The 64,182-nt window shown below is 32.0% G+C and overlaps 1 protein-coding gene across 2 annotated transcripts; it reads left to right on the top strand.

The window, feature by feature from the left end:
- The first annotated feature begins 44,563 nt into the window (after window positions 1-44,563).
- HCF101 (ATP binding protein) lies at window positions 44,564-54,832 on the top strand. Of its 2 annotated transcripts, XM_039023569.2 has the most exons (16): window positions 44,564-44,807; window positions 44,893-45,018; window positions 46,309-46,451; window positions 46,535-46,585; window positions 46,887-47,042; window positions 47,637-47,780; window positions 47,855-47,997; window positions 48,802-48,871; window positions 49,223-49,318; window positions 49,453-49,542; window positions 49,625-49,678; window positions 49,782-49,905; window positions 50,039-50,163; window positions 52,951-53,073; window positions 54,395-54,463; window positions 54,546-54,832. In XM_039023569.2, exons 1-16 carry the CDS (start codon window positions 44,741-44,743, stop codon window positions 54,552-54,554), a joined length of 1,590 nt encoding a protein of 529 aa, XP_038879497.1. In that variant the 5' UTR covers window positions 44,564-44,740; the 3' UTR covers window positions 54,555-54,832. The 2 variants fall into 2 exon arrangements, with proteins under 2 accessions (XP_038879497.1, XP_038879498.1); XM_039023570.2 differs by lacking the exons at window positions 44,564-44,807; window positions 44,893-45,018 and adding an exon at window positions 46,037-46,178.
- The last annotated feature ends 9,350 nt before the right edge of the window (window positions 54,833-64,182 follow it).

Raw genomic sequence — 64,182 nt, 5'->3', positions numbered from 1 at the left:
TTTTTTATCCATATACTACAGACCATTTAGGTTATCACTTAAAGCGCGATCCACTTGTATTTCTTCACATACATGCTTAAGTTACAACGACAATCAAGGATCTTAGTTTATTGGTTTGTGGTTAATGCAACTAAAATATCTCATATTTCATAGACAATAGTGAATAAAATATCTCATATTATTACATCACATAGAGTTTGTTCTGTTAGAGTTAAAAAACATGCAACGAAAATATCAAGAATCCATAAGCATTCTAATTCACTAATTTTGGCAAAAACTAAAGCATGTTGTTCATAAAAATGGGTTTTCAGAACATACCTCTCTTCAAGAAAATCGTCTGTTTAGCTGCTGTCTTCACTTGATATCAACGTGAACCACCTCAAAGCCTTTCCTACTATGCTCTTGGAGCTTAGGTAGAGTTTTGGGACACAAGAATAGCTTGTAGATGTGGAGAAACAAGGGAAGCTCACAGCAGCAAGTTGAAGAAGACAACTTCTTCTTCACTGATTTTTTTTTCCTCTCAAAATTCTGCATTCATCTATTTCTCCAACAACTTCAATCTTCTTTATATATCAAGATGAACATGCAAAGAGATGGAATGCATGGCTTGCAGCTCATGCTTGGAGAATTAAGGTAGAGAAGATCATGGTTTGTGTGTGAGCATAAAGATGATGACAATGGAAAAAACTCTTTTTCCATTATGTGCAACCCATGCAAACGAATTTCCATTTTATTTTTAAAATACAAAATGACTTTTAAATCATTTTAATTTAAAATTTTATTTTCTTAAATTAATTTAATATCAAATATTAAATTAATTTTTGCACAATAATCATCTTTATATATTTAAATTATATTTAAATATTTATTCTCTTGTTCTGTTTAATTTGAACGTTTCAAATTAATTTCTCAAGCTACTCTAAAGCGTACCCATTTACGAGCTAGTAAGGGGACCTCGCAGACCTACAGATCATGGGCTCCAACGATCCAAGATTAATCAGCTAAACTCATTAGACCGATCTAACCCCCGTTCGTTAACTAATGGGTGATTCTACTAAAGTCCATAGCTGAACTCCCCTCACTGTAGATATATTATGTCTACTCGATATAACCATGACTAGTAAGTTAACTCTTTACAGGTTGCTCATAATAACGGTTAGGTCAAATCTCTGTTTTACCCCCGAAATTACCTCTTGTTTCTTAAGTTCCACTGATCCTCTAATGAATAATTGATTTGTGATCCAATTAACAAATCGAAACCCTCTCAGGCCAATGAGAGGGTGAGGCCTCTTGTTCAAGACCCAAAATCAGCACTTAAAGGGAACAACCTCTCTACTAACCCTAATCGGTTAGGAGTGAATTCCCTCTTGCACCCTATGTTCCCAGCTATTTATTCGGTCTTATCCCCAAAATGGTAAGCTTATTAAGCAGAGGCAATTGGTCTACTCTCACGTTTGCAGATCAAAGGATAATCCCGAACAAACAGAAGTTCATAGTTAACTCAGGATTAAAGTTATGTTACCTAGGTCATCGCTTTGAAATCGTCAGTCTTAAACAGTAAACAACGTTATAAAGTAAGAGTGAAAAGTTTCGTGGTCCGATCTTGCACAAAACTCATTTACACAGGACACCCCTACTTCTCATGTCTCAACATCTACTAATTAGGATCACTTCGTATGTAGCACTTTACAACACTTTGTAACGACTACAGAGTAGACCGCATCCAATAGTATTATCATAATAAGGTATTCAATCTTATTCATATACTATAGATCATTTTGACTATTTACTTGAACCTGATCCACTTGTATGTCTCCACATAAAGTTCAAGTACTCATATAATAGTCAAGGGACTTAGGTTTATTGGATTTCTAAAAAACAATATATTCAACAACAACTTTATTGAATTCTCAAAATAAGTTCTAATGTTTACAAACCACGAGTTTTAGGACATAAAACCCAACAACTCCCACTTGGACTAAAACTCAAGTGGTAACTTATATATCCGATATATAAGACTGAGTTTATGAGTTTTATAGAGAAATACGATAAACTAGGGCATCCCATACCCATAATTTTAGCCATTTGGTATCACATACCTGATATTTCTCCCACTTGCCGTACGTTATTAACCTCTGGTATTTCTAGTCTTACTAGATGATTCTTAAACACTTTAGCCGAGAGAATCATTGTAAACATATTAGCATACAAATAGGTTTCTTATGGGGAAATCATCTTTTTCTCAATAATGGCTAGGAAGTACATTTTCCTCCCACACCATTGAGGTACTCTCAACTCTTTGATTAAGATGGTCTGACCTATCTTAACAACTCTTGTTAACAGTCAGAGCTAGAAATCTTAAATTTATTATACTTCGATCTTAGCCATTTAAATAACTGAATATTTGCTAATGGTTATTAATAATTTGATTATTAATAGAAGTTGCTATGAGATAGAACAAACATATTTCTTAGAAAAACATTTCATTGATAACAAAAAATATGTACAAAAAGTTATTTACAAGATTTAACAAAAGCAGGTAATTTACATCTTCATTAGCAACTTCTCCTACTCGATGAGCTGAGCAAACAGTCTCCAGGATCTAAGCAGCCTGTTTTCCTTTCTCTGCTCTCTTCTCTGCAAGATATTTAGGGCAATTTCTCTTCCAGTGCTCCAGCTTGTTGCAGTGGAAACATTTCCCTTTCTCTGCAGCGGTTTTCTTGCTCTTCTTACCAATAGGATTTTTCCCTTTCCCTTTGTCTTTCTTCGCTGGAATACTCTTAGTCTGCGAAGATGAGGCAACTTCAGGCTTGGAGGACATTCCTCTCTTTTCAGCAGAAGTAACATTTACTTATGGTACTGGTTCCAGACCTTTAGTTCTCAACATGGTCTGAAATGCCTGCAACTTATTAAGTAGAGTTGTCAAGTTGTATTCAATTTTATTCATCAAGGCATTGGTACAAAATTGCAAAAAAAAACTCTTCAGAAGAGATTCTAAAATAAAGCCAACTCGACTTCTTTCATTCATCATAGCACCGTTCACTTCAGCCACATTAAAGTGGACCATCATATCTAGGACATGTTCACGAACATTTGTCCTCTCTTTCATACGACTGTTGTAAACGTATTTAATAGCATCATGCCTCAGAGTGAAGGATGGCTGTCCAAACATCCCTCTTAGAGATTCCATAATCTCTTTGGCAGTGTTCATACCCTCATATTTTTTCGCCAAAACGTCAGACAGGTTGGCGGGAATATAAGCACGGGCTTTATCATTAGTCTTGATCCATTTATCAAACGCTTTCCAAATAGTTCGGTTGGTATTTGAGCTAGGAATGGGAGGACACTCCTCCATTAAGACAAATCTCAAATCATCTATTGTGAGTATTGTATTCAAATTTGATTTCCAGTTTAGATAATTATCCCCAGTCAGTTTGTCCGAAGCCAACAATTGTATAATATAACTCATCATTCTAAAATTATAAACAAAATTTATAAATGAATTTCTTTTAAATCCAATCAAGTTTTAGCAAAGTGATAATGTACCCATAATCATTATTTTTACAACGATACTTAAGTGATTTAGAACAAATGCTACCATGGGGTAGTCAAGAATTCCTTCACAAAAGCAAGACAATTCTTGACCAAATACTATCTCCAGAATAACTCATATTCCGATAGTCATTTAGTTATTGTTTTCGGTCAAGATCATTACTAACACTAAGTAAGTCTTATAAGTGTAGACCCGCCATTTTCAGATCTTACAAAACGGTATGAGTATGCCTCCGAAATAGAAGACAATACCTAAGACGGAACTATAAAACCCTATTCATTTTACTGAAGCTTGGGTTGTTCCGAATCCTATGCTACAACCCTCCGTAGGGATCCCGCGGTTAACGACTAGCTACTGCCGCATGAAAAACGACAGTAGGCGCAACATAAGAATCTCATGGTTCAAACTAATGGAGGAGACCGTAGGACAATGTTGACACATTTCCTTCACCCACTTACTATGAACAACTTCCCCCATTCACCTTGTTATTGACCCATGCAAGCACTTTCCGTATGGAGCAGTCGAGGTAAAATCGACAAGAAGTCGAGCATGGATCTTACTGTGTGAACTCTTGAGGACGTGAGAGCTAATAAACTTTATTCTCCCACTGAAGTGTTTTAAATGTTTGGGTATATTTATACTTAGGTTAGACGGCTAATTTCATACAACCTAAGTCTAAGTAGTTTATCCAAATATAACTCTTATAATTGGATTTAACCTACAATGTCTAGGTGATAAACCATTTTATTACCTCACATCCCTCACGAATGCTCATAAAACCGATTACCTGTTGGCTTTTTGGCCCTTAATCTCAAATTAATTAATTTTAATTAATTAATTAATCAATATTTTGATGATAACAAACTCAATTTTTAATTACTGAAAATTTTAGTGTTTTAATATGTTCATAGCGTAGAGCTCGGAACAATGATTCCAACACCTCTTGAATCACTCAAATCGGAACTAAAACGAAGACAATATGACCGAAACAAATCTATAGAGAAAATACTGTGGTAGATGACGTGGCATAACCAGACCATTTGCATGTAGATATGTGATAGCATATTGAATGAATGGTACATCATTAAGAGATTAACATATGATGGACTTTTGATTTTTGGATTGATTTAAAAAAATGAAATTTAAAAGAAATTTAAAAGGAAAAATAAATTTAATATTATTTTATGTTTGTGTCAATGACTAGTTTTTTACACATGGTATGTTTTTTATTTTGGATTGACTTTAAAAAGAATGAATTTAAAAAGAAAATGAATTAAAAGGAAAAATAAATTTAATATTATTTTATGTTTGTGTCTAATGGCTAGATTTTTACACATGGTATGTTTTTTATTTTTGAATTAACTTTAAAAAGAATGAATTTAAAAAGAAAATGAATTAAAAAAAAATGAATTAAAAGGAAAATGAATTTAATATTATTTTATGTTTTTGTCTGACAACTAGTTTTTGACACATGGTATGTTTTTTTATTAATTTTTAAAAAAAGAAAATGAATTTCAAAAGAAAAGAAATTTAATATTATATTTTGTTTGTTTCCAAAATCCAATGGTCCAAATTAATTGTGGTTTCTAAAACTTTTTCCATCTCTATATAAACCATCTTCCTCTCCAAATTTTAAAGCAACAAAATTTTACATTTTCACAATCCTTCAAAACTCAAAAGTTCCATTGTTGCTCTCTCTAAGTTCCCAACTTTTTTTTCTTTTCTTTTCATCTTATTCTTGAGAGAGTGTTATTGTATTGTGAGGATAAATTTGTTGAGTGCTTAAACTTGTAAGTCCACTCTAGTGAGAGTTATTGTGTTCTTAAAAAATTCCAATATTTGTAACGGTTTGATCCTAAACTGTGGAAAGGATCGGTTTGCTTTTGAACCCGTAAAGGGAGCGGTGGTGTAACGGTTGGGCTCTAATCTGTAAAAAGAGTTAGAAAGATTTTATTCAAATTCCCAAGAGGCACTTGGGGAGTGGAGTAGGTCAAGTTTGACCGAACCACTATAAAAATTATGGTGTCTTCTTCTCTAACTCTTTCCTTTTTTTTTTTTTTTTTTGTATGCAATTAATTTAAGCAATTTATTGTATGTATTAGTTTGTTCTTATTTATTTGCTAAAATTTGATAGAATTAAATTATCATATTTTTGTCATCTTATTTGTTGCATAAATTGAATTTTTTTATTATTATTTATAAAAAGTGTATTAATTAGTTTAATTGGGTTAATTTTAAAAAAAAAATTTAATTAAACCCTATTCACCCCCTCTAGGGTTGCCATATCGATCCAACAATTGGTATCAGAGCGGGTTGCTCTTCTTGAAATATTTATTTCTTGATAAAATTAATTGTTTTTTAGCTATGGCAACTTTAGGTTTTATCCCTTTTATCGATAGTCAATCTATTACAAAGCCTCATTTCTTTAATGGTACTAATTATAGTTATTGGAAAAATAGAATGAGATTTTTCTTGCTTTCTATTGATTATGATTTATGGGATATTGTTGAGGAATGTTTTAAATTCCAACAAAAGATGTTGATGGTGTTAGCACTATAAAACCTAAGGAAGAATGGTCAATAAATGAAAAGAAAGTATGCTCTTTAAATGTCAAAGCTATTAATTGCTTATTTTGTGCTTTGAATGAAGTTGAGTATAATAAAGTGTCTATTTGCAAAACCGCTAAAGAGATATGGGATAAATTAGAAATTACTCATGAAGGAACTAGTCAAGTAAAAGAAACAAAGATTGACATGTTAGTTCATCAATATGAAATGTTTAAAATTGATGAAAATAAAGCTATTTTCGATATGTTTATTAGATTTACTAATATTGTCAATGCTTTAGAAGGACTTGGGAAAAAGTACTCAAATCTTGAGAAGATAAAGAAGCTATTGTAGTCTTTGCATAAACAATGGGAGTCACCGCCATTCAAGAGGCAAAGGATCTCAAATCTCTCTCTATTGATAAACTCATGGGCTCGTTGTTGACGCATGAGATAAAGATCAAGAAAAACATGGAGGATGAGAAGAAAAAGAAAGAAAAGAGTATAGCTTTAAAGACCATCTCTTTAAAAGTTGACTCCCAAGATGAAGATGACCTTGATGAAGATGATGTTGCTTATTTTTCACGTAAGTATAAGAACTTCATCAAGAGAAAGAAGCAATTCAAGAAGCATCTCTCCAACCAAAAAGAGTCAAAAGCTAAAAAGAGCTAAAAGGATGAGGTAATATGCTATGAATGCAAGAAGCCGAGTCATATTAGAACCGATTGTCCTTTTCTCAAATAATCCAAGAAATCCAAGAAGAAAGTAATGAAAGCTACTTGGGATGATAGCGATGAAAGCGAAAGTGGGAGTGATAATGAAGAAGTGGCCAATTTTTGCTTCATGGCTCATAGTGACAAAGAGGATGAATAAAATGATGAGGTAACTCTAGAACCTCTTTCTCATAATGAATTGTTCGAAGCTTTTGAAAATATGCAAAATGATTTAGAAAAACTTAGTTCTAAGTATGTTATGCTTAAAAAGAAATACAATGTTTTATCTAGTAAAAATAAATCTTTACTTGAAGAAATTGCTTGCTTAAAAGAGAATGAGCATGATGCTATGCATATTGATGAAATGAATATATCTTGTGACAAGCATGCTTTTGATTGTGATGAGAAAAATTTCTTGCTTGACAAAGTTAAATTTCTTGAGCATGATAGTTATGAAAAAGATAATTTAATTAAATTACTCAAAGAAAAGGAATTTAGTGCTTTTCAAGAACTTGATAAGGCTAAAGAATCAATTAAAAAGTTGACAATAGGTGCTCAAAGATTAGACAAGATAATTGAAGTAGGCAAGCCTTTTGGTGATAAAAAAGGTTTAGGCTATATTGATGAATGTTCTACTCCTTCAAGTTCTAAAACTATCTTTGTTAAAGTATCTCATAATATGTCTAAGCTTAATATGCCTAAGATTGTGTCTAAGCATGTTAAATCTAACTTTGTGCCTATATGTCATTATTGTGGTGTTTAAGGTCATATTAGACCTAAGTGATTTAAATTGAAATATGCTCATACTACTTCTACAAAAAGAAATTTTTCTCAAAGGGCAAAGTTTCACAATGCTCCAAAGAATAATTTCTCCAAGAAAAGTAGAGTGCATAAATTTGTTGTAAGAGATAAATCTTTGCATAATGTTGTTTGTTTCTCATGTGGCAAGTTTGGACATACAACTTATTCTTGTTACTTGTCTAAATCCAATGCCTTAAATGTCTATGCAAAAATGAAATGGATTCTCAAGATTGTCAATGCTAACCATCAAGGACCCAAACAAGTATGGGTACCAAAGAATCAAACTTGAACATTGTGTTTGTAGGTTTGTTTGAAAGCCTCTAAGAAAAACAAGTGGTACTTGGATAGTGGTTGCTCGAGGCACATGACGGGAGACCCATCCAAGTTTGTTTCTCTCTCTCCAAAAAGGATGGAGGTCTTGTAACCTTTGATGACAACAAGAAAGGTAAAATAATTGGTAAAGGTAGTATAGGTAATGAATCTTCTATTTTAATTGAAAATGTACTTTTGGTTGATGGTTTGAAGCATGATTTACTTAATATTAGTCAATTGTGTGATATGGGCTTTAGAGTTGTGTTTGATAAAAAAAAAAAAAAATTGCATCATTGAAAATGCTAGTGATAGAAAAGTTATATTTGTTGGAAATAGAGATGAAAATGTTTATACTATTAATTTGAATGATTGTCTTATTAATGATAAATGTTTATCGGCTTTGCATAATGATTCTTGGTTATGGCACAGAAGACTAGGACATGCTAGCATGCACTTAATTTCAAATATTTTCAAGAATTCTTTGGTTAGAGGTCTTCCCAAATTTAAATTTGAAAAAGACAGAATTTATGATGCTTGTCAAATGGGTAAGCAAACTAAGTCCTCTTTCAAATCTAAAAATGTAATCTCTACAACTAGACCCCTTCAACTATTACACATGAACTTATTTGGCCCTTCTAGAATTGCTAGTTTTGGAGGGAACTATTATGCCTTTGTGATAGTTGACAATTTTTCAAGATTTACTTGGGTTTTGATGCTAAAACATAAGGATGATGCTTTGAAAAGCTTTTCTAGTTTTACAAAAAGAGTTCAAATTGAAAAAGGTTTTTGATTTCTAAAATTAGGAGTGATCATGGAGGAGAATTTGATAGCAATGCTTTTGAAACTTTTTGTGAAGAAAATGGTTTTTCTTATAATTTCTCCGCTCCAAGAACTCCTCAACAAAACGGTTTAGTTGAAAGGAAAAATCATACTTTGCAAGAATTTGCTAGATCAATGTTGCATGAGTATGGTTTACCTACATACTTTTGGGCGGAAGCCGTTAACACCACTTGTTATGTTTTAAATAGAGTTTTAATTAGACCTTCTTTGGATAAAACTCCTTATGAACTTTGGCATAACAAAATTCCAAATATTGGATATTTCAAAGTTTTTGGTTGCAAATGTTTTATTTTGAATAACAAAGAAAAGCTTGAAAATTTTGATTCTAAGACGGATGTTGGTATTTTCCTTTGCTACTCCTCTACTAGTAAAGCTTATAGAGTTTTCAATAAAAGAACTTTAGTAATTGAAGAATCTATGCATATAGTATTTGATGAATCTTGCAATGTTATTTCTAATGAGCCTATTTATAGTGATGTTTTAGAAGGAAATCTTAGAGGTTTACTTGTGACAAAGGCAAGAAAATTGTTTCAAGTAAGCAAGAGGTGAGCTTAATCGAAAAGAACGAAGTTGGTTCTTCATCCATGCCTAAAGAGTGGAGGTATGCTCCTTCCCATATCAAAGAATTAATTCTTGGTGATCCCGAACAAGGTGTGAAAACTCGTTCTTCTCTTAATATGTTTAATAATCTTGCTTTTGTTTCTCAAATTGAACCAAAAAGTTTTAAAGATGCCGAAAATGATGAATTTTGGATTTTAGCTATGCAAGAAGAATTAAATCAATTTGAAAGGAATAAAGTCTGGGAGTTAGTCCCTAGACCCTCTCATGCTTCTATAATTGGAACTAGATGGGTCTTTAGAAATAAAATGGATGAAAATGGAAATATCATTAGAAATAAAGCTAGACTTGTAGCTCAAGATTATTGTCAAGAGGAAGGACTAGATTATGAAGAAACTTTTGCACCCGTTGCTAGATTAGAAACTATTAAAATGTTGCTTGCTTTTGCTTCTTATAAGAATTTCATTTTGTATCAAATGGATATGAAAAGTACATTTTTAAATGGTTATATCATGGAGGAAGTTTATGTAGAACAACCTTCGGGGTTTGAAAGTTGAGATTTTCCTAATCATGTCTATAAGTTGAAAAAGGCTCTTTATGGCTTAAAACAAGCTCCAAGAGCTTGGTATGATAGACTTAGTAATTTCTTGCTTGAAAATGGATTTAAAATGGGTAAAATTGATACTACTCTTTTTATTAAGACTAAAGAAAAGGATATGCTTTTAGTACAAATATATGTGGATGATATTATTTTTGGTTCTACTAATCCATCTTTGAAGAATTTTCTAAGTGTATGCATAGTGAATTTGAGATGAGTATGATGGGAGAACTTAGCTTCTTCCTTGGACAGGATGGTATTTTCATAAGTCAAGAAAAATACACAAGAGATTTGTTCAAAAGGTTCAAATTCAATGAAGGTAAAATTGCAAAAACTCCTATGAGCACATCCACTAAACTTGATAAGGATGAAAAAGATAAGTGTATGGATATAAAAACTTATAGAGGTATGATTGGATCTTTACTTTATTTAACCGCTAGTAGACCCGATATTATGTTTAGTGCATGTCTTTGTGCTAGATTTCAATCTCGTCCTAAGGAATCACATTTACATGCCGTTAAAAGAATTTTTAAATATTTGCTTGGTACTATTGATTTAGGCTTATGGTATCCTAGAAATGTTGAATTTAATTTGGTAGGATATTCCAATGCGGATTTTGCGGGTAGTTTACTTGACCGTAAGAGTACTAGTGGGACTTGTCAATTTTTTGGTAGTTTCTTAGTCTCTTGGTTTAGTAAAAAGCAAAATTCGGTTGTCTTATCCACTACCGAAGCGGAATATATTGCAGTTGCTAGTTGTTGTGCTCAAATTCTTTGGATGAAACAAACTCTTTGTGATTTTGGATTAAAGTTTGATAATGTGCCTATATTTTGTGATAATACTAGTGCTATTAATTTGACTAAAAATTCTATACATCATTCTAGGACTAAGCATATTGATATTAGGCATCACTTTATTAGAGAGCATGTGCAAAATGATAATATTACTCTTGAATTTGTAGGCTCTAATAATCAATTAGCAGATATTTTTACCAAGCCTTTGAATGAAGAAAACTTTTGCAAAAATAAGCTTGAGCTTGGTATTATTCGTTGTGATGCCTCTTGATTTTATAATTTTACTTGTTAAATCTTTTAGAAGATATTTTGATAGGGGGAGACATGGAAAGCATGTGTTAATATTCTTGGGGGGAGTTGTGCTAAATTTATGTTCATGTTTTGAAGGGAAACATTTATGTAGTTCTAAATTTTTCTCAATTCTAAAGGGGGAGAAGTTTAAGAAAAATATGCTATAAATTTGTTATGATTTTGATTGTATTAATTAGGGGGAGAATTTATATTTTTGAGTGATTTCAAGAATGATTTTTATGGTGATATATTGAATTTTATTATGTGCTACATATGGTTTACATGTATTTCAAGCTATTTTTCTTGAATAGTTTGTCATCATAAAAAAGGGGGAGATTATTGGTTTTTTGGCCCTTAATCTCAAATTAATTAATTTTAATTAATTAATTAATCAATATTTTGCTGATAACAAACTCAATTTTTAATTACTAAAAATTTTAGTGTTTTAATATGTCCATAGCGTAGAGCTCGGAACAACGATTCCAACACCTCTTGAATCACTCAAATCGGAGCTAAAACGAAGACGATATGATCGAAACAAGTCTAGAGAAAATACCGTGGTAGATGACGTGGCATAACCAGACCATTTGCATGTAGAAATGTGGCAGTATATTGGTTGAATGGTAGATCATTAAAAGATTAACATATGATGGACTTTTGATTTTTGGATTGATTTAAAAAAATGAAATTTAAAAGAAATTTAAAAGGAAAAATAAATTTAATATTATTTTATGTTTGTGTCTAACGGCTAGTTTTTATACCGGTATGTTTTTTATTTTTGGATTGACTTTAAAAAGAATGAATTTAAAAAGAAAATGAATTAAAAGGAAAAATAAATTTAATATTATTTTATGTTTGTGTCTAACGGCTAATTTTTTACACATGGTATGTTTTTTATTTTTGGATTGACTTTAAAAAGAATGAATTTAAAAAGAAAATGAATTAAAAGGAAAATAAATTTAATATTATTTTATATTTTTGTCTAACAGCTAGTTTTTGACACATGATATGTTTTTTTATTAACTTTTAAAAAAAGAAAATGAATTTCAAAAGAAAAGAAATTTAATATTATATTTTGTTTGTTTCCAAAATCCAATGGTCCAAATTAATTGTGGTTTCTAAAAATTTTTTCCATCTCTATATAAACCATTTTCCTCTCCAAATTTTAAAGCAACAAAATTTTACATTTTCATAATCCTCCAAAACTCAAAAGTTCCATTGTTGCTCTCTCTAAGTTCTCAATTTTTTTTTTTTCTTTTCATCTTATTCTTGAGAGAGTGTTATTGTATTGTGAGGATAAATTTGTTGAGTGCTTCAACTTGTAAATCCACTCTAGTGAGAGTTGTATTGTGTTCTTAAAAAATTCCAACATTTGTAACAGTTTGATCCTAAACCGTGGAAAGGATCGGGTTTGTTCTTGAACCCGTAAAAGGAGCAGTGGTGTAACGATTGGGCTCTAATCCATGGAAAGAGTCGGAAAGATTTTATTCAAATTTCCAAGAGGCGCTTGGGGAGTAGAGTGGGTCGAGTTTGACCGAACAACTATAAAAATTACGGTGTCTTCTTCTCTAACTCTTTCCTTTTTATTTTTGCAATTAATTTAAGCAATTTATTGTATGTTTTAGTTTATTCTTATTTATTTGCTAAAATTTGATAGAATTAAATTATCATATTTTTTGCCATCTTATTTGTTGCATAAATTGAATTTTTCTTATTATTTATAAAAAGTGTATTAATTAGTTTATTTGGGTTAATTTAAAAAAAAAGTTTAATTAAACTTTATTCACCCCCCCTAAGGTTGCCATATCGATCCAACATTACTAACACTCAATTATTCGACTATAATCCCCAGGTAGGAGGTGTTTCGTAGACCGTCAACTTAAATACCCCCAGCCTATGACAGGATTATATACTGGTTGAGTTTGTAATCATAGTTTTACAAGTTTTAACGACCTATTTTAACTATTAAAGCAAGTGGTTAACCTAAGTGAGCATGCAACTGTTCTTTTTTTATAGATTTTAAACGTCTAGCCAATTTTATAATAGTTTACAAAATTTAGACATGTTTAACATCCACGACAAACAACAAAGGTATCTAATATAACTATTATATTAACCATAACCCTAACATGCATACTATATATCATAACAATTATAACATATTGTCAATGCATGTATCATGCTTCCTACGGTGGGGTTTTAAATCTACATGGCATACTGTATGCATATACATGAATTTAATTATCACATACATCTCATGCATAGACAATTAAATACTAACTGTTATGGTTTTCGTTTTTCACATAAACAAGCAAACAGATAGCTAACTATTACAAACAGCTTCATAACCGTCTTTGAACCGCTCGAATCGTTCCAAACCAAACCTAAAATAACTTGAACCAGGCTGGACAAGTCTGAACCGGACTAACAAAGCCTAAACCAGACCGACCACAACCATTTGAGGATGAACCGGATTGAACCTTGAGTAAACCGGTTGCTCTCGGTCCAATCTCAATATGCTACTAAGGCCGATCATGTAACGCCTGGAGGTAATCGTCTAGCTTCGTCGCCTTGGGTTGAGAGGAAGTACACGATCGCATAGTGTTTGCTGGAAGCAAGACGATCGTTTAGCTCTATCGCATAAGACTAGACGATCGTTTAGTTCCATCGCAGTGCAATCGTTTAGGTCCATCGCATAGTACTAAACGATCGCATAACACCATCGCCCAACGCATTCAAGTCATCATTTAGTAACCATTGCAGTAAACGATCGCATAGCTCCATCGTATAGAACATCATCGCATCGCATAGCATTTATCTACACGATTGCTTAGCTCCGCAGCCAAACGATCACTCAACGGTATCGCGTAGCACTTCATCGCATCGCTTAGCGCGCATCGTTGCTAAAAGATCGTATAGCGCCATTGTTTAGCAAAATCAAAGAATCGTCTAGTTCTCACGACTGAAACTAAACAATCGTGTAATGCTATCGTATAGCAAATGAACGCATCGCTTAGGTCCCGCTGGTACACAATCGTTTAGCATTCAATATCACAATGACCAGCGCATATTACTAAATGATCGTATAGCTTTTCTTCTCATCGTGTAGCGTCTGGAGCTAATCGATCATTTAGCAACTGGACCTCAGCAACAAATTTAAGCAGAAGCTGAAAACTCTGGAACAGCAGCTCAACCTCCTTCGCTTGTTTCTTCAATTACATCTTAATTTCAACTCTAATGACTCCAAATAAATTACAGACTCTTGCTAACACATAAATGCTCATCAAACAAGTGCCAATTATAAATTTAATTGAGAAATTAAAAAGAATTAAAATGTCAAAACAGAGAAAACCATAGCAGTACAACAATTTCATATATCTCATGAAAAAAAAAACACATATATCTCATGAAAAAAAACACCCACCTTGCCAAAATTAGACCGAATTGAAAGCTTAAAAGATGCTCTGATACCAATTGTTAGAGTTAAACAACATGAATCGGAAGTATCAAGGATTTATAAGCATTCTAATTCACTAATTTTGGCAAAAACTAAAGCATGTTGTTCATAAAAATTAGTTTTCAGAACATACCTTTGAAGAACTCTTCAAGAAAATCGTATGTTCAGCTTCTGTCTTCACTTGATATCAACGTGAACCACCTCAAAGCCTTTCCTACTATGCTCTTGGAGCTTTAGGTAGAGTTTTGGGACACAAGAATAGCTTGTAGATGTGGAGAAACAAGGGAAGCTCACAGCAGCAAGTTGAAGAAGACAACTTCTTCTTCACTGATTTTTTTTTCCTCTCAAAATTCTGCATTCATCTATTTCTCCAACAACTCCAATCTTCTTTATATATCAAGATGAACATGCAAAGAGATGGAATGTATGGCTTGCAGCTCATGCTTGGAGAATTAAGGTAGAGAAGATCATGGTTTGTGTGTGAGCATAAAGATGATGACAATGGAAAAAACTCTTTTTCCATTATGTGCAACCCATGCAAACGAATTTCCATTTTATTTTTAAAATACAAAATGACTTTTAAATCATTTTAATTTAAAAATTTATTTTCTTAAATTAATTTAATATCAAATATTAAATTAATTTTTGCACAATAATCATCTTTATATATTTAAATTATATTTAAATATTTATTCTCTTGTTCTGTTTAATTTGAACGTTTCAAATTAATTTCTCAAGCTACCCTAAAGCGTACCCATTTACGAGCTAGTAGGGGGACCTCGCGGACCTACAGATCATGGGCTCCAACGATTCGAGATTAATCGGCTAAACTCATTAGACCGATCTAACCCCCATTCGTTAACTAATAGGTGATTCCACTAAAGCCCATAGCTTAATTCCTCTCACTGTAGATATATTATGTTCACTCGATATAACCATGATTATTAAGTTAACTCTTCACAGGTTGCTCGTAATAACGGCTGGGTCAAATCTCTGTTTTACCTCCGAAATTACTTCTTGTTCCTTAAGTTTCACTGATCCCCTAATGAACAATTGATTTGTGATCCAATCAACAAATCGAATCCCTCTCAGGCCAATGAGAGGGTGAGACCTCTTGTTCAAGACCCAGAATCAGCACTTGAAGAGAACAACCTCTCTACTAACCCTAATCGGTTAGGAGTGAATTCCCTCTTGCACCCTATGTTCCCAGCTATTTATGCTTACAGATCATAGGCTCCAACGATCCAAGATTAATCGACTAATCTAACCCTCATTCATTAACTAATGGGTGATTCCACTAAAACCCATAGTTGAACTCCCCTCACTATAGATATATTATGTCCACTCGATATAACCATGATTAGTAAGTTAACCCTTCACAGGTTGCTCGTAATAACGGCTGGGTCAAATCTCTGTTTTACCCCCAAAATTACCTCTTGTTTCTTAAGTTCCACTGGTCCTCCAATGAACAATTGATTTGTGATCACTTCAACAAATCGAATCCCTCTCAGCCAATGAGAGGGTGAGGCCTCTTGTTCAAGACCCAGAATCAGCACTTGAAGGGAACAACCACTCTACTAACCCTAATCTGTTAGGATCCCTCTTGCACCCTATGTTCCCAACTATTTATTCGGTCTTATCCCCAAAATGGTAAGCTTATTGAGTAAAGGAAATTGGTCTACTCTCACCGTTTGCAGATCAAAGGATAATCCTGAACAAACAGGAGTTCATAGTTAGCTCAGGATTAAGGTTATGTTACCTAGGTCATCGCTTTGAAATCGTCAGTCTTAAACAGTAAACAACTTTATAAAGTAAGAGTGACAAACTTCATGGTCCGATCTTGCACAAAACTCATTTGCAAAAGACACCCCCACTTCTCATGTCTCAACATGCACGAATTAGGATCACTTCATATGTAGCACTTTACAACACTTTATAACAACTACAGAGTAGGTCGCATCCAATACTGTTACTAGAATAAGGTACCCAACCTTATTCATATACTATAGATCATTTTGATTATTTACTCGAACTTGATCCACTTGTATGTCTCCACATAAAGTTCAAGTACTCATATAATAGTCAAGGGACTTAGGTTTATTGAATTTCTAAAAAACAATATATTCAACAACAACTTTATTGAATTCTCAGAATAAGTTTTAATGTTTACAAACCACGAGTTTTATGACATAAAACCCAACATGTTCATACAGGTGTTTACAAACTACAGGATCCTACGAGATTTAGGGCATCAACCCCAACATGGTGGACTTTGTGGGGACTCAAATATGAAGATGAAGATTAGATGATTCTAGGGTTTGGTCTTTTATTCATTTTTTTCTTTTAGTTTTGGACTCGAGTAGTGAACTTTTTAAGTAGGTTGCCTAGTTTTAGATTGGGAAATATTAGAATATTTGCTTTTCTTTTTTCTTTTCAAAAAGGTACGTATAGAAATATATACGTCAAATTGCGTGCAGATACGTATCTGGGAAGTATTTGGAAGTATCAGTATCTGATACGTGTCTGATACGGATTCTTTGTCTCACATGAAATATTTGTGCTCCATAGACTCTAAGTATTGCTTTAATCAAGCTCACGGTAGAGGTCATATTGAATGAGTTAATTACACAATGGAAATTAAATTTTTCATCCTAGCAATTTTTCTAAAGCTTAATACGGTTGGACAATTTGTTTAGAGCAGACCCATTTTCTATAAATTTTGAATAACTAGGTAAATAGGATTGTTAATTAGGATTCTAATTAATTTGGCTAGGCTTAAACAAAGTATGTTTTATCGAGAGTTCGATAAGCAATTAATCTAATGGGAAAAACATAATATTAAACCCAAGCTAGATCTTTTCACTATTGAATTTCACAAAATCTATATCTCTCTCTGATTCTCATTTTAATTTCATGCAAATTTATTTTCATTGCAACAATTCCAAACAACCAATAACCCCCTCCCCCTTCGGTTATTATATTATAAGTTTTTGAATTAAAAAACGTTGTGGCTCCCTGTGGATTCGACTCCGTACTTCACTTTACTACCCATTTTAGAGTAAGCACGAGAAAGTTATTTGATTTGGCCATTGGGTTTAACGACGCCCTATCAATGTCAATCGTTGGATTGTAATGGAATTTCCCTATTCATTGAATGATCTTTCTGATATTGTTGTGTTTCGGTGGCTTTGTGACTTGTTTTCTTCATTGTCTTTGGTTTCTTCTTCCATGCTTTCATTTATCTCTTCAATATTTCTTTCATCCTCTTCATACTCATTACTAGCCTATTCATCCTGTTGATTTTTTTATGAATTTTTGTCTCAGATGACAAGATCTTCGTGTTGACAATCACAAAACACTCAGATATAATGGTCGATAACAATTCAAGAGTCAGAGGAGGTAGTACGTTGAGGCTTGAAAATTCTTCTATCGTTTACCAAAAGGTAGCACGATCGTATAGACGATGCTCCTAGAACTAAACAATAGTTCAGTTAAGTAAACGATTGGATGAAGAACTAGACGATCGTGTAGATGACAGTTGACTGAAGTTAGACGATCATGTAGATGACAGTTGAGGAGCTAAACGATCGTATAGATGATTAAGTTCGGAGCTAAACAATCGTGTACACGATGCGATAGGATATACATGATCGTGTAAACGCTTTAGCAAAATCTAAATGATCATAGAGATAAAAAGAAAAGACATAGAAGTTTAAGTGATTTGGCCAAAGGCCTACGTCCATTGTGCAAATTGGGAGGTTCTCTTTTATTACTCTTCAAAGTATTACAGAACGAATGCCTTGCTCTCTCGCTTTCTTATTCACTCTTACATTAATCTCACATTCGTTTTCCTTTATATATGCAGGAAATTTAGTCAATGATGAAGCTCTGGTGGTTACAACATTTAACAGAAGAGGTCGACAATGGTTCAATTGCCAGCTACGATGTTCTTCTTCTTGATTTTGAGCCTTTTTGTAACAATCTCCACCTTTGTAAGAATCCAGAGTTCCTTCCCTCATTGCTTCATTGAGCTGACTTGAGCTAACCTTTTTCAGGTAACTCAAAGCCGAGAAGGTCCAAGCATCTGCCAAACTTGTTTAATGGAATAGTTTTGGTTAGCATATCAGCTGCATTAACAGAGATATGAATCTTCACTACCTCAACTCCCCCTTTCTCAATCTCTTGTTAGATGAAAGGATATTTAATATCAATGTGCTTGGTTTGCTATGAAACTATTGATTCTTAGATAGTTATATTATGCTCTGGTTATCACAATAGATTGTAATTTTTGTTTTGTGTTATGCCAAAATCGTTTAGTACACTTTCAACCACAAACTTTTCTTTACAACCTTAGACAATGCGATGAACTCAGTCTCTATTGTAGAAACGGCCACAACAGGTTGTAAAGTGGCTTTTCAACTAATTAAATTGTTCCCCCCATAGGAAAACATAGCTTGATAGGGAACGTCTTCTGTCCAAGTCCCCTGCATAGTCTGCATCTACATAACTATAAACTTCATCATTGGATGGCTCATTCTGTCTATATAAGACTCTTGCCTCTTTGGATGAACATAGATACCTTAGTATCCACTCGACTGCCTCCTAATGTCTTCTACCAGGGTTTACCATGTGCCTACTAACCATACTTGTTGCATAGGACAGGTCTAGTCTTGTAGAAGTCATAAGGTACATTAGTGATTCCACTGCTTGGGAATAAGGGACAACCTTCATATGGTTCAAATGCTCTTCAACTGTGCTCTTTGGACTATTGGCAGCTGAAAGCTTGAAGTGAGGTGCAAGAAGAGCACCTACTAGCTTAGCACTCTCCATCTTGAACCTCTGCAATATCTTTGAACATTATTCAGATGACTAATAAGAAATTTGCCCTGTTTTCTGTCTCTTTCAATCTTAATGCCTAGAATCCTCCTTGACTCCCCTAGGTCTCATATCAAAATTTTTCTTAAGAAGCATTTTCACTTGCCTCGATTCTTCTTTGGATCTCCCGTGTCATCTACATAGAGAAGTAGATAGACCGGTCCCCTAAAGCTACTAGATTTTGTATAGACACACCAATCACATGAACTCCTTTTGAACCTCATCTTAGAGTTCACTTCATCAAACCTCTCATACCAGCATTTGATAACTTGTAGAAATACAAGTTATTTATACTGTTTTATTTAGATATTATGGCCAAAAGAAAAGAAAGTTGCGTCAATTGTATAGAAATTAGCTAAGAAATGCAAGAATTATAAATTGTCGTCAATACACCCACTGACATCATTGTGATGGTAGAAAAGGATATTTCGAGTCTGTTTTGCAGGAAATCAAGTCACCGCATTCGTTCATGGCTAAAGATAAGCTAAACAACGCATCTACGTCGCATTGCGCCTATCATTCAGGAATAAATTGACGATCAACGCAATGACGACGCATGCGACAATCGATCAAGAGCTAAGTGATCAACGCAATCTCAACCGCATGCGGTAATAAAAAACAACACCGCATGCGGGCAAACGATTGAAGATGTGAAGAGCAACGCAATTGTGGAGGATTCTGACGCGTGTACAACTGACCGTTGTGCATTTCAGACGGGATTGATTGCGTAACAGAAGGAATATTCACTCAACCATTTCAGGAACTGCCTTAACAATAAAGTGGGGACCACAAGTCAGAGAGTCAAAGTTTAGTCTATAAATAGCTCCGACCATTCCATTGAAAAATGATGCTTGAATACATAGAAAAATGTATATGCTGATCTGAGAGAGAGACTGGTTGAGCGACTAATCAGAGTAGATCTGGGAAGAATTAAGAGACAAGGCCGAGGGTGAGTCTCCGGGCGAAGAATCTTTTCGATCCCCACCTCTACCATTCCGGGCAAGCCTGAGAGGGAAGCTCTTCTGTTTATCCATTCTACACGCCGGCAAGCAAAACCTCCGTTCAGATCTGTGTCAAGACGTTGACACTCTTCTGTATTTGTTTCTATCTCTTTATCATCACTTGTACTCATCTTCTTAGTCTCTATCATTCACACTATGTATCAGATGCTTAATCTTAGTATTGAATGTTATGGTCATTTCCATTATTATTTCTCTGTCCATTTCTGTTCACCCTTAATTCATTTTCTCCATGACGTTTTCTTAAACCCATGGGTAATTAGCAAGAATTAAACAAGTAAATTAATTGGGTTAAGGAAATAATTAAGTTTAGTCAAGGCATGCTAGACGACATCTTCACCTATGAGAGCAGAAGTGAAGATGTCATTCCGCCTATCGAGAGAGGGTTGGAAGAATGCGTTAACTAAAGTAAGAAGTACTTCTAGAGATGGAAGCAACCTTGTGTTCACCACGTTCATCCCTGTTTCACCATAGAGATATGGTAACGCGGCCGATCACCGAGGTATACGCCAAGGGAAAGCGGAACCTTAGTTACATCTTTAATGTAATTAACAAACTTGCGACGTTTGTACTAATTATTCTTTCTCCTTCTGATTTATCCATAAAGACTTGTCATCGTATACCACGATCCTTTGTATAAACCTCACAGTCAGTCTCGAAATCAGTATCATGTATATCATGTATATTATATCTTGCATCACATTAGCTTAGGTTTATTTTCATTTCAATTTATTTTATTAACGCAACTTTAGTTTATCTGCACAATTTTACTTTACTGCAATTTACTTTCCTGTACAAACACACAATCTTTATTAATTGTATAAACTGGTCACATATATCCCAAATGTACACATTAACGACAATAATCCCTGTGTTCGACCTCGAATTACTCTAAGAAACTTGCATTGGAATTATACTTGGTTTCAGCGCAAGGAAACTTGTGACAACGCATTACTCCATAGCATACTACAAGCATATAGTTAACAACGTATATATCTAGAAGTAGTATCGCATAAAGTGTGCATGAGCAACAACACAGCATAAAATTATATTTTGCGTTACAAGTTTATAGCAACATGAGCTTGTAGCACATCATCATGCATGCACATTACACTCATCAATTCCCAAGTCACCAGCATCTCGGTGCCTGTTTAGGCCATATATGCACTTGTTCAACAAACACATTAGGTCTTCTTCTCTACTTTTCACATAGCCTTGAGGTTGCCTTATGTAAATTGTCTCATTCAACAGCCCATGTAGGAAGGTTGTCTTTACATCCAACTGGTCTAGCTCCTAATCCTTTTCCACAACTAAGGAAAGAAGCAGCCGGATGGAAGGATGCTTCACAACTATAGAAAATACCTCATTGTAGTCAATGTCTTCTTTTTTTAGTGAACCCATTAGCATCAAGCCTAGGCTTGAACCGAGACTTTTGCACACCTGCTAGCTCTTCTTTAAATTTATAACTCCATTTGTATGAGATAGGTTAGTACCCTTTAGGCAAAGGTACTAGTTTCCAAGTGTCATTTTGATTGAGGGACTTCATTTCATCATTCATTGCCTCAATCCATTGCCTAGCATCCGGTCTGTTTATTGCTTTTTCAAAGTTGGAAGGTTCATTATTACTCAAGGAAATAGCAACACTCAATGCTACATTAGCAAAATCAGACTCTTGCTATCTTGCTGGTGGTACAATTGTTCTTCTTGGTTTGTCTCTTGCCAATGAATAGTTATGTAAGTCTTCATGTGTCTCAACTTGTTCAATTGGCACGTACTCACTGGTTTCAGCAGCCTCATCACCTTCTAACTCTAGGTTTTGAGAGGAAGTAGAAGCTCCATGATCATTTTGAGGCTCCACCTCAAATCTAGTGCTACTAGTCTTTGTCACTGTAGAAGATGGTTGTTCTGTCATCATGAACATCTCATTTTCTCTAAAAACCACATATCTACTGTTCACACGCCTTTTTTCAACTGGATGCCACAACCTAAAGCCTTTTACTCTTGGTGTAAAGCCTAAGAACATCACTTTACAACCCTTAGTTTCAACTTCCCTTGGCTTTAGTGTACGTAGCCAACACAACCAAACAATTTCAAGTGTTCTAGCTTAGGTGGTTGCCTTGTTCACCTCTCTTATAGAGTCTTCAGCGCTATGGATTGAGGAAGGCATCTATTAAGAGTGTATATGGTGTAGGAGACAGCTTCAACCCAATATTTTTCAAGCAATAAGGCATTGGACAGCTGACATCTTACTCTTTCTAGCACTATTCTATTTAATCTTTCAGCTATTCCATTTTATTGAGGTGTGTACTCACAGTTCTATGCCTTACTATGCCATGCTCCCTACAAAACAAATTGAACTCCTCTCCAAAAAACTCTAAACCATTATCAATTCTCAAATGTTTAATTTGTTTAGAGGTATGCTTCTCAATCAAGGTCTTCCATTCTTAAATCTACTAAATACTTCATCTTTGGATTTTAAAAAGTAAACCTAACTCTTCCTTGAGTAGTCATCTACAAATGAAAGAAAGTACCTTGCTCTACTTAGAGATGGAGAGTGAGCTGGCTCCCACAAGTCTGAATGTACGTATTCAAGGATTTCCTTTGAAGTGTGCTGTCCTCTGGGGAATTATTATCTTGTTGTTTTGCCTAATATACAATGTTCACAGAATGTAAAGCTATCTCCAACACCCCTTGGAAGAATCCCCTGTTTAGATAGCACTTGCAGCCCTCTCACACTGATATGAGAAAGCCTTTTGTGCCACAACTCATCTTCAGTAGGTTCCTCAACAGTTGCCAACAAGGCCAAGTGTGCCATTTGCACATCCTTGATGACATATAAACCATTTACCTTGGTTGCCACCAAAACCACTTTAGAATCCTTAACAATTTCAAATGTGCCTCTCATACCCTTATATTCACAGCCTATGGTATTGAACATCCCCAAAGAAAGGAGATTCCTCTTCAAAGTAGGAACATGTCTCACGTTCCTTATCAATTTGATTTAACCATCCTGCATTTTCAAGGACACAGACCCTATTCCAACAGCTCTGCAAGTATTATTGTTTCCCATATAGACCAGCCCACTGTCTCACTTCTTATAAGTGTAAAACCATCCCTTGGATAGTGTCATATGAACTGAGTAATCAGAATCTAACACCCAATTCTGAGTCTCTATGGTATTCTGGTCTCCACCTTCTTCAGTAGTAGCTAAAGCATCTGAATAGACTAGGGAATTCTCTCCTACAGCAGTCTCAGTCTTTTTACCCCCCTTATTCTGTTGGTTCAATTTTCTCTTCAAGAAATAACAGTCCTTTTTCATGTGCCCCATTTTGTGACAAAAATGGCACTTTAACTTGGACTTATCACCATTGTTCTGTTTCCTCTTCTCATTTTTCTTATTCTTCCTTTTGAGAATAAGCCTACCTCCTGGTTGATCCTTTTTACTCATTTGCAATTCAAGTTCTCTGACTCTCACAGCTGATATGATAGCTTATGTGGTAATTCTTTCTCTACCATATTTCAATATAGTCTTCACATCTTTGAAAGATTCTGGAAGAGAATTTAGTAGTATGAATGCCTCATTCTCTTCCCTAATATTATCTCTGATTGATCTAAACTCAGAAGACAGTCTTTTGAACTCATTAAGATTATCCGTAAGGGACTTTGCTGCGTCTATCTTGTAAGTGAAGAATCTTTCCCTGAAGAAAGCTTTGTTGGGTAGGTCTTTGTTAAGATATATCTCATTCAGCTTATTCCACAGGGCATAGGCAGTAGGCTGGTCGACAATCTGCCTCAAAATACTGTCTGTGACATTGAGAATAATGGTTCCATATGCATTTAATTCAATAGTCTCTTTGTCTGCCTCAGAGAGTGTTTCAGGGTACTTTGTAGGGTCCGTAATGGCCAAGAGAGTCTTCTGTTGCCCCAAGACTGCTTTAATCTTTGCTTTCTGTAGTTCAAAGTCTATCTTGCCATCAAATTTCTCAATCTCATATCTGATAGTTGCCATTCTTGGTCTTCAAGATTGACTATTCTGAATCAAGAATTCAAATCTTGGAGTTTTCTTGAATTGTTTACTGAGCTCTAATACCACTTGTTGTCCCAAATGACAAGATCTTCACATTAACAATCACAAAATACTCAGATATAACAGTCGATAACAATTCAAGAGTCAAGGGAGGTAGTATGTTGAGGCTTGAAAATCCTTCTGTCGTTTACTAAAAGGTAGCACAATCGTATAGACGATGCTCCTAGAACTAAACGATAGTTCAATTAATTAAATGATTGGATGAAGCATTAGACGATCGTGTAGACAGAAGTTGACTAAAGCTAGACGATCGTGTAGACGATAGCTGAGGAGCTAAACAATCGTATAGACGATTGAATGCAGAGCTAAACAATCTTGTACACAATGCAATAGAATATACACGATCGTGTAAATGATACTTTAGCAAAATCTAAACGATCATAGAGATAAGAAGAAAAGACATAGGAGTTTAAGTGGTTCGGCCAAAGGCGTACGTTCACTGTGCAAATTGGGAGGTTCTCTTTTATTACTCTTCAAAGTATTATAGAACGAATGCCTTGCTCTCTCGTTTTCTTATTCATTCTTACATTAATCTCACATTCGTTTTCCTTTATATATGCAGGCGATTCAGTCAACGATGAAGCTCTGGTGGTTACAACACTTAACAGAAAAAGGTCGACAACAGTTCAACTGCCAGATGCGATGTTCTTCTTCTTGATTTCGAGTCTTTTTGTAACATGAATTATATGATGCAGTTACTCTAACAAATACACAATAATTATAGGAATTCATTAATAAAATCTACATATCATACCTTGGTCTCATCTTCTTTTTCTTGCTCATGTTCTTTTGTATTTACTTTATATTCTTCTTTTTTGTTTCCACTGTCTTTTTCACATTCTGCACGTCTATTTACATTATTATGAACTCATATCACTAACATAGAGTTTTCAAAAAGATCAATATTACCTTGGTCGTTGTCCTTGTTTTTTTGGCTTGAACCTTCACATCTATTGTACAAGCATCTCGTTCTCTCTCTCTTTCTCTTTTTTTTTTTTTTTTTTTTTTTGCTAATTCTTGAGCTTCCACGTTTTATAACTATTCCTCTAGTCATTATCTCCTTTGTCCCCTATTGTACATACGTTTTTCGTTTTTTGGTTTTCAGAATTATTGAAGTTAGAAATTAGAAAATTACCTCGTCTTCACTATTGACAATGATTGGGTCTTTGTTTGCTTTTTTCTTCCAGTTATTTCAACAGCTCTCAATCTTTCATTGGCGCTTATTCTTCCTTCAATTTTCTCTTTTTTCATACTTTAATCTTTCTTTGATTGTGTTTTAATGGTTGATTATTTTTATATTTATTAGTTAAAATACAAGAATAAATAGAGATATAATCCATTTCTGTTTTGGAATCCTAAAAAAGTAGGAAATAATATTTTATAGGATAATGATTTATTCGATTTGCCTAAAAATTACAATTAAAATTTTGTTTAAAAACACATTCTTATATTTTAAAAAGCATTTAGGTAAATCTTTACTTATTTAAGAAAAATGAAAATCTCTATATATTATATCTAAAGATTTTTGTTCAACACTTATTTCTTACATTGAATAGGGAAAACGGTGTGTAAAATAGATTATATTGGATGGACGAAAAGAAAAAGTGTGCAAGGTGTTAGGTTTCTTTACCTAGGAAAAAGAATGTGGGTACTGTTGATTTTGTTCTCCGTTGATAGAGATAGGTGATATAAGTCCTTCATCTCGCAATCAAATCATTAAAGAAGACCCTTAAATGGGAAAACAAGTTTTAGAGAAGATTATAGTTGAGAAGGCGAAAGATTGTGGAAAGATTTACAATCATTTACCTGGAAAAAATGTTTTTCTCTACTCTTTTTTTTTTTTTTTTTTTAGGGGGGGGGGCGCTAGAATGGAAGGAATTTTATCTCACGTTGATGTTGTGTTGGGGTTGCCTGAAATGAGTGCTTTTATCCTTCATGGATTAAGTTAAAATACTTTTTAAACCCAACCCAATCTTTTGAAGTGTAAGTTTCTTCAACAAAAACAACCCTTATAAGATAATGAACTCAACCAAACACGATCATGAAACATTAGAATTGGGTTGGTTTGGGTTACTCAACTTATTATTTAAATTTTTGTATTAAAAAAAAATTAAAATGTTAATATTAAGGTCCCGTTTGGTAACCATTTGGTTTTTTGTTTTTGTTTTTGAAAATTAAGCTTATTTCATCCACATTTCTTATTATGATTTGCATCATTCTAAAGTACAATTGTTGAATTCTTAGTCAAATTACAAAAACAAAAACAACTTTTTGAAAGCTACTTTTTTTTAGTTCTCAAAATTTTACTTGGTTTTTTAAATCATTGGTGAAAAATAAATCACAAAGGAAGAAATTTGGATGTGAAAGTAGTATTCATAGGCTTAATTTTTAAAGCAAAAACATGTTGGGAATGTCCTAAACTCCCAGTTCATAAATATTGTTAACGTATTCTATTTATCAATAAAAATATTGTTGAGTATTTTATTCAATAAATTTTTGTTGATATTGCATTCTTTTACGAAAATCCAATAAACAAATCTATGGTTATAATATGAACACTTTAACTTTATGTGGCGACATAAAAGAGGATCAAGTTTTAGTATATAGCCAAAATGGTCTATAAGTATATATGGATGAGATTGGGTACCTCATCCTGGTGACACTATTGGATACAATCCATTTTGTATACTAATACAATGATGTAATCCAAAAATCATTCATGTAGAGACATGTGAGTTGGGGCATCCTGTACAATGAGTTTGCATAAGACCGAACCTCGAAATAGTCACTTTTCTTTATAGCAACCGTTTACTGTTAAAACTGACTATTTCAAACTCAATGACCTAGGGTCACTCGATCTTAATCCTAAGCTAACTATGAACTCATGTTTATTCGGGATTATCCTTTAATCTGCATAGGTGAGAGTAGTTCAACAGCACTGCTCAATAAACCTCCCATTTTGGGGATATATAGGATAGATAGCTGGGGACATAACTTTGCAATATAGAATTCGCTCCTACCCGACTTAGAGTTAGAAGATAGGTTGTTCTCTTAAACACTGATGCCCAGTCTTGAACAACGGGGCCCCGCCCTCTCATGATTGAAAGGGTTATGATTTATAAGTCGGACTATAAATTGATTATTCAACCGAGGATTAGTGGGAGCTTAAGGAGCAAGATATATTTACAAGGGTAAAACGGTAATTTTTGACCTAGCTGTAAATACGAACGACCTGTGAATGATCGACTTATCGATTATGGTTAACATGGACAGAAATATATCTACAGTGAGAAGAGTGCAACTATCGAGCTATAGTAGAATGTCTTAGTACTTAACGAATAGTGATTAATTCGGTTTAAAGAGTTTAACCAATTAATTGCAAATCGTTGGAGCTCATGATCTGTAGGTCCATAAGGTCCCTTTACTAGTTCGTAAATTAGATTAGTAAATTGAGTAAATTTGATAAGATTCGAGATTAGAGTTTTAGAATTTGAAATGTTCAAATTCAATTAGGGTTTCTATTAATTGTATTCGATACAATTGAAATGTTTAATTTTATCCTAACTAAACAAAATTGAAAAGTTCAAAATATTTAAATAATGATAAATATTAGATGAGTTGTAATATTATATTTAATATTAGATATTAAATTTAATTAATTAAATAATTTTCATTAATTATCCAATTTTAAGTTCAAATTTTGAACATTATTTTAAAATTGAATTTATTGAAATTCAAAATTACAAAATTAAAATTAAAATTGATTTTTTGAAAATCATATTTTAATTAAATTAAATTAATCAAAATGGATAAAATTAAACTATTTTTAAATTTGAAAGTGTTGGATTTTCCCACTCAAATTTTCATCTCATGCCACTTCAATTTCAAGTATGTTGAGTTAAATTAGAAATTGAAGTGGTATCAGGCATATTGAGTTAATTTCATGAAATTCATGTATATATTGAAGTTTTGAACTTCAGATTCATGCAAACTGATCAGCTCCAGAAATTCTGCAGAAACCCTTCCCTTCAAATCCTCTTCAATCTTATAAAAAACCACCTCAATTCAGTGTTTCCACCACACAATCCTTGAAAGAGAATAGTAGAGAAAATCTTTGTGGTGGTCTACTAGAAGATTGAAGCATCAATTCGTGGAACTCAACTGGTAAAGAGGGTTCATCAAAGATATCGTGTTCTACAAATCCTCTTGCGAAACTATTTTTCAATAGCATGTTTTAAACTCAAATTAAGTGTAATTAGAGTGCTTATTGATTCTGACTTTTTTCCTGCATGTTAGTTTACTCTATCAATTGGTATCAGAGCATGATTTAAGCACTCAATTATCGTTAATTTTGAGTTTGGTAGGTGTTTTTTCATAAGTTGTATGAAAATGGTGAACTGATATGGTTTTTCTAAGTTTTGGCATTGAAATCTCTTTAATTATTTCGTACTCTTGTAATTGGCTCTTGATTGATGGGCCTTAATGTGTGTTTAAGTGTCGGTAATTCAATTGGAGTCATTAGAGTTGAAATTAGGATGTAATTTAAGAAAGAAGTGAAGAAGGTCGAGCAGCAGGAACTGGAATTTCAACCACTGCCAAATACCCGATGCTCAATGGAATACTCGACGGCTTACTCAATGGTATTTTATGAAATACTCGATACACGATGCCATACTTGATGGTACTCGATGCTCATACTCAATGGTATTTCATGAAATACTCGATGCACGATGCCATACTCGATGGTACTCGATGATATTTTAGGACAAGTGGAAGATTGTTGTGGTTGATGCCCTAAATCTCGTGGTCTTGTAGTTTATAATTGTATTTGTCCAAACAATTTCTTTATCTAATAAAATAAGAGGTATTTTATTTGACATTTAGTTGCATTAACCCAAAACCTATAAACTAAGATCTAAGGTTATCTGCTATAACTTAAATATGTATGTAGAGACATACATGTGGATCATGTTTAAGTGATAATCTAAACGGTTGATAGTAGATGGATAAAGTTGGGTACCTTATCTTAGTGACACTTCGAATACAGCCTGCTTTGTAGCTGTTACAATTGTTGTAAAGTGCTACAAGTGAGTTGATCCTGATCATTCATGTGGAGACATGTGAGTGGGGGTATTCTATACAAAGATTTTGTATAAGACTGGACCATGAAATGAATAATATTTTTATATAACATCGTTACTAAAAGAGACCTACATTTCATTAGGATGGGTATAGTGAAGGAACTGTGAAGTTCCGTAGTAGAAGCGGGGATCGGCTCAATTTTTATTTTCACAGAACAAAAAAAAATTATAGGACACACAATTATGCATTATCGAGAAAAAATTACAACATGCTTTAAATTAGAGGAAGAAGAATGCTTACCCTTGAAGCCAAAGATCTTCACGAACCCTCGAACCAGTCAAGAACAGGACAATGAGAACACTACCAATCAAAATATTCTATATTCTCTTTTGGGTAGATATTTCTTAGGAGGTGTGGCCTCTGAGTTTTAGAAGAGGGAAGAAAAGATTTGAGAGGAGAAGAAGAAAAATATTTCCATGTATCCAGTGGGAAACACCTTCCTACGTAAAATTTCTAGAGAGCAGAAGATTATCCCCTGGTAACCCACACTCCCACGTTTGATGAGAGAAAATTAAGGGGAGGGAGTTGTAACTCTTTCCCTTTAATTTTGAAATTAATAAATTTAATTTAATTAATAAATATATGCATATATATAATAACTAATTTATTTTATATATATATATATATTATATCAAATATAATATATGACCTATAGTTTATATTATATAAAATACAATATAAACTATAGTTTTATTTCTCTTACACATGTATGATATTAATATAAATCGCATTGATACTAAATTCAACTATATGAATCTCATTCATATAATTAGTATTTGAATCATATTCAAATATTTAATTTCACTCAATTAAACTTTATATTATAATGTATCAAATACATTACATTAATTATATCTTATATAATTAAGTTAAATTAATTATATCACATATAATTAATTCCCTCAATTAATTTGAATAATTCAAATTAGTCCAAATTTAATTCTCAATAATCCCAATTGAGCTACAGAAAGGACCTTGTGGACCTGTAGATTGAAGCTCTAATGGTACTTGAATAATTAACTAAACTTCTTTAATTAAAATATTCAACATTCATTAACTGTCGATCACTCCACTAAAGACCAATAGTTGCACTCTTCACACTAAAGATATATTTCTATGTCCATTGGATATAAATAGTCAACGGTGTGATGACTCTTCACAAATTGTTTGTAAGTACAACTAAGCCAAAATTACCGTTTTGCCTCTATAGTTACATCTAACTCCTAAATACCACTAATCCTTCTAGTGAAAAATAAGTCATAGTCCAAACCAAACCCCTCTCGGGCCAAGAGAGGGTGTGGCGCCACATTATTCAAGCCTAAAAAATAGCCTTTAAAGGAGAAACTTATCTACTTACCCAAATGTTAGGGAATTAGTGAATTTTGTATTGTGTAGTTGTGTTCCCAAGTCCCCAATCAAACGAATCCCCAAAATGGAAGTTTTATTGAGTCGGAGATTTGGACACTCTCACCCATACAAATCAAAGGCTCACTTTCATAGGCAGAAGTTCACAACTCACTCAAGATTCTGATCATGTCATCTATGGTCATCTTGGTGAAATGTAAGTCTCTATTATGAACAGTGTTATATAATGAGACTAGACATTTCGTGGTCCGATCTTATACAAACCTCATTATATAGAATACCTCCATTCATATGTCTCCACATGAATGGTCAAGATCAGATCATTTGTAGCACTTTACAACAATTGTAACACCTACAAAATAGTTCGTATTCGTAGTTTCACCAAGATAAGGTACCCAACCTTATCCATCTACTACAGACCATTTAGATTATCACTTAAACATGATCCACATATATGTCTCTACATACATGTTTAGGCTATAGAAGATAACCTTGGATGTTAGTTTATTGGTTTTTGGATTAATGCTACTAAATGTCGAATAAAACATCCCATATTTTGTTAAATAAATAAAATGTATGTACATTACAATTACAAACCATGGGATCCACGAGATTTAGGGCATCAACCCCAACACATAGGTGGCTTGACTTGAATCTTGAGTGAGTGATGACTCTTGCCTATGAAGGCAGTCCTTTGATCTGCATGGGTGAGAGTGGCCAGTTTCGCCGACTCAATATGCCTACCACTTTGGGGATGCTTCTGATTGAGGAGCTGAGAACGCAATTATACAAGAAGGAATTTACTCCTTTCCTAGTGTGAGGGTAAGTAAAGAAATTGTTCCTTTAAAGGCTGATTCCGGGGCTTGAATAATGTGGCTCTTCAGGCCCGAGAGGGGTTTGATTATAATTGGACTATAACTTATTGTTCATTAGAAGGATCGGTGGTACTTAAAGAGTTAGATGTAACTACAAAAGTAAAACATTATACGAGCAATTTATGAAGGTCAACAAACTGTTGATTGGTTATATCCAATGGACACAAAAATATATCTACAGTGCAAAGAGTGTAGCTGTCGTTTTTAGTGGAGTGATTAACAGTTAATGGAAGTTGATTGATTTAATTAAAGAGTTTAATTAATTAATCAAGTACCATTAAGCTTTAATCTATAGGTTTATAAGGTCTCCTTGTTAGCTTAATTGGGTTTAATGAGAATCGAATTAATTTTGGATTAATTTGAATTGTTCAAATTAATTGAAGGAAATTAGTTATATAAGATAGAATTAACATAATGTACGTGATACATTATAATATAAAGCTTTGTTTGAGAGAAATAAATATTTGAATATGATTCAAACATTAATTATGAGAGAAATAAATATTTGAATATGATTCAAACATTAATTATATGAAAAAGATTCACATAAATACTATAGGTTAAATTATATGCGATATAATAAACTATAGATTACATGTTATATGGGTATAACATTTAGTATAATTATATTAAAGTTGGTTTAATATAATTATATTAAGGTTGGTTAGTTATACATTAAATTTGAAAATTTTTAATTACAATTTTTTGTTTTAAAAAGGGAGTTATTTTGATAACTTCTCCCTTCTCCCCTTTTATCTCTAAAAAACAATGTACAAGTGGTTATATGAGATATAGATCAAAAGAGATCTTCTTCTTGACTCTCCCTGCATTTTTCTCGAAATCATCTTCTCCATTGAGTCTCTCTGTGATTTTCTCTCAAGAAAACTAAAAATCCTCCCTTCTCCCAAAATTAGCCTACATTGAAGCCCATAACTCTCAATCGATTCTCAACCTTGAAACATCGAGGACTCGCTTATGATGGTGTCCGACATTTAGGATTTCATTTGTGTGTTCGTGAATTTGAAGGAAACTATTCAAATTGTTTGTGACTGGGGAAGAATCGTGAAGAATTTGGTTTTCAAGGGCAAGTCTTCTTAATCCTTTCTTCCTCTCTATTTCTTTTGTGGCCAACATGTTGTATAATTTAGTATTAGATGTTTATCCTGCAAAATTCATGTTTTCTCTGTTTCTGTTTGGTTTCAAACTGAAATTAAAATCGTATCACGTTTATGCACTTCCGCTTGGGATTCAATCCCTTCAAATGCCATCTTAAAATTATTGTTAATTCATTCTCAATTTTTTTAGGTTGTTGATGAAGGAATGGAATTCCATAGTGGAAGTGTGTGAATGCATGTGCCAATGTTATTCATTTTGAAAATTCGAAAATAAAGTAAACATACAACATGTACAAGATAAAATTTATAAACTATAGCATGCTTCTAAGGAAAAAAGGATAAGAAGAACTGACCTTGAAGATTTTTTCTAGTAATTCTTCTCCATTCTCGTAATTCCTCTCCTCGAAACTGAAGAGTACGAATGCAAATCTCCCTCGAACTAGAAACGCCTCTCACGAACAAACAAGTCACTAACGGAAAATGCCACCATTTGGTTTCCTCGTTATTCTCTAGACAAAGAATCAAAGATGTCTGAGCTCCTTAATTTGGTAAGGAGAAGTGATTTTGTGTGACAGAGGTTTCTTGAGGAAGAAGATGAAGAATGCAGAGAAAACTTTTTTCTTTTATGAGTGATTTATTCATTGGATTGAAGCTCATACGAAATGAATCTGGGGTATTTTATTTCACATTTAGTAGTATTAACCCATAAAACCAATAAACAAACATCCAAGGTTATATTCTGTAGTTTAAATATGTATGTGGAGACATACAAGTGGATCGTGTTTAATTGATAACCTAAATGGTCTGTAGTAGATGAATAAGGCTAGATACCTTATCCTGGTGATACTATGAATACGACTCACTTTGTAGATGTTATAATTGTTGTAAATTTCTACAAATGACCTGATCCTGATCATTCATGTAGAGACATGTGAGTGGGGGTGTTCTATACGAAAAGGGTTTGTATAAGACCAGACCACAAAATGAATAGTCTTATTATATAACACCATTAATAGTAGAGACTTACATTTCACCAAGATGACCATAGGTGACATAACCTGAATCTTGAGTGAGTTATGAACTCTTACCTATGAAGATGGTCCTTTGATTTTCATGGGTGAAAATAGCCAGTTCGCCGATTCAATATGCCTACCATTTTGGGGATTTGTCTGATTGGGGAGCTGGGAACACAATTACACAATAAAGAATTTACTCCTTCCCTACTGTCAGGGTAAGTAGATAAATTGCTCTCTTAAGAGCTGATTCTAGGACTTGAACGATGTGGTGCCACACCCTCTCTTGGCCTGAGAGGGATTTTTTCATAGGTGGATTATAACTTATTGTTCATTAGAAGGATTAGTGGTACTCAATGAGTTGGATGTAACTACAGAGACAAAACAGTAATTTTGGATCAACTATACTTACAAATAATTTGTGAAAGGTCATTGTACTGTTGATTGGTTAGATCCAATGGACACAGAAATATATCTATAGTGTGAAGAGTATAGTTGTCGCCCTTTAGTGGAATGACCGATAGTTAATGAAAGTTGAGTAATTTAATTAAAATAGTTTGAATTGTTCAAATTAAAACATTGGAGTTTCAATCTATAGGTCCATAAGGTCCCCTCGGTAGCTCAACTAAGATATTGAGAATCAAATTAATTTGGGTTAATTTGAATTGTTCAAATTAATTGAGGGAATTAATTATATGTGATATAATTGACTTAAATTGATTATATGTGATATAATTAATATAATATATTTGATACATTATAATATGTAGTTTATTTTGAGAAGAAATAAATATTTTAATATGATTTAAATATAAATTTATATGAATTTGATTCATATAAAAACAATAGGTTAAAATTTAATATGAATTAGATTTATATTAAACAATATTGATTTTATGAGAGATTAATAACCTTATGTTATATTTGATGTAACATAAAATTATATATATATATATATATATATATATATATATATATATTAATTGTTAATATATGTGTAATTAGTTATATATTTATATATAAATTGATATATAATATATAATTTTATATTTTATTTTAAAATAAAAGTGAGAGGGAGTTATGTGACTCCCCCCTAAAATCTCTCTTTTTGATCGTGGATTGTGGGGAGTTGGAAAAAAGAATGGTCTTCTTCCTCATCCTACACATAAAACAGCGTGTTCCAAAGTAAAATCTCTAAAATCTCCTATTCTTCTTCCCAAAAATTAACACAAAGCCTCACACACTCTTGTGGATTCTCACCCCTAAAGGAGAATACCTTGGTAATTCTTGTGGTTATGTACATTCGTTTGGCTTTTGGAAATTGTTGCTTTTGGGATTCGAGGTCCAAGGAATTTGAAGAGTTTGTGCCATTTTAGGAGGAATTCGTGAAGAATCTTGTCTTCAAGAAGTTAGTTTTTTTGGTTTTTCAAAACCCTATTATTCTTTTCATTTTTGTTCATTTAAAAGCATGCAGAAAATTAAATTTCTTTTAAATGCATATTTTATATTTTTTGTATTTTACATTCTATGAAAAACTAAAATTGGGATCGATCCCGCTTTCGCTTCGGACTTCACAGTTCTTCAATTCAAAATTAACTTTATGTTATAATGTATCTATATACATTATATTAATTGTATCTTATACAATTAATTCCCTTATTTAATTTGAACAATTGAAATTAATCCAAATTTAACTGATTCTTGTTTTACCCTTAGTAAGGTAGCAAGAGGACTTTATGGACCTACAGATTAGAAGTCGCAATGATATGAGATTAATTAATTAAATTTTTGTTAATTAAATTAATCAAAATTCATTAACTGCATGTCACTCCACTAAAGGCCAACAATTGCACTCATTGCACTGTAGATATATTTATGTTTCCATGGGTAGAACCAATCAATGGTAAGTCGATCCTTCACGAATCACTCATAACTATATCTAGGTCAAATTACCGTTTTACCTCTGTAGTTGCATTTAACTTAAGTACTACTAATCCTTCTAATGACTAAATGATTTATAGTCCAACTATAACCAATCCTTCTCGGCCCAGTGAGAGAGTGAGGGCTCAATGTTCAAGACCCAGATCAGCCTTAATTTATCTACTTACCCTGAAAACAAGGAGTGAATTTCATCTTGTGTAGCTATGTTTTCAGCTCCTTATTTGGACAAATCTCCAAAATGGTAGGTTTATTGAGTCGATGAATTTGGTCAATCTCACTCATACAAATCAAACGATCACCCTCATAAACAGGAGTTGAGGAAAAGGTAGTCGTACTCTTACCTTTTCCGTCGGACGATAGGAAAGTTTTCATTCAGGATTAAGATTGAGTCACCTATGGTCATCCTATGAAATGTTAATCTCTTCAATTAACGGCGTTATAAAAAGAGACTAATCATTTCACAGCCCTATCTTATACAAACTCTTTGTATAGGATACCCCACTTGCATGTCTCTACATAAACGTTTAGGATCATATCGTTTGTAACAATTTACAACTCTTTTAACAATTACAAAGTGAGTCATATCCTTAGTGTCACCAGGATAAGATACCCAACTTTATTCATATACTATACACCATTTAGATTATTACTTAAATATGATCAGTCTGTATATCAACCACATGCATGTGTTTAAGTTACATAAAATATATTGAATCTTAGTTTATTGGATTGAGCTAATGCAATCTAAATGTCGAATAAAATAACGCTTTATTTCATTAAATTAACTCATATACAAAATTTACAAACTACGAGAACCACGAAGTTTAGGACATCAACCCCAACAGTTGAGAACAAAATGCAAACAAGGACCCTAAGCATTGAAATTACTACTTGATATTGATTGTCGTCAGATTTTTTGTTTGATTTTTATCGTTATATAATTTCTAATATTACTAATTATTAACTAATTTTTGTATGAATATTATCTGATATCGATTCTTAATGATACTAAATATTATTTGATAAATTCATCTATAAAGAATCGACCAACTCTAATTTTTTCGGAAATCCAATTAGAGATAAGTTTCCCATGAGCATCATGGCATAGGTAAAATGATTGCTATCTATTCGATATTGATTGTTATTTGGTTGATATCTTATATTGATCGCTAATGATACTAATTTGCTATTTGATTGTTGTATGATTGTTATTTGATATTGAGTATTATCTGATGGCTAATAATACCAACTGTTGTTGCATCGTTGTCTGATTACAATTACAATATGGTTGTTCTATGATAAAGATCTAATTGTTTTATAATTGCTTTGAACTCTTTTAAAGTCATCCCAAACGAATTCTTAATAATGAAAAAAATAAAGAAAAATTATTCAAAATCTTATTCTTAAACTCTCTCCACAAAACTTTATTCTCCAATGGCAACGATGAGAAATTGCACACAAAAGGTCATTCTCGTATGACATGAAGTGGTTCCACAAAGCAACAATTTCCCTAATTTCGTAGCTAGCATCCACAACACCACTCTCACTAGTATCACAAGTTTAACTAATTTTGACGCCGTCTCTGTAACCTAATTTTAATTTCTTAAAATCCACATCAAATTAAAGAAGAACTTGGGCCATCAATCGATCAAGCAACTCACCTCGTCTGGAATTGGAGATTGCAAACCGGATGCCGTGTAAAATGCCTTCACGACGATGCAGCGGTTGTATCGATTCCAGCGCTGTCATTGTTGTTTGATGAATCGAATTATAGAGAATGAAGTATGGTGTCGTAGATGGTGGCTAAAGTCTATATCTCTGCCGCAGAGAAGCCATGAATGAACTTGTCGCTCCTTTTTCCTCTCACCAGAGGATGATATTCCAATATCATAAACCAAGCTAAATCAGAACATGATTTTAGGACTAAAGTTGTAACAAACGTGCAAAGGAGAAAATGGGGGTAGAAAATATAGATTTTAATTATAGGGGTAATTTTTAAATAAAAAATTAAATGTCAAAACCCTATTTAACATGATTTTAGCCTTCCGTATGATTTTTAAGATATTCCCATATATGCAAAATTTTAAAAGTTGAAGACATGATTGTTGAACCATATTCTTGATTTGCTATCCATTACAATTTCTCATTATTCAAAAAAAAAAAAAAAAAGAAAAAGAAAAACCCTCTTGATATTCTTAAAAGTTTGAAAATGCTTGTAAATTAGAGCTATTTTTTCAATCACATAATCGACCTTTCTTTTTTGGAAAATTGCAATGAATAGCAGGAAAAAAAACATAAGAGTATTTACAAATATAACAATGTTTTTCTAACATGGCAAATATAGCAAAAAAATATAAATACAATTCTTTTTTCTTTTTTTTTTTTTTTACGATTTTACTCTCATTTATGTATTAGCAGATATATCTGATATACTTAGATTTTAGCATATCAATCAATCAATATATATGACTATATTTAGTATATCAATCAATGGATATACTTTATTTAAAGAATATCATTTATATAATTGATATATCGTGACTTAATTGTGTTATGGTCAACATTGTTCATTCGATTAAAATAAGTATTATTTTTTTTTTTTTTTTCATGTTGATATAGAATTATTTTCATCCGATGTAGTTCAATGTTGATGTTAATGATATATGTTAAATGCATTAATTTTGTCAATCGATATACCAAGTATAAATTATATTAGTTAATCTGTTCTATTTTCAAATTTTCGATATGATTTTAATGGTATATAAGTTATACTTGATTTGGTATATCGATTATATAATAAATATTTCATATTCCGTATATTAATTGATTAATATACTTGATTTAGAAAGGAAAAAAAATATATTAATGAAATATTGTTGATATACCAAATATGAATGATATCATTTAGAAGTATACTTAAAATTTAACATTGACATTTCAATTGTATATTAGTCCTAATACAAAATAAATTGTAAATAGATCATTAGTGTATCAATGGTATATCATAATGAGTTGAAAATGTTAATAAGTATTTGGTGTATCAGTAGTTTATCAACACTCATTCAAATTTTATTTCATTTGTAACATAGATGTATCCATAGTATATCAATAGTCATTAAAAATTCATTTCATGTACAGTTTTAGAGTATCAATAGTATATCACTCATGATCTAAATCCATTTTACATATTGTGTTGGTGTATCGGTAGCATATCAATACTCATTCAATATTATTAGTGCATTAGTAGTTATAGTTAGATATTTATTCAAAATTAAATTAAAGTACATATCAGTTTATCAATATTGTATCAATGCTCATAAAAAACTAATTTCACGTATATCATCAGTTTATGAGTAGTATCAACATTTTTTCTAAATAAAATTGTAGATATAACATTTGTGGATTAGTATTATATCAACATTAACTCAAAAGTCATTTCAAGTATAAAACATAGGTGTATCATTAGTATATCAACACTTCTTAAAAATACATTTGTTCAAGTATATCAATTATATATTAACAGTGATTAAAATTCAATTTCAAGTGTAACATTGGTGTACCAATAGTTTATCAACATTCATTCAACATGGCTACTATTATCGATTGCACTATTATAAGGTGATTCTGCAATAGACGAATAAGGATTGAAATTGAGTCTACGAATAATAGTACATGAACCGACACTTCTTGACTTATAAATAAAATTTATGAATGATAAATTTGGTATATCCATCGTGTTAAAGGTTCATTGTTGGCAATATTTGTTTAAGAGTAGTGTGGCTTTTGCTTTTTTGTGTTATGTGCCTTCCTATCTTTTGGGTTGTTTTTCAAGATGTCCCTACACTTGCTGTTTTAGACAGAGTGATGTTTCTGAAATTACTGAACCTACATAATATTTTCTTTCCTTAACTGGATTATCATGTCGATTCATTCTTATGATATACTTTCTTTTTTAGAGCGTTACAAATTCGACATTAGAGTTATCTTTATGTTCTTTCCGTTGTGCATATTTAAAGGTTGTTGCTTTCATTATAGGGTTGGCAGTCTTGAAGTTCCTTAGAGCAATTTGTCTTGTAGGTTATTCGAAAACCATACCACGAATGAGTCAATATTCATTGCAGAAAGTTGTGCATGTGCACTGTTGTAGATCTAGAGACTTACTCTGGATCATATTGGTGCTCAATTTAACATCAATTGTTGAGAAGGGCTAAGACTTTGGTGGAGCCGAATTCAAATCAAGTGGTATGATTTCCATTTGAAGTTGAAAAGATAAAAGTCTAGGTGAGAGGAAGTCTCATTCTTGGGGGGGGGGGGGGGGGGGGGGGCTAATATACATTAGGAGGAAGTCTCACACTTAGAAGGAGCCTGAGTGTTTGATCACTATGTAGGAGTATATCAGCAAACAATGAAAGCAACAAGGATCAATAAGCACTCTAAACTGTCAACTTAAATACCTCCAGCCTTTGACGGGATTATATATCGATTGAGTTTATAACTCGAGTTTTACAAGTTTAACGGCCTATTTTAACTTTTAAAACGAGTGGTTAACCTACGTGAGCATGTAGCTGTTCTTTGTTATAGATTTTAAACGTCTAACCCAATTTTATAACAACTTACAAAATTTTAGACATGCTAAACATCCACAACATATATCAAAGGCATTCAATATTTAATATAACAATTATATTAAATAAAAGAAACTCTAACATGCATACTATATATTATAACATTTTATAATATACTTTCAATGCATGTAACATACTTCCTATGGTGGGATTTTAAATCTACATGGTATACTATATGCTCATAAAATATTTATTTAATTATAACATACATCAAATGCATAAATAATTAAACACAAACTGATATGGTTTTAGACAACCAAACAAAAGCTTAATTATTATAAAACAGCCAGTAACAGCTTTAAAATCGCTTCCGGATCACTTGAACTATTCCAAATCGAACCCAAACAACTTGAACCGAACCAGACCAGCCAAAAACCTTTTAAGGTTGAACCGGACAAGACCTCAAGAAAACCGATCGAACCGGCTACTCTCGCTAGCTCTGGTGTTGCTTGGTTCAACTCTCGCCAACTCCGTTGAAGAATCTCGCTTCAAACTCGATCTCTCGCTCCATGCTCGATATCTCACTTGAACTTGATTCAAAATCTTACTCAACTCGATCTCTCGCTTGAAATTCCAATAAAATCTCGTTCGAGCTAGAAATCTCACTCAAACTTGATTCAAAATCTCGTTTGAACTTGAAATCTCGCTCGAAAAATTCCATCAGGATCTCGCTGAGGCTCATCGTGTAGTGTTGTCATCTATCGTCTAGCGTCTGACTTATCGTGTAGTGCCATCGGCTTGCGTCTTCTAACTATTGTGTGGCACCATCGTGTAGTGCCTCTTCACATCATTCAGCACCGCACGTAGCTACACGATCGCCTCTATCGTTTATACCAATCATGTAGTGCTACTGTCTAGTGCCTCTTCACATCATTCAGCGTCGCACATAGCTAACGATTGCCTCTATCGTTTATGGCGATCATATAGTGCTATCGTCTAGCGCCTCTTCACATCGTTCAGCGTCGGTAGCTACACGATCACCTATACAACAATTCAACGCCTAGCGCCCGTAGCTACACGATCGTTTAGTGCATAACACTTCAACACCCAGCGATCGTAGCTACATGATCTAGCTTTCTCGCTCTCGCTAAAAAGGGAAAACTTGCTTTAACTTCAACAACAAGATTTGAGTAGAGGCTGAAGAATTGGAATCTGCAACTCGGCCTTCTTCACTTGTTTCTTCAATTACATCTTAATTTCAACTCTAATGACTCCAAATAAATTACATACTCTTGAGAACACTATAAGCTCATCAATCAAGAGCCAATTATAAATTTGATCAAGAAATTAAAGAGAAATTAAATGCCAAAACTCAAAAACTATATCAGTGCACCATTTTCATATAACTCGTGAAAAACACCCACACATCAAAATTAAACCAAATTGAATGCTTAAATGGAGCTCTGATACCAATTGTAGGAGCATATCAGCAAGCAACAGAAGCAACAAGGATCAATAAGCACTTTAATTCATTAATTTTGGCAGTAACTTAAAGCATGCTCATACAATAACAAGAGGGTTTTAAGCTATATCTTTATAGAACTTTTTGCAAACTTGATTCTCAGCTGTAAACTTCTCCAAATCTCGTTGTGGACCACCTCAATATCTTCTCCACTATTCTTTTGGAGCTTTAGATTGAGTTGTAGGACTTAAAATAAACTTGAATGAAGAAAACTTAGAGAAGAACTCACTAGAATAACCCACTTAAAGAACAACTTCTTCAAATCGAATTTTTCAGCAAAAACTCTATAGATGCATGCCTCAATTCCACTCCAATCTTCTCTACTTATTGTAGGACTCTCATGCATAGAAGATGGTTGGAGATGTAGCTCATGCTTGGAGTTATTGAAGCCAAACTTAAGTGGGTTTGGTGTGAGCTAGTTGAAGGTGTTGATGGAAAAAACCATAATCTCATTTTACGTTTTCAAACTTTTCAATTTTTACCAAATGATTTCAAAAATTAATTTGATTTCAAAAATTGAAAATATTATTAATTTTACAAAATTAATTTCATAAATTAATTTTCTAATAAAATTAATAGATAATTATTTAAATAATTTAATTAATTCTAATTAATTTAATATCAAATACTAAATTAATTTTACACAAATCCATCTTCATATATTTAAATCATATTTAAATATTTATTAATTCTTCTATTCCATTTAATTCTTAAAATTAAAGTGTAATTATATCTCATATAATTACTAATTCCTTTAATTCTAATTTGAATGTTTCAAATTAACTTATCACGCTACTCTAAAGCTAATCCATTTACGAGCTAATAGGGGGACCTTGCGGACCTACAGATCATAGGCTCCAACAATCTTTGGCTAAACTCATACATCAAATTAACCCTCATTCGTTAACTAATGGGTCACTCCACTAAAGTCATAGTTGAACTTCCCTCAATGTAGATATATTATGTCCACTCGATATAACTATGATTAGTAAGTTAACCTTTCACATTCGTAATAACGGCTGGGTCAAATGTCTGTTTTACCCCCGAGATTACCTATTGTTCCTCAAGTCTCACTGATCCTCCAATGAACAATTGATCTGTGATCCAATCAATAAACTGAGTCTCTCTCAGGCCAATGAAAGGGTGGGCCCTTTGTTCAGGACCCGAAGTCAGCACTTAAGAGAACAACCTCTCTACTATCCCTAAAAGTGGGTAGGAGTGAATTTCTTCTTGCACCCTATGTCCCCGACTATCTACCCGATCTTACCCTTGAAATGGAGGTTTATTAAGCCGACGCTATTAAGCCAACTCTCACCTATGCAAATCTAAGGATACTCCCGAATAAACAGGAGTTCATAGTTAGCTCAAGATTAAGGTCAAGTTACCTAGGTCATCGCTTTGAAATAGTCAGTCTTAAACAGTAAACAACGTTATAAAGTAAGAGTGATTGATTTCATGGTTCGATCTTGTACAAACCCATTTACACAGGACGCCCTCACTCCTCATGTCATAATATGTACGAATTAGAGTCACATCGTTTGTAGCACTTTACAACTCTTTGTAACAACTACAAAGTAGGCCGTATCCAATAGTGTTACCAGAATAAAACACCCAACCTTATTCATATACTATAGATCATTTTGACTATTTACTCGAACCCGATCCACTTTTATGTCTCCACATAAAGTTCAAGTACTCATGTAATAGTCATGGGTCTTTTAGGTTTATTGAATTTCTAATAAGCAATACATATATTCAATAACAACTTATTGAATTTTCAAAATAAGTTTTTATTGTTTACAAACCACGAGTTTTAGGACATAAAACCTAACACATTAATATTCATATACTTAAAGGGAGCCTAAGTTCTTTAAGATGGAGTCTCACACTTAGGGGGAAGTCTAGATGATCTTGCTCGGGGTTAAAATGTTTGTGTGTCATTGTATTTACTACGTCTTTATAGATAAATACAACGTTGTAATCGCTTGACTTTATATCAGTGAAAATATCTTTTCACGGACACACTGTCCTCCCAAATGTAGGTAGTGTTCCCGAATTGGGTTAACAAACACTGTGTTCTGTTAATGCTTTAACTTTCTACATTTATTTTCCGTCGTTTCTTATACTATTGTGACATCGTACTTGACAAGAACTGATGCGAGTTATGATTACCTCTTTTTCACATTGTATAACTTATATACTTTATATTTGGTATATTTGTCAATTGATATACCAAATATAAAGTATATTAGATATACTACTAACATACTATGATACATTAAGTGTAAATTCTGAATAATAAAAATAGAAATCTGCTTTTATTATTATTATTATTATTATTTGCTCTATTTACAAAATCTGAAAAGACATTGCTAAAATGGTAAAACAGAAATGATTTTTTTTTTTTTTTTTTACTATTCTTGCAAGTGACTCTCTTTTTTTAGACAACATAATCGACAATTAAGAAAATAGAAAGAACAAAATTGCCATGGCTACACGTGGAACAAGTACAACCGTTAGTCTGAAAAGACGGAAACAAGACATGATCACAAATACGCGAAATAAAAAAATATATAATTTCCAACGAGAGTCGAAATTTGCAAAACGATGAAACGGTGTCGTTGCAGAAAATCGGATGGATTAGGAAGAAGATTATGTGGCAACCGCAAGAGTAGGAAGTTGAGAAGGTAAGAGTTCACTTCCCTCGAGTATCGTTTCAGCCACACTGAGGTAGCTTTCCGCTTCCCTTCGCTCTAAAAATGCTTCTCCATACTCCATCCTCGCCATGTCTCTCATTCAAGATTATCAAGGCACAATCAAAACCAGGTATGTTTCAATCCGCTTTTTCCACAAATGCAGTTCGTTATCCTGAATAATCTTCAGTCTCTAAATTTAGTTTTCTATCTCTCAGATAATGTTCTGCTTGTCTCGGCTTTCAAGTCTTTGGTTCAGAACCAAAGAATTGATAGGTCGATTTCTGTATTACGTGGAAACTCCATTCCGAGTTCATTCACTAGAAATGCTGCTTCTACTGAAGGTAATTTTCAGTTTATTGCTTACTTTTTTGTTGAATCCACTTGTAGAACTGCGAAACCTCCATTGGTTAATGTACAGAGGTTTGTTGAGTTTGGTAATCTTTCACCAGATCGCAAATTCCTACTTAAATGAGTTTGCCTATTTCGCTGTGGTATTGGATTCCCGAGACGAAATTTGATTAGTTGGCAATTTTGTTTTGCGCGGTGAAATTGCATTGTAGGTGAGGAGCGGATTCTTATTAGAATTGTAAATTAGGCGTGGCACGTGCTAGTAGTATTAAAAAAAGTTAACGTCATTTGTTTATCTTTATTATTTTTTGTTTAGTATATTTTAGTTGTTTACGATAATTTACTGTATTATGAATGGAATGCATACTAAAATCTCTGGAAGTTTGCTTCGTTAAATTTTGTTATTTTAATTTTTGTAATATGGTCGTTATTGTCATATACACACATATGTCTTCAAATACAAATATACAGTGATTAAGATTTTTAAAAACTTTGTAACTTCTAGTGTACGAACGTACAAGTTGTGACTCAAAGCTTCCAAGTTTAGAATTTCTCTTAAAACTTCATTCGTTCATTGCTTCAGAATGGGTGTCTAAATATGCCCACATCGAATTAAGGGAAAAAAAAGTTTACATATTTTAAAAGGAAAACAATTCATGGAAGACTTTTTGTTGGTTGAGTTCGAACAGGGTGGGAGATTGAACTATTGACTCTTGCGATGATAATTGGTGCCTTATTTACTGAAAGTTCGTATAGGTAAATTATCTGAGTTTGAAGAGATAAATAAGGCAAAATTATCCAAGTTTGAAGAGATAAATAATAGAAGAATGTATATAAATAATAATATTGATTCATTCATCCAGTTATCAATATTAATGGAAAATTTAAGCTAAGATAAGGAGACCAGGCTATCACTTTGCATTTTTAGACTCGAGTAAAAATTTATCGAGAGTCAAAGAAAGATTATACTCTAAATTTGTTGAGGAACAAGTTAATAGCCGGCAGTATATTATACATGTGAGACTTAGCAAAAACTGAGAATGCACGAAGCCTGCCTTTCATACTATATGAAGTCCAGTGTATCCGCTATGCACAGAACAATATCCATGCTTATATCTCACACCAGTCATCAGACAATCAAGTTAGTATGAGGGTATAGCATCAAATCATTTCTTTAAAACCAATTTGTTTTTGTTATCATTATATCCAACATTGGCCATCTGCTGTTGTTTCATCAATGGTATTATAACCAAACCATATCTTCTGTTTTCTGTAAATTGTAGCTGGTGCTTCTGTAATGTCCACTGAGATGGCTGAGACGGATGTGTTAAAAGCCTTGTCACAAATTATCGACCCAGATTTTGGAACAGATATTGTCTCATGTGGTTTCGTGAAAGATCTTCACATTGATGAGGCTATAGGAGAGGTTTATTGAGAGCATAGAATTGGCAGATTTTTCTGTGATGTCTTCTTGTTGTTAACTAAACTAGATTGTTTGTTGGATCACAGGTTTCTTTCCGGTTAGAACTCACTACACCAGCATGTCCAGTCAAGGACCTGGTAATTGACCCAATCATGTTGTTTGAACAAGAACTGACATATGTTTGGAAGGGTAGACTTTTTGTTTTTAACCACAATTTTTTTAGAAATGGAATTGGTTGTCATCCACCATGGTTCGGTCCATTATTTTTGTCTGTAAATGTTCTACATTAATTTCATTAGTTTATATTTATTTTTGTTAATTTCAGATAAATTTCTTCCACGGTTTTCTTAAAAAACATACATTGCATGACAGTTTGAACAGAGTATTTTGATTATTGCTTGAATGTCATAATTAAAGGTTACATACATTGCATGACAGTTTGAACAGAGGGCTAATGAGGTAGTAGCAGCACTTCCTTGGGTTAAAAATGTGAAAGTGACAATGTCAGCACAACCAGCAAAGCCTATTTATGCTGGGGAACTTCCACCTGGGTTGCAGAGAATCTCAAACATTGTGGCAGTTTCGAGTTGCAAGGTAGGCTACTCATTTTCATCCCGTTTCAACTCAACTTTATATGAATATCTATCCAATGTGTTGACCATTAACTTCCAAGATTGACTTCCTTGCTGGAAAAAAGTTTGTTGCATAATTTCTTTAAATTCTTTCATGTTATATCCGTAAGTTGATAGGCTTTTGCCCATCATTTTTATTTATAAACAAGATAACAAGAAAACAGGGGAAAATTTGGGGGCTTCCCACCTCTCCTAATCCTCACATAGGATGCCCAGGCAAAACACCCCCAAAAAGGGGGGGAGGGGGGGTGGGGGGAACTCCCTCCCTAACAGACAGTCAGGTATATACCCCCACCTCTGTGGCCCTCCTTCTAACTAACAAAATACTATGGGTCCCCGAAAGAATGTAAGCTCTCCTCTCACACACCCTCACTCTTTCTGATGCACTTACATATACGCTTGTTTATTTTGGGGCCTATCATAAACATTGTGGAAAACTGCTATCTAATGTCTTTGCATCTGAGGGGGAAAAAATGGCTACTGTTTTGGCATCAGGAAATTCTGTTATGTTCTCCTCTTCTTTCTTGTTAAAGGAGATGGCTAACATTTAATGCAGGGAGGTGTAGGGAAATCAACTGTAGCTGTAAATCTGGCTTATACTTTGGCTGGTATGGGTGCTAGAGTTGGTATTTTTGATGCTGATGTTTACGGACCAAGTTTGCCCACTATGGTTTCCCCTGAAAACAGACTGCTAGAAATGGTATCTTTTCAACATTTCAATAAAAATTTTCTCAGTCGGTGACGGTAGATTATGAATGTCTAAAATTTCTACAGAATCCAGAGACGAGAACCATTCTTCCAACTGAATACTTGGGAGTCAAGTTGGTATCTTTTGGATTTGCAGGACAGGGTCGTGCCATAATGCGAGGTCCAATGGTTTCTGGTGTCATTACCCAGCTACTGACTACTGCTGAATGGTTTGTGCTCTTGGTAAACAAATTAGAAATCATGAATACATTAGTAAAGAGATCATATTTATTCCGCATGTATCAAACTGAAACTACCAGTTAATTACGGGACTTGGGTAAATTTTAACTATTTAATATATTTTCATTACATATCTACTCTTTTCCTCAAACAAAAGCTCCTAAAACTAATGAAGAAAGAAACAAATCAAGAGAAGTTTCAAGGCAAAAACTAAAACAAAATGTTCTGCATATTTTCCCTCATACCCGACCAACTATATATTTGAAAGTTCTAATTAAAGATACAATTTTCAAATGTACAACTTATGAAGTGTTAAAGTCTGCACTTCTTTTGGTTTAGCTTTAGTTTAATAATTAGATGGTTTCACAGCAATGTGTTATATTTAAATAAGCTAGTCGTTACATTTCATTCCAGTTTACTCTCTTGAAGGTTAGAATCAGTTTCCTCCTTGCATCACCAGAAAAAGGAGATGATCCAATTGGACCTAAAATATCGAATTTTGTAAACTGATCTAGTAGGCACATTTAAAATACAGCTTACCTATAGAATGTCACTATCAATTTATTCTCCATCTACATAACCAAAAAGGAAGAATGGTATAGCTACTAAATTCCTCTTTGCTTATGAGGCCTTAGGAGCTTACGTTTATTGTATCCTGCCGGTAGTTTCTTTAATTATGATCTGAACACATGAATTTGATTTTGTACCTTGTCCTAATAGAACGAGTGGCTACCTATTATCAGTGTAAGGACAGGCAACCATTTTTTAATCCTAATCAGCTGTAAATATTGTAGGGGTGAGTTGGATTACCTAGTTATTGATATGCCCCCTGGAACCGGTGACATTCAACTCACTCTTTGTCAGGTTTGTTTGTATTTTTACTTTAAATTTCCTTTAACCCATTATAATATTTCAAGCCTGTTTGCAATAACAATGTAAGAGTTCACGTTTCAAAAAAATTAACAATGTAAGAGTTCATTGAAATTGTGTTTTCCTTTTCTTTGATGCATTAGGTTCTTTACTCTTCCTCTATAATATAGTTTCTTCCTTGGTGTCTTATTATTGCTTTATTTTCCATTGGTATTTTCTTTGGAGTATATTTGAATTATTGTAGATAGCCTTTCCAACCAGGACATTTCTGCTGACCTTTCTACATCTGAAGCTTAGTTGATTCCGTTGTTTATTATTGGTGATATGATAAAGAAACATTTTCAGGTGGCCCCATTAACTGCTGCTGTTATTGTAACCACACCACAAAAATTAGCATTCATTGATGTTGCTAAAGGAGTTCGCATGTTTTCAAAACTGAAGGTTTGGAATTTCTGATGAAAATTTAATTGATTGTCATTATGTAAAGTTTGCTTACTGGGCAATCCATGAACTAACAGACAGAAGGGTCTGATGATCAGACATACTCTAACTTGAAGATACCGATTTTACTCTAGGTGCCCTGTGTGGCCGTGGTTGAGAACATGTGCCACTTTGATGCTGACGGAAAACGTTATTATCCATTTGGCAGAGGTTCAGGTTCTCAGGCACGTAGCATATCCTGAGAACTATTTTGAAGGTAGAAAAGATTTATCCAACTACAGCTAAGAAGTAGTGTATTAATTGCAGGTTGTCCAGCAGTTTGGAATTCCTCACTTGTTTGATCTTCCTATTAGACCAACTGTAAGTCTGATGTTAAGTTCCCTTGACGACATTTATGAGTGTCCTCTGGCCCAATTTAAATTTTTGTTTAAGCGCTTCAAAGTTTGTTGTTTAATTTGGATAGCTATCAGCATCAGGAGATAGTGGGATACCTGAAGCGGTGGCTGATCCTCAAGGTGAAGTCGCCAAGACATTTCAGGATCTTGGGGTCTGTGTTGTGCAACAGTGTGCCAAGATCCGGCAACAAGGTACTCTCTTTTCACCTTCTAACAATTGTGTTGGTATTATACTAAAGCTTGCCCAATATATTCTTAAGAACGATTTTAATTGTTCATGCTACAAAAAGGATGCTGATTTTCATTATACCTTTCTAAATGTCAGTATCAACAGCTGTTACTTATGATAGAACGATCCGAGCAATCAGGGTGAAGGTACCTGATTCTGATGAAGAATTCCTTTTGCATCCTGCAACCGTGAGACGAAATGACCGCTCTGCCCAGAGTGTGGTATGTTCAGTGATCTTAATTGATTGTAGTTTATTACTTCGATTATTACCTAAATGCAGCCTTTACATTCCTACATTTTCCAATCGTATGGTATTTCAAAAGACAATTAGATGCTTTAGTAATGTTGTGCTAACGGCCACTTGTAACCTCTTAGTAAAATCTTTGGTGGAATGTCATGTCTATGATGACATGTTGCTCTTATTAATGGGCAATAGTACAACCATCTATTGCACCCAATTAAAAATTGCTATGTGACAATTCATTTTTTAAACATTTTTTCAAAAAAAAGAAAAAAAAAATCGGTATGTAGATGGGAGGGCATGGACTTAGCTGCACATGAACAAATTTTTTCTTCATACATATTTACTAGTTGTTTAAATATTGAAATTTAGGAATAATACTTTTTTGGTCTCTAGATTTTGTCTCTAGATTTTAGCCCTAGTTTCTATTTGGTCCTTAGGTTTTAAAATGTTACACATTTAGTCCTTAAGTTTTGAATTTTGTTTCAATTTAGTCCCTAAGTTTCAAAATGTTACAGTTTTATCCATGAGATTTGAGTTTTATTTCAATTTTGTCCATGGATTTCAAAATTTTACATTTTTAACCTCAATTTCATTAAATACTCACTTTCAATCATTGACGTCAATTTCTATTAATTAATTAAAAATACTTATGAAGTGGAATTTTAAATTTAATTTTAAAAGTGATCAAAATAGTGAAACTTAATTAATTATAATTCTTTTGACGATTTTTAATTTATTAATTGAAATTAATTCTAAAGACAAAAAGTGAGTATTTAGAGAAAAATCAATGAAAAATAGGTAGGTTGTTCTATAGAATTAGTCGAGATGTACATAAGATGGCGTAGACATTTATGGATTAAAAAATAATAATTGTAGACATTTATGGATTAAAAAATAATAATTGCACAAGCTGAATAATGATGTTATTAAAGAAATAATTAGATTCAATTTATTTCACTAATATGAGAAATGTTGAAGTATATTTTCTCTGTCGCCAAAGACATGAAACCGGAATAATTTTCTTCAAAAGTTGTCTATTAGTATGGTATGCTTCCCATCAAATGCACATACATGAGGAACAAAGAGGGAAAATTAGGGGGTAAGAGTCCGTTATAGGCTAGAGGGAGAGTTATGCTTTAGAAAATGTCATATGCTTGTATTTTGAGCATTTAGACTCTTTTCATTATATCAATGAAAAGTTGTATTTCTTTAAAAAAAAAAAAAAAAATGTCATGTATGTTAGAAATGTGACCAAAGTTTCACATTGGTTAGACAAGGGGAAAATCATATGTATATAAGTGAGGGAAAATATCTTCATTGGTACGAAACCTTTTAGGTGAAACAAAAAACAAAATTATGCAAGCTTATGCCCACGTGGAAAATGTCATACCATTGTGGAGATACATAGAGGGTCGTCGTAGTTCTTATCAAGTGGTATTAGAGCCATGCCCTTGACTATGCCATGTTGGTTGAATCCTTGGGTGCCAAACAAAGTGGTGAGCCTTGGAAGATGTTGTCATAGTGGAGATTCGTGGTTGAGCTCTATTAGACTAGTGGTGTGCTTTAGAGAAGAGGAGTTGACATGGATAAGAGTTAGATGGTCAGATAATTATTGAGAGGTTGATAGAACTTTATTCAAGGAGAAGATTGTTGGGTATGCGACTAAAGTCTCACATTGGCTAAAAGGCGAAGATCATAAGTATATAAGTGAGGGACTTTACTCCAATGGTATAGAGCATTTTGGGTGAAACTAGAATTAATATCATGTAGATTTATATTCAAAGTGGACAATATCATATCGTTATAGAGATATGTGGAGAGTTGTCATTGTCGATATCAATGTCATGAGATAAGATTTGTTATAGGAGGAAAAGGTAGGGAGTAACGTGTGATCTGTTGGGATTGAGGTCATCCTCTTGTGCTTCTGGTCAATGCACACTAGTTTTTCTTGATTAATGCCTATTATATTATTTGTTCTACTTCATATTCTTTCTTTGACAGAGTACATTCTTTTATAAATTGTAAAATGATTTTTTATTATTATTATTTTTAATTTCTCGCTAGCCACCATAAATTTTAGTAAGTTTTTCTTTTCCCCCTCTTGATATTTGAAAGAAACGATTGTTAAAAGAAGGGTAGAACAGAATGGCGAAGTGATAGCTACCAATTCCAATCGAAACGCATTGTTGGAACTGGAAGATAATTTCTTGGGATTTCGGAATATATGATGTGATGATAGTTGCACTTTAGTTTTCTCTATGCCTTGCTTTGCTCACATCTTGAAGTTTGTGATTCCATTTGAAATTTATAATAACAACTAGCAAGCAGTGAACAAAAAAAAGGGGGAAAAAAACGGGGCGGCTAGCGAGTCAGTTTCATCAATGCTTGTCAATGTACACCAGCTGACTAGTACACAATATTTAGGGCGTAGAAAATTTTAAATTGTAATCAGGCTATTAAACCCAGCTCCTTCATAGCCATGATTGTCATGACTCGTCACATATAGGTGAGAAGAGGATTCTAGTGATTGAGACTTGGTTGATATAGCAATAAATAAATGACAGCCTAAACTTTCAAGTTTCTACTAGATCATTTAATTTTTTTTCTTTGACATTACTTGATCATTTAATTCAATCTATCAAAGAAAACGATATCTTTCGTGTGAAAAGAGAACATTGATCAGTCTTCTTTCATGGTTGATTAAAGACATGATTAAGATTTTAAACCCTAAGACTTGAGAGTTTTGTTTTTTCCCCCAAAACAGGACGAATGGACAGGTGAGCAAAAACTGCAATACACTGATATTCCGGAAGATATACAACCTGAGGAAATCAAGCCCATGGGGAACTATGCTGTGACAATTACCTGGCCTGATGGATTTAATCAGGTGAGCAAGATTGCATTTAGAAATTGTTGATTGAGGAGGGGGGCCATTTTCTTTTGCCTCTTTTTTTTTTTCTTGGGTAAGATATGGATTCATTTTAGAGAATAAAAAAACCAGAGGAGAGGACAAGCCAAACAAAATTGGGCTTTTCTATATTGGAAGTTTGTCAATCGATATGCAAATTATCAAAGAGAGAAGTCAGCGCAATAACTAACCTTATCTCTATCTTCAAGTGGGAAAAACACAAAGAAAAAGATCTCTAGCATTATAACATATACCTAACACTGATGTCACAAATAAATGCGAAGGATATTGACTCGCTTCCAAACCAACCATTTTAAAATCTGGGGACAGGTTGCTAGAGTGACTGTCTATGTTTGATTAGCGCTATTGGAAAATTCCAGTTTTGTAATTCATTTATTTATTTTTTTGGGAGATTTCCAAAAATAGAAAAATAAGGGAAATTATTTACACAAAATAGTAAAATTTTAATCTTTTTTTTATAGAGGCTGATAGAAATCTATAGAAACTGATGGAAATCTATCATGATAGACGTTGATAGAAGTCTATCAGTATGTATCAATATTTTTTTTGCTATTTTTGTAAATAGTTTAACATTTTTCTATTTGTGAAAATTTTCCTTTTTAACTTTTTTTTTTTGCTTCAGACACTTTCTGACTCCACACCCCACCCCTCCCACTGGCCAGTGAGGATCATGCAATAACAAATACCTTAACAAGGAAAGAACAATAAAAAAGAAGCAGATAGGGACGAGGCACATTAAGTACAAGATTAAGAATGACTTTGAAATTGTTAAAATTACTTTTGTCATACTTAAAATCATCGAAATACATCTTTAATCACTCAAAATCAATTCAGTGTTTAATTTTACATTTTTAAACACAATTTTCATATTATTAAAATTGATTTGGAATGACTAAAAACATTTTTTAACTGATTTTGAAAACGACAACAGCGATTTTAGGGAGTGTTTGGTCCAAGGATTTGGGAAGTAAAGAGTTGAGGGATTTGGAATTGTGAACTCCACCTCTTGTTTGGCTCAAAAAGTTTGTGAGTCTCACTATTAAAAAAATATTAATTTCTACTTTATTAACTCCTTATACTATAAGCTCTAGAAGTTCACAACTATGCAGACTCCACAATTCTATGGAGTTCACGACCCCACTCTTTGCCAAAACACCTCCCAACATCATTTCAAATATGTAGCCTGCTAAAATTTACCACCCTGATTGTGGATTATGAAGGAAAGAAATCAACTGTGTTTTATAAATAAGTTCTGATGTAAACCTTATTTAATGTGTAGATTGCTCCCTATGATCAACTGCAAATGATGGAGAGGTTAGTTGATGTTCCTCAGCTAACTCCAGCACAGGTAAAATTGTAGAATTCCTAAATCTTAAGTTGGACTTCTCTAATAGTTCTTCCATTATCGATGATGGTGTCGTTTCCTGCAGGCAGTGTAGAGTTGCAAGCAAATTTGAAGATTAGGCTATGAGAAATCAAGATTGTTGAATTAAAAGCATACCACTTTGGATGAAGTTAGAGATAGAAATCCTTTTTTTCAGTTATTTTTTATGTAATATTGTAAGCTTGTAATGTAATTGATGCTTAAAAGCGAGTTGAAACGGTGAAATATCAATCTTATGCATGTAAATTAGAGAAACCTATCTGTTTCTTTGTATTTTGTTATCTGACAGCATGTGGTGTAGAAAGAATCAATATCCACCCATTTCTTCGCCAATCTTGATTAGAATTCTTGCAGTTCAGACTGAATAAATTAAATATAACAACTAATCTTTCGTCTATATGAATAGGAAAGTCATCAACGTCCCTGTCCCTTCATAAACTGAGAAAAGAGCTTGGACGGAGACGAGAATACCTTATGTGGAATTTGCGAGAAGTTGATTCTTCTCCAGCAGTTTTTATCTATATATATATATATATATATATATATATGTATATAAATTAAAGAGAAATACTCAAATTCATCGGTGTTGTATCTATTTTTGTACATTTCACTTAGTTGTTCAATTAAAAATTGTCATGTGATAAATATTTTTTATATAAAAAAATTTGAATGGTTATTTTTCTACTATGTAAAAAATTAAAGTTACATGTAAATGGGTGTAGTCTAGGCCATACCTAACCAATGTTCTTATTTATCTATAAGACTAATTCAAAATACAAAAAATAAATTTCATGAATCTAGTTATTATTAGTGCAACAAATATGAGGATAAATGGTAAAGAGTAATATTTGGATGCATTTCAAGATGAGAAATTTTCACAAATAGAAAAAATGTCAAGCTATTTACAGAAATAATAATAAAAATATATATTGATAGACACGATAGACTTCTATCAACGTTTATCACATAGTATCAATGATATACTAATAGATTTCTATCTAAGAAGATTAAATTTTTGCTAGTTTATGCAAATAGTTTTCATTATTTTTCTATTTTTGAAAATCTTCCTTTCAAGATACATGAATCTTTATACATAAAAAAGAATTAAAATATTTTTTTAAAAAAAATGAAGAATCTACTCATGACAAATTATGATTGGATAATTTAGTAGAAAGGCATGATGCACCTAAATATTTTTTTTACTCTTAGTACAATATAGGTTGAATGTTTCAAATTTGTTATTTGATGTTCTAAATGACCACATGGGTTTTATTTTGGTCCCAAAATCTAAGTTAGATAGATATTATATTCATTTTATGTTTCAAACTTTATTTTGGGTTATATTATGTTTATTATTTAAAAAGAGGTGTCATATATAAACCCTCTAATCCTTATTAGTATCTATCTGTACTTTGTTACTCTTCAAACTAATTAAACGGCGTCTCTCTTTACCAGTGGATGTAGTTAGCAAACTATATAAATCTATGTGTCAATTTCTTCTTGTACGATTCTTTACTTATCGATTGTTTATATCGTAACAATACACATTAACTATGCTCGATGAGTTATAGGTTTTCGAATGCATAAGCTATAATGTGAAAGGCATATTGTATCTCTAATTTTGTGGTGGAAGAGAATTGATGGGTATATCTAAAAAATACAATGAATTAGAAACCGGCTAATAAATGAAGAGTCATGGTTGTTTGCAGATATATTTGAAAAGGCAAATTTTTTTTTTAATAGAACCCACCAAAGGGAAAAGGATGTTTCTGATGTCTTCGATTTGTGGGGTGTTTTTTGTTCTTTTGAATGTTTTGTTATTTGTTCGTATTCTCATTATTAATTCTGTTTTTTTACCACTATGCGTCTTTGTAGGTACTCTTTTTGATTTGATATCTTGATCTAGACGGTGAGATTCCTCTTTTTGTTGTATAATAATATTACCTATTAAAAAAAAAAGGAAAAAGGGGAGAAAAGCTAAGGGAAAGGCAATGTGTGTTAATGAATGGCTTGCTTTCCTCAACCGTTAAAATTTTTTTTGTTGAGAGAATAATGGGACCCACTCTCATGTCCATCTCCGCCATTAAAGGCGTTGCTCCAGAAAAAAGGTTTATTATTATTATTTAAAGCTTTTAATGTTCAAACAAACGGAGTGTCCAAACCAAAAGAAATAAATGATGGACAAACAACACTCTCTTCTCTTATCTCTTTCGGCTGATCCAACGCCCCCACCTTAACGTTTCTCTTAAATTTCACCTTTTGCCTTTAATTGTACCCAACCCCACACTTACTCCCACCTTTTTCTTTTCTTTTTAAATTTTTTTTTAGCCTCGAGATAAAAAAAAAATCATATTAATTATCGTTGATCTGAATCCACTTTGATTTGTTAAAATATCTCGTTTTTATATTTCAAATGACTAAATTTAGTCTTTGTAATTTCAATTAATACTAAATTTAGTCCCTATGTCATTAGAAGTTAATTTTTATGACTAATATGAGCATAACTCACCCAACATATATTTGTATAATCCACCTCAAATTCAGACATTCGATCTCTCTACCAAAAAATGTTAATTTTTATGTTAAATAATAATAATAATTAACATGTAGAAAAGAAAAAGTAAATATGTTTTTTGAAATTTGGAGTAAAAAGATTAATAGAGACTAATTTTTTTTTTAGACAAATTGACAATAAAGTGATAATAGAGACTATTTTAAGACTTATCGCATGTATAAAGATTGAATTTTAAAATTTTAACATATTTAGATTAAAATAGAATAAAATTCGCATAAAAAACATGAAGTCTCTACATTTTTACAATGTAAGATCCTCAAAATATCTCCTTCAAAGTGTGTCTCTTTTGGGATTATCATTCTTGGGTTAAATACTATGTTTTCTTTACTAAATACCCACTTTATATAATTTTAGATAAATATTGAGTGCAAACTCGAAACTAATTGACAAATGAAAGAGAAGTAACTCATATATCTTATAAAAATTACAACGTCTGTTCATCTTTTCAATTAAAATAATAAGTACAAAGTACGATGATCAAAACGATATTTTTATTATTATTATTATTATTATTATTATTATTATTAGTTGGCTGCCTCTTTGTTTCTAGTTTCCTCTAACTGTGCATATGAAGACAATTAACATGACAATACTTCGTCTAACATAATATAACAATTAAGGTTAGACAAAAGGCCATTAACCAAAGTTTTGTTGACGTTAAATACTAAGTGTTGGATTAGGTACTATTTATTTATTTATTTATTTATATATATATATATATATATTTCCTTGGTGGAGTAGGTAATATGTTGATGTGTATTCATGCCATTAACCTCTTTTTATTGCTTTTTGAAGAAAATCCGAAAAAGTAAGAAAAAAGTTTTTCTTTTTGTTTTTTTTTTTCAGTCTCTCTTTCCAATTACAGAAAATAAAAGGGGTTGACTATAGGCACGTGCATTTGATTTTTTTTGACTTTTGCACAACTTTTTGGCCAAAAGACCCTTTTCGTCTATGAAAAAAATTCTTAAATTAAATTCTTATTGGCTCACCTTGCATGAATCAATTCTCGAGTGTCTAAGAATTGGGAATGATTGATTATTTGAGGATCTTGCTCATCTTGGGTTGATGTTATACGATAGAATTTGCTTATCGTGTAGTGTCATTTTATTTGTTAAGTATAATCGTTCATGTAATTTTGTTATTTTTACTCGCTTTCTCGAATTTTGTATGACTATGTTTAGTGTCTTGTCTTCTTCTATTTAAGAAATGAATGAAGTCCGTTAAGGCTCTTGTTTTCTTGATTGGATGTTCTGTATTTTTCATGAGGATTTTGTTTGTGGTTAGCTTGTTGACTTAATGAAATTCCTTTAAAAAAACAAAAACATGAGAAATTATTGATTGTTTTTTTAATTTAACCTTTCAAAGCAATTCTTAACTTTTTTTTAAATATATATATTTTCATGAGGAAAATATTGCTTGTTATTATTATTTTTTTTAACAATATAAAGGGTTAAAAAATTATTGTTAATTGATGTGCACATCAATCATTCATTTCAATTATTTTGTAAATAAATAACCATGGTGAACATAAATGGCAAATAAATCTATATAAAAAAAGAATAATACTTAGGTGCAACTTAAAGTGTACTTAATTAGGGTACGGTGCACCTAAGTTCTATGCTCTCCTTCCTCTACATAACAAAAAAAAAAATTCAATAATTTGTTTAAAAAATGAATTGTTATATGACAATTTTTAATTGAATGTAGCAGAGGCTGCACAATAGATGAGTGCAACTCATCCTGCACCTAAGTTTTTTTATTGTAAAATAGAACATAGGTCCAAATCATCAAAGTTGACTTGTAATATCCACTAACGTGCTTGCTTATATACTATAGTTTTCAATTAAAATAATTAATTTTATCAACTAATTTTTTTTTTATTTTTGGTTGAAAAAATAAAATTAGAAAAGTAATGTGAATAATGTTCTTGTGTTTATGTATGTATATTAAAAAAAATCTCTTTAAAAGTAAGATCAATTGGATGACACAAAATCAAATTTTAGCTTTTAGGAAATAGTGAAATCTTATTCTGGTAAAAAAAAAAAAAAAAAGGTTGAATTCTTGAAATCTAAATGTTTTCACCCTAAAATGCCATTGTAAAATTAGAATAAAGGATAGAGAGAATCAAATCTAAGAAAAATTATGTATTTTGAAGGATGTAACCTTGTACACAAAAATAGAAATAACTCTCTTCTTAATTGAATGAGGAATAGGAAATTGAATTCTATTCAATTTATTGAAGACCATAAATTCTTTCCTTCCTTTATACAAAAAAATATTTTCTAAATTCTTATTTTTCAAATTAGAGTAAATGGAAATCCACTCAATAATAGTTCATTACTATTCAATGAAAATCCACAAACAAACTTTATAATAAACCACTTATTTTTTAATTACTAATTAACAAATTTTGGTTTTTTCTTATAACGTGTGGGATGGAAGAATCAAAATTTTAACCTTATGATTGATAGTATAAATTTTATGTCAGTTAAACATAGCTTGTATTGACACTACAAAATTAATTTATTATAGATGTTCTCTTTGTCTTGAATTATATTCTTCTTTTCTAATTTTTTACTGAAAGAATCTTTTCAACATGTATTATACATAAGAAAGAACACACATCTATATTAAAAATTAAAATTTTGACAAAGTCATCCCCTCCCAACAAAATCCCTTTTTCCTATATGTGTGTGTGGACATTGGCATATGGAAATAGTGGAAAAAGATAAATCACTTTAATTAAATTTTATCAAGTTAGGCATCATTTCTTCTCATGAGTAAATTTACAATAATATATATATATATATTTGACAACTATTGAGATCTAGAATAGATCTATATTCTCATACAACTAATTTTGAAATAACTTAATATATCAATTGAAATAAAAATTTGAATATGATAGTATTAAATGCAACAAAAAAGTAGAGGGAAAATATTAGTTAAAGTTATCAACCATATAACTATGGGATCTAATAATTAATTGTAAGATATGTTTGAGGAGGAAAATATTGAGTTGAATGATTGTTGATTAGAAATTGGCGAATGCAAACGAAATTGCACTTTTGTTCATCTCGGGTTTTGTGGAAATAATTGAAAGTCATGACGTTTGATGACTCATTTTTTATATGGATTTGATAATGGGTAATCTTTAATTTTTTTTATTCTAAATAAAAAAAAAACTTTAAATACTCTTCAATCTCTATTTTTTTTTTTCCGGTTCATTTTGATTATTATATTTTCAAAATATTCTTTGTGGTTTCTACTATTTTTAATTTTTGTTCATTTTTTGTGTTTATACTTCTAAAAAATAATCATTTTGACTCCTTTATTTATTATTTATTTTATTTTTAAGCAATCAAAATTATCACTTTTTTAAAGTTTAGATACCAAAATGAATCAAAGTTGAAAGTCTAAAGACCTAAATAGAGGTATACATAGGTTGGATTGAATTGGGCTGGGAGGATATTTTGGACAAACCCAGAATCTGAAATTTCGGATTGGTTGAGTTGGCTACCAAAATGATCCAAATAGAGCCTCCCACCCAACCCAACCCAACTCTTAAATTTCGGGTTCAGTTGAGTTGGATTGTTGGATTATTTATTTATTTTTCTTTTTTTAGTATATCTTTTTATTAACTAAAAATACTTAAGTTTGTTACCACACATATTAATAACTAGAAATTTATAAAACTAATATTAGAATTCAAGATATTTATTACAAGCTTCAAACAAATATCATAAAAATATGTATAAGTAGTAATATTTATAAGTTATAATATATATATTAGAAATTCTAGTTGGATTGGCTAGGTCAACCCCAATTTTAAAAATGTAACTCGAACCTAACTCAACTAAAAAAAATTAAAACTAACCCAACCCAACTTTTAGAATTTGGGTTGAGTAGTCTGGATTGTTGAGATTGTCAGATTATTTGAACACTCTTAGATCAAAATAAATAAAAATTTAAAATTTAAAAATAAAAATGAAGATTTTGAATTTACAAATACGAAAGAAAAAAATATGTGTATCAAAATAGGATTTAAGAGAAAGAGAGAGGGGGAAAAGGAATAAAAAAAATGAATAAAAGAATAAATATTGTAAATGAAAATAAAATGAAAGAGTTTCGTGTGAGAAAGGGAAGATAACGTGGTGGGGACAGAAGAAAATGAATGAGAAAAGGTGGCCATTGGACTTATCTCCAACCCTCACTTTCTTTCTTTTATTTTAAATCATATAAAACGACAACACCCTACTTTTCATTAAATCCCTATTTCCTTTTCTTTTTTCTTTTTTCTTAAAATAAAGATAAATCCTTTTCTCGTAAATTAATTCTCATATTTGCTTGTCCCCTAAGAACAATTTATGTATATATGTATGATTGTTTTAACAAAATTTGCTCCCCTATTTAAATATTTTATATTTATAGTACATTATTGATTTTAATCACTGATCTATTATTGATAGATTATTAGACGTCTTGGTCAAACTTGTGAGCTTGTGCTATGTTGATTAAGTCTTTTCTTTTTTAGTTTGAGTTGGATTTAAAGCAATGTCATATTTACAAAACCTTTTTATATTGTGCTAGATTTGCTATTATTTTAAACCTCAATTTGCTAGGTATGTAATTCTCTTTTTTAGGTGTTGATCATATATTTTGATATTTAAATTTTTAAATATGACAATATTTTAGTCTTTATACTAATTTCAAGGTTATTTTGTTTAGCCTTTGATTTTTTTTTTAAAAAATATTTGATTTAGTTTCTAAATTTTCAAATTTATTCAACTTAGCTGGAAAACTTTCCGAATGTCTATTTTAATTATAGGATCAAACACGTATTTTATGGAAACTTTAACGTGTGACCTTTTATTTTATTTTTATTATCGAAAACATGTAAGAAATTAAGAATAGAATTCAAACCTCCAAGTATTATCTCTCCTACCACTTACCTTACCAACTATTTTCCAAAAAGAGAAAAAAAATTACCTTACAAACCAGCTATGTTAAATTGAATAACTAAACAGAAACTAATAAAAAGGTCATTGGACATAAAAAAAATTAATTTTGAAAAAATCTGTATTTACATTTGAACTTATATTATGACCTAATTTGGCATGTTATTAATAATATTTTTTTTTTAGAATTTTCAAAAATAGAAAGATAAAAGAAATTATTTATACAAAATAGTAAAATTTAATATATATATTTTTTTTATAAAGGTTGATAGAGACTGATAGAAGTCTATCAGTATCTATCAATAATATAAACTGATAGAAGTCTATCATTGATATTATGTAATAGTTATTGATAGAAGTTTATCAATGTCCATCAATGTTTTTTTTTCTGTTTATATAACTTTAACATCTTAAAAATGCATTACTTTAAATGTTTTCGAACATAAAGTTGTTTATTAAATTTTCCAAATTTATGTTTTCTTTTAAAAAATTACATATTTATAAAGTCAATTAATTTTTTTATTAGAAAAAACATAAAGATACATACATGCACACATCATAACCCCGCAAAAAAAAAAAAAAAAAAAAAAAACTAAGGCCACATGTATATGAATTTTAGAAATTTGACCCAAATTTTTTTCCCAAAAAAGGACCTAAGAAGTTTGATTTTGTGAATCCTACAAAACAATTACCATTTGTTTTAATTACATTTTCTTTCATTATATTTCATAACTCTCCAACAAAAATATCATTTTCAATGAACATGTGTTAATTATAAGATCACTTAAAAAATAATATTTCTATTTCTAGCAATGAAATTATATTTCGTGGCTGAGAATAAATCTGCCGACATTTTTAAAACCAAAATTGAAACGCATAATTTTTATTCCTCCTTTTTTTTTTTTTTTTTTTTTTTTTTTAATTATGATTATTTTCTGTCCCTTTTTTTGATATTAAAAATGCACACAATTATCAACGGTGTATTTTGGGCTTAACTTTTATGAACTCTCAAAATAATAATAATAATAAATAAACATGAATGTAGTTAATTAAATGAATCCTTAATAATAGTAAGGGTTCATAAATATCTAAGCTAAATCTCTTTTTTTTATATATATATATTTTAAGAAGATCCAAAAAAAACAATGGAAATGTTTACAAAATTTGATTATCTTATGCTTCATTTGATAATCATTTTATTTTTTTAAAAAAATCAAGTCCATAGATACTATTTTCACATTCAAATTTCTTTATTTATTATTTTTTTACAAAGGTCTAAAAAATCAAACCAAATTTTGAGAACTGAAAAAAAAATAGCTTTCAAAAAGATGTTTTTATTTTTGGAATTTATCTAAGAATTCAACCATTGTATTTAAAAAATATGCAAATTATTGTAAGAAATATAGATGAAATAAGTTTAATTTTCAAAAACAAAAACAAAAAACTAAGGCTCTATTTGGTAACCATTTTTTTTTTAATTAAGCCTATAGACACTACTTTCACTTTCAAATTTCTTCTTTTATTATCTACTTTTTCACCAATAGTTTAAAAAACCAAGCCAAAATTTGAAAACTAAAAAAAGTATCTTTTAAAAAGTTGTTTTTGTCTTTAAAATTTGGTTAAAACTTCAACCAGTATACTTAAAGATGCAAATCATTGTAAAAAAATGTGGATGATATAAACTTAATTTAAAAAACAAAAATTAAAAACAAAATAATTATTAAACGGCCCAAATGATTAACAAACTGATCCATTATTTTTCCATTTTTAGATTTATGCAAGTGACAGAACTATCCTAACATCTTATTTTTATTTAGAAATAAACCATAATCGAATTGATTTTGTAGGAAAAAGAAACAGTAAAATGCAGTGGCTAAAGAAAAATGCTATATTGTACTTTATTATTACAAGAATAATTATAATGATGTTAATGCATGGTTTTATGATTGAAATTGAAAGTAATTGTGGTACAATATATATAATTAGAAAGGGGACGCTCCTCTTTCGAAGTGATATATATTTTAAGTATATAACAAACTTGGAAGATAATAAAGATTGAATATTCCTAATTATCCATTATTATTGAACTAAATTCATTTCATATCTTTCAAAATGATTATGATAACATGTAAATAATTAAGATATCTAAA

Source organism: Benincasa hispida, chromosome 2, assembly GCF_027475165.1.
Source record: "Benincasa hispida cultivar pf3 chromosome 2, pf3_genome.v1.1, whole genome shotgun sequence".
Lineage (NCBI taxonomy): Eukaryota > Viridiplantae > Streptophyta > Magnoliopsida > Cucurbitales > Cucurbitaceae > Benincasa > Benincasa hispida.
Note: the sequence above shows the minus strand (reverse complement) of the source record. Positions and strands in the feature narration are given on the sequence as shown.

What these genes read in the sequence shown, in the direction of transcription:
- HCF101 (XM_039023569.2), top strand. Translation starts at nt 44,741, where the DNA reads ATGCTTCTCCATACTCCATCCTCGCCATGTCTCTCATTCAAGATTATC. An exon ending in TGGCAGTTTCGAGTTGCAAG is followed by an intron (nt 47,043 to 47,636) that starts GTAGGCTACTCA and finishes CATTTAATGCAG; the next exon opens with GGAGGTGTAGGGAAATCAAC. An exon ending in AAAACAGACTGCTAGAAATG is followed by an intron (nt 47,781 to 47,854) that starts GTATCTTTTCAA and finishes AAATTTCTACAG; the next exon opens with AATCCAGAGACGAGAACCAT.